We start from the raw sequence: 72,089 nt of genomic DNA on the forward strand, positions 1-72,089 counted from the left end.
GCCCTGCTCCGTGAAGAATGGAGATTCACTGTTGTGCTGGAGAAGACCACTTCAGAAATAAACTTCATCATGACCAGTGAGGAATCATTATCAAAGAAATAACAATTATGACAGTTCAGAGCAAAACATACAACAAAAATAATAGCAGTTACTATGCACCTACCATTTATCAGTCTTTTGCATAAAATTAACTTTTTTAGTAGCAAACCTGAAGTGAGGGCAAATTCTCTTCCTCTAAGGTACCAGATTCTTACATTGAGTGCACCAGTCTTCTCCTTACACTTATATATGACACTAGAGCTATATTGACACAGGTTTTATTGTCATTTCTACTACCTTTCTGGTGAGAAAGAGAAGTCTTCACATCTGGAAGAGAAAAGGGGTTAATTATTAGTATTCTGCAGTTGCTGATGCTGATGCACTAAATAGAGACAGTTTGTCCCTAGAGAGCTTATGAATTTCCAATAGGTGCTGAATAGGCGGGGCCAGTTGGTCAGTGTCTGGAGAGCAATTGCAGCAGGTTCAACCGAGGGAGAGCAGTGGTGTGTGGCAGTCAGATTAGGCTGGATCAGGATGCAGTAACTGATGACCCCAAACATTCAGTGGTTTGCGATAACAAACTTTATTTTTTCAAAACTTTGTACATGATTTCTCTTCCATATCAGACCATGGATGATAAAACTCCCATGAGATAGAACATTGTTAACAGCTGCAGAAAATAGAAAAAGATGCACAATTGCATTTCAAATTTTAATGCTTCTGCTTGGAATTGATACTTGTCACTCCTGCTGATAATTTATTTGCCAAAGCAAGACAATAATCATCCCTAACTTTAAGAAAAGGAGGAAGGATGGGCCTTTAGTATGCTTAAAGGAGTATTTCATCAGCATTGCTAGTGAGTTCTACTAATGTCTATGGTGACTGAGACATAAGGTTATTAACGGAAGGAGGCCAGTGAGAGCTCTGTAGTTGAGGTCTCTAATTTACCTACCACTGTTCTGTTGTGCCCATCCTAATAAGATTTGCATCAGCACAACTCCAACAAAACTTTTCTTGTCAATCCTCCAGATACTTCAATGTTGCTAAATGCAGTAACTCAGCTTAGGTTACCTATGAACATTGTATGATAAAGTCTACATCTCCCACTTGCATATTGACCTGAATTCCAGGTGAACAACCACATCTGACTTTTTTTCCCTACATTGGCTCTGGCTGTTTCTTATCTGTCTCTTTTGTAAGTACTTCCTTATCTTTTGGTTCTCTTACTCTCCATAGCAATATCAATAGATTTGCCCTCCACTCTATCTAAACTCACTCCCTTGGTGGTGGCCTCCAGTGTTCTAGTTTTAGTCTCCATCTGTAAGCTGGTCATTCTGAAATGTGCATTAATATCCATGTTCTTTCTCCTGAAATCAAGTTTTCTTTTGTCACCTATATAAGAGCTTTCTTTTGTCAAATATATGAGAGATATTTGTTATCTCTTATAGATCATATGTAAAATAAAATGTCTAATGTTCAGGCAGAAGTATGATTCTTATTCACTCTTTCCAGCAAAGTTTGTTTTCTTAATCCATAAAATATATTCAGGTTGTGGTCTGTGGCATCCACTGGCACTGACCTGTCTGGGCCACCACATTTGTATTGTTGAAATGTCATCTTAATCAGTCTTGATACTTTTATCATTGATTGAACCACTTCTAGACTATTCTATAGTTAAAGTGCAATTACACTGTGACCCTGAAGTCCCACACAATCTGGCTTCCAAATTATCTCCCTGACATTGTTTCTTACTCATCTTCTTTCAACCCAACTTCAATCACACCGTCCTTTGACTATTCAAGACTAAAGTGTGAAAAAACGTGGAGAGGAACCACCATTTGACCTAGTTTTCCCACTCCTCAGCATATATCCAAAGGAGTTAAAATCAGCCTACTGTAGTGATGCAGCTCAATTCACAAGAGCTAGGCGCCTAGGCTAGGAACCAAACTAGGCACCCTTCAACAGATGCGTGGATCAAGAAAATGTGGTATTTATACACAATGAACTACTACTCAGTGATAAAGAAGAATGGATTTATGGCATTTGCCCTTAAGTGAATGGAACTGGAGACTATCATGCTAAGTGAAATAAGCCAATCCCTCAAAACCAAAGGTCAAATGTTCTCTCTGAGATGCAGATGATGACACAAAATAAGTAGCAGGAGGGAGGAGTGGCGTTTCACTGGATAGGATAGCTGGGAAATGGGGGCTGGGAGGGGGGAAGGGAGTGGGAAGGACAGTGAAATGAATTGGACATTACTGTGTTCATATATGAATACATGATCAGTGTGACTGCACATCATGTACAACCACAAGAATGGGAAGCTGTATTCCATATTTGTATGATATGTCAAAATGCCTTCTACTGTCATATATGACTAAAAAGAACAACTAATAAGAAGACTAAAACCCATAAGCCTTTAGCCCTCCTCCTCTTGGACTGCCCTCTCCTTCAGGCATGCAGGGCTCTGCTGTCCACTTCTCAAGTGCTCCTGTAGGAGCTCTGGATGTGCCCTTCACCTATGTCCACTCCTTCTAAAGGTTTATGGGGAGAGTTTGATCAGTGAGTCCAATGTTACAGTTTGATAAGAAGAATCAATTCAGATTCTATGGGTATAATAGGGTAAACGATTCAAAACAGAGAAATGCATATCTCAAGGTAAGAAGAGAGGGTATTGAATGTGGTCATCATCAGAAATAATGAGTGTAACATGAAGGATATGTCAAGGACCCCTGGGTAATCACTCAGTGTACAAGTGAATCAAAGCATCATGATATCTCATAAATATATATACTTATTATGTAGCAATCAAAAAACATTAGTATTAATTGAAACATTTAAACCTTCTTTTCTGACAAAATAATCTTTTCATTTTGTTTGCTTCTCTAGAACTTATTTCCTTTAAAGTACTATGTCATTTACTTATTTTTTACTGCTAGTGTTTCTCACAAGAATTTAAGATTCTTGTGCATTTTGTGTACCTCTGATATTTATAAAAATGAGTGAAACTAAGTCCACTATCAATAAATGTTTTTAAATTGTTTGATTGATGTATGAGGAATGAATGAATGAACAAATAAGTTAATTCAATGTGGTTTGACTCTTAACAAGAACAACTTGGGATTAAAGGACTAGTCTGCTCATGCACAGATAATGTTAAGAAACATCACTAAAAACCAATTTCTGTCTCACTATTCAAACAGCATATGCAATGATATTCCAACTACTACTACTACTACTACTACTACTATTATTATTACTATTATTTTGCTTTAGCAAAATATTGTGTTCACTCTATAGACTATATGGTAAATGAATTTGAGGGACCAATCTAGGGTCCAGAAGGCAATGTTTCATTTTAAGGTATCTTTTGAATGGTGATTCCAAATCAGAAAGGAGATTTTCTTGGCAATGCCTAACCACACGACTTAGAATTTTTTGTTCTAATTTATTCCTCAAAACCTCCAAACATAGGGTTCTGGGGAAATTCTACTAAATCTCCCCTTATATTTCTCCCAAAAGATCTCACTGATACTTAACCATAAAATTAAATTGAATCTCTTGTTGTTGAGGAGAAAAATTGAGATGCAATGAACAAAGTGTAACAGTGAAGAAGAAGACAGAAAGATTTGGGGGTCCTGTCCTGAAAAAATAAATTGCATGGATTTAAAAAGAATGAAAGAAAAAAAAGAACATTGAATTCTTGCCATGTTCAAGTGAGGAAGCTGTCTTTCTGAAAATTTTGCTTACTTGCTGATAGGATGGTGAAGAGAGAACTGAGAAGAACTCTGCCAATAAAGTTGCTGCCAGAGATGGAACAGGTTGAAGTTTTCAGGAATCTGACAAATAACACCTAGTTCTGATTCCCCTGAGTGTGTTCATTGTCAGACATCAAAATATCAGCGCTAGAAGAGATGAGGTGTTATTAGAATAAGTAATGCCGTCTTCAACCACAGCTGTAATTTTCTGAGAACTCATCCTCTAAAATTTGTACCAGCTTTGTGGAGGCTGAGCGTCTAACCCATCACCTTATCTCCTACAAGGTTAGGACTTAAATGGAAGAAGGTTATGTCCTGACATGCTGAAAGAGAGCTCCATGGACTGAGATGATCATCCTAAATTTTTTCTCTAATTCTGCCCATTAGATACTTTCCTTCTCTCCTGATAATGAAAGGGAAATGGGGTCAAGAGACATCAGAAACATTTCCAAATTTTGCTCCTAATAAAGAGATTGTTTTTTCTCTCATCTATTGGATATAAGGAATGAATGATTTGTGTTCTTTCTTAGCAAATAGAGTTAAAATTAGTCCTTATCAGAGGTCACTATTTACTGCCTGTAAGTTGGATAATAAAATAGGAGAGGGGCATTTCAACTTATCAATAATGGTCCAAGTACAACAGAACACTTCATTTGACCTTTTCCCAGTTTAAAAAAAAATGTGTCTATGGATGGTCAGAATGACTGTAAGGCTTGGATTTAAAATTCAAAGAGAAATCTTAGCAGAGAAATAATACCTCTTGAACAGGAGTCGAAGCTTGCATGGTATCAAGAGGTTTTCAGACAGTTTGTTGCGAATTACACGTAATAGCAAAATATTTTGTCAGTCAATATCTGTTACTGAGTGCCCCGAAAAACATGTTTCTTTGTTTATTATGAAGAATCAAGTGAAGTCCAACCCAGTCAGACAGTCCCATCTTAATGAGGCAAAAACACAGCACCGGTCAATTTAAGTGTTAGACTGTTTGATATGTCAGGGGATTAAAGGTGAACTTCGCTGATCTACCAAGGGATTGACAGTGGCCTAGAAGCAGAGCTAAGACTCAAAATATACACTCTCAACTCTTTTTTTTTTTTTCTAACTTTTGTCTTGTATGTCTTTCTTGCCTCAAACTTTTCAATTAGTATTTAAGTATATAAGATGACATAAATATGCCAATGGAAAATATATAAATTTTCCTTCCAGAAAGTAGTACAGAAAGAAAAATGGTTTCATTTTTCATTTTTCATGTATATATCATATGTATTTATATGTATGAGAGAGAGAGAGAGAGAGAGAGAGAGAGAAGGAGAGAGAGAGATTAAATCTATAGTGCCTAAAACAGATCTACATAGGTAAGAGGCTTCTAAATAAAAAAACTTTGGAATCAATGAACAGAAGCTCTGTTTGTATACAACCATGATTTTTAATAAATTGTGAGAGCTCATTTTGTGACATTTCATGAGACGGCTGCCTTATTATCTTCACCCGCTTAACCTCTTATGAGAATTTGATTACGTTTTGAAACCTAGATTTAACTTACTATCTGCCACTGAAATTTGGTGTTTATTTAACCTTCCCATATTTAAGCCTTGTTCTTTTTTAGAAAAGAAAAATAATGGGAGTTTGGTTGGGGACTGAAGGCTGGGGACAAACCCCTGGCCTGGGGTAGACAGATTCACTGATCACACCCATGACTGACTCCTGAAGGACAGACGGAGGCAGGGAGGGTCAAACCGGACATCCATGCTGGCTGCAGGGTCAGCATGAGTGAGGTGGGGAGGATCGTGTTGCAAACGGCCACAGAGCTCCTCCAGGGACGGCATTGTCCAGCTTTACCTCCTACAGGAACTCACAGGAACTTCTGCTGTGGCGACCGCTGCCCAGCTTCTTTTAGTTCCTGCATACTTTTGCGATCTGATTGATCAGGATTTTGTTGATTTTTAAGCTACTCAATATCTTTTCAATAACATGATTTTTTCACCAAAGTATCCATTCTGTTTCTGTTGCTTGAACCCAAGAGCCATGACTAACTCAGAGATTGGTGCCAGGAAGGGGGTTACCGGCAACGGTTCTTAAGAAAATAGGAGGAATTTTTGATTGATTTCCTGACCTAGTTGGGGATGAAGGCAATAGTAATTCTTTTAGAATTCAAGGACGGGAACGTGAGAGAGCTGATTAAGGTATCATCTGTGTTTGCGTAGAGTGAGGTACCAGTAAAATCAAGGCTTTAGGGGCTCCATTGTCACAGCCATGAGATAGTATGAAGGACAGTAACAGTAGGGTGGGGTGTCGACTCCTAAAAGCTCCTTAAACTATGAAGTTAAATAAGGAAGATCATAAATCCCTAAGTCATTCGTTTAGAACTTGGAATGAAATCTAGGGACTTTCTATGACAAGAAATAAAAAACAAAATCAAACTGTTTATAAACAACAAGGAAATGAAAAAAAAAAATTCTCTTTTGTAACCAGGAGACATACGTGGGTGAGAACCAAATATCTGATGTTAGATCAATATATAACTTCAATAGAATTTGAATTCTATTGTGAATTTCTCTTTTGTGAAAACAAAACATTCATTTGTTGCTAATGGTCTTTCTCCTTATTTGTTCCCTTACCTCAGGTAAATCAGAAAAGCAGTCACAATAAGTGGGTAGAATATTGTGGGGGTTTGGGTTTATCTGCTCTTCTCCGCTCTGGAGACTGACAGCTGGGCTTCATATCTCAGCTCCAGCATGTGGTGGTAGCTTGAATTTGAACAAGCAACTTTTTATCCTGGTGCTGACCCAGTGTCCTGATGCTTCCATTATTTCATCTCTAAAATGGGAATAATTATATTACCTATCTCATATAATCATGGGGAAGTTCAGATTAATTCATATGTTTAAGGTTTTCAGAACAGTGTATGAAACACAGTGACCACTCAATGCCCAGAAGCAAGAGCTACAATTTACACTGCTAATGTTAATTTGTTGATGAGCTTAGGCCCATGTGATTGCAGAGTAGGACGAAGCAGATGCCATTTGCCATGTTAAGAAATGTGTGGGGGCTGGGGTAGTGGCTCAGTGGTAGAGTGCTCACCCAGCATGCGTGAGGATCTGGATGGATCCTCAGCACCACATAAAAATACAATAAAGGTATTGTGTCCACCTACAACTAAAGCAAAATATTAAAAAGAAAAGAAAAGAAAAGAAAAAGAAATGTGTGTTAGTGGGCACTAGGTAAACTACATAGGGCCCAGTGTAGTCTCTGGAGTTTAAGGGATATACCCTACAGGAAAAAAAAAAAGGTCTGTATTTTTTGTGCCTTAATCTATAGAAAAAGGCATAATGTTTCATCAACCTAGTAGTGTTTTGAAGTAAAAAATAGACTGCCTTTACATCAGCTTCTCTGACTCATTTGCTATGTAAATTAGGCTCACTTTGTGTGGTCCATGGAAGAAGGGAAGGATAATTTGGGCCATAACTAGAATAGCATCTTAATTGGCACTTAGCACCTAGCGGAACCAGTGCTGCTACGGGCAGTAATGTCCTTCAGGTAGAACGGTTTCTTGTCAAAATCTTTAGTGGAGAAGTAAACTTCTCGTGTTTTAATCATTTAAATTGAGACCTAGTCTAGTCATTAGAAAATAAATAGGTAAACATGATATGATTAAAGAGTGAGGGGTTTAATAGCTTTTCAATTAATTAATTAATATATTTAGTGCTGCCACCCACATTTTTACTAATCCCCAATACTTTACCAATTGCATTTTGTGTGTGTTTAAAAGAAACTGTTTTTAAAAGTAATATGTGTTAATAGAATATTTTAATAAAAAGGTTTTTTTTATCAACAACAAATAAACAAAATCCACTGACTTAATAAAAGAGGGACAGAGATAGGAAAAAAAAAAATGACTTATGGAAGAAGGTAGCGAGTACTTCAAGTCCTCAGCATGAACTTTGAATTTCTGACAAAAGATGCTTCGAAATGATTTTGAAAATAGATAATTACTTCCTAGCTTTGGAAATCTACAAGGGAATTTCTAAAGATTTGCTGTGGAGCATTCTTTCTCTGTCATATGCAGTTTAAAGGGAACCCTTAAGGTAATGATATAGCTCTGTTCCCTCTCTTTGGCCTCCCAGGGCATTTGTCCAGCATATTATGGCAAAGATGGAGAGAATATTCCAGAAGAAAAAGAAATCATGGCTCCTGTTTTTAAGCCCTGTCCTCCTAGGCCATGTGATATGCTTAATTTTTTGTGAAGTCTATTTTTTTCACTGTCTCAAGGTAAAGTGCCTGGCTGGAAGAAACTTCAAAAGTTATAAATTCCAAATCCCTCCTGGGAATTCCCCAAGTCATACAAGTTAATTACAAACTTTGATGTTTGCTTTGTTTTATTTTTTATAATAGTGTATTTTCTAATGGATGCATGAGAGTGGTGTTTCTGTTGTGCATTAAGCATAGTAAAAGGCTGATGGTAATGCTGATAGAAGTGTTTTTGAGGATTATTATATCAGGTGGTGTTCTAGAACATTACATGTGTGAGCACAATACTTTAAGGTAAGTGCTTTTTGTTCCACTTCTTTGGTAAGGAGTTGTGCTCCTCCCCCATCAAATACCTCTCTTTTACAAAGTAGTATTCGAATCCTATGTGTATTGCAGAGTTCAGCTCCAATGCTACCAATTCACCTTCTCTGATCCACTCAGCAATATGTATTGAGCATTTTTTAATATATATCAGACATGGTGCCAGACACACAGCACAGTACCTATGTGATATATATGTTTATAGATATATGTTTCACTCTGTCAAACTTACAGTCTAATGAGGACAACAACCAATACAATAAACAAGTCAATCAAAATATAGTTAGAAAGATAATGTATGCTATTATAGAAGGGAATAACCTGGCTCCAGTGCTGGAAGCAGGTGGCAGGGAGCAAGCCCTAGACTCCCTCCCTGTTCCTGCTTGGGACTTCTATGCACATTACATCAAGCCATCCCCTGCTTGTCATTTGTTTTTGGTGACTGGCACCAACTATTGTAATAAATACACAAATGGCTGATGACTACTCCAATGTGAACAGCACCCCATAGGATCTGCAGTCTATAGCTACAAAACTGGAGGAAATGATAGATAAGAAACAAGTCGCCAAGGGTGAGAGTGTTTCAGTCACCTCAAGACAACAGAGCGAGCATGCACTGGCTGGAGGAGTCTGCAATACAGAGACCGGGAGACAAGAGAGAGCACATGGGTTTTGAAATGGAAAGTTGGTCAGTGTCACTCAGGTATAATCAGTTAGGTTAAATGATATTGAGGAATTATGTAGGGCCTAAGAAGCAGGAGCTTTATGTGAACTGCAACAGTGCTTCCCGGGGATTTAATGTGAAAATGATCAGAATTTGGTCTCCACTTGGGTGTGTGAATGGGAGTGAGACAGAAAGTGGGACAGGGCAAGCACCACACTTCTGTAATCTAATCAGGTGGGAGTTGTGGTCTGGATTAAGTGGTAGTTCAAGGTAATTATTTATAATTGTCCCTTGCTTACTATGCTGGGAGCGCTACATCTGCGGGAGCTGGATTTTACACATTGGCACTTTATCAGTTTGGGCACATAGGAGGTGCAATATTAATGAAGGAATAGGACAGAAAGAAACTCATCATAGAGTTTGACTCCTCTGAGGCACAGGTTGAGTTTTCAAGAGGCAAATACTGAGGTTTTGCTTGATATGCAAGGGTTTGACATTGGGAATCAATGTCTATGGAAAGGAAGGAAGGCAGGATTGGACAGAGGAAGCTGGGATGCAATGCAGGACCAAGTGGGTCCCAGCTCACCCCTTGGAGAGCATGGTAGCCTGGACTGGAGCAAGGAGTACAGTCAGCACAGGGAGAGGCATGGAGACATGCGGTATGTTTTTTTATTCCTCTGATTGCTTAGCAAAGGGCTGGGGCCCCTGAACATGACCTAAGTAAAATCCCAGCTTGGTTAGGGAATGCATGAGCACATGAAACAGGGCTTGACAGAGCAGAAAGAGCTCTCTTACTAGATGTCTCCTTAAACAAGCCATCTTCTCTAGTCCTCAGTTTCCCCATCAACAAATTGAGACATTGAAACAGACAGCATGGAGTCCCCCTACCAATTCTGAAATTCTATCATTCTGAGCAAGAAAACCCAGTTCAGGAAACCTGTTATAACTGTGGCTGTCCTGCTGCATTAGTCCAAATGCATCCAGACTCATCAAAATGGGTTTTGACTCGCAGGGACCAAATGTCTTCATTTAGATGAGACAGGGAAGGCAGCCTTGTAAATGACACCATTTCTCCCACCTCCATTATGCTCCCGAGCATTCTGCCAGTGCTGTTACGACCCAATAGCACACGGCCAATTGGAGCAGAAAAGACAATAATCTTAATGGGAAGGAATTGGGAGCTGGGAGACACCACAGATTGTATTAGGAGAAATGAAATAATATTTAATTTCCCTGGTCATAAATAATCTGTCTGCACACATTATAAGCATATCAGAGCTGACAGGGAAAATATTCACCAACATGGGAAAAAGTTCATTATTTTTTCATTATTAGTGGGTAATGGGGGAGGGAGGTGCATATCAAATGTCCTTTTTTTTTTTTTTGTCTCTCTGACAGATGGAACTGAAGTCATAGCAGAGCTCAGAGTAACTGATAATCCTCAGAGTTTGTCAGCAAGAGGCCATAACAATGATTGTGGTGATTCCTCATTGGTATTGGTAAGACTCTTTATAGGCTTCAAAGGGCTCTTCCATTTGTTTAGTCAGAAGCATCTCACGGAGGTGAGAAGGTAGGATTGTTTTTTAAGATTAAAACACTTTAGCTCAATGATTGATAAAATATTTTTTACAAGACTACCCAAAATGTTTTTGCTAGAAAAGTGATTAAATAATTTTTCCTTATTGCTTTCAAATTTCAGCTATAGGAGCACACGTTTGTTTTAAATGTAGTGTTCTTATTTGAATAAATTTTCTTTTCTGCTCTAATAAATGCCTTTTAAAGTACTCTTTAAAAGGCACCATCATAAATGTAAGGTTCAAATCACCTGCCTGAATTTGAAGATGGTTGATTCTCATTCATGGTAGTTATGTTTTTGATTTACCAATTACAAAGAAATTTTCCTCAAACACAGAATTAGAGAAAACTGACCCATTATACTGGGGGAAAATAGAGTTTTAGGTTCCTGTGAGTCTGTGATACCCAGTGCCATCAACTAATCAATATGTTACCTTCTTTGATGTATTCATAAAGATCTCAGGTAATACCTATGGTGATTCACTAACATGGGACTCAGCCAACAGCACCATATCCCTTGCTTCAGCTAAGCTTATCCAATGCATGTTTTTTTCTCTGTTAGGCATATCAGAGCATCTTACTGCTTAGAAACTCTAGTCATCCCTTCAGTACTATTCTTGGGAGTCATTTAAAACAGCAAAATCACTAAACAAAGAATATGAAATTTTGAAAAGGTAGCACTAAATCGTCCGTATAAAGATCACTTGCCTAGCGTATCAGAACTAAAAGAAAAAAGAAGGGAGATTTAAAGAACTGTTTTCAATTTGGGGAACTCTTTAAACCATCACAAGTATAACATACAAATATTTGGAGAACATCAAGATTGCAAATTCACATTTTGCAAAGCACCGAGCTAGAAATATGAAAATCACCCATACTTTCTGACCCTCAGGTTTTCTTCCAGCATCGTGGTAGGGAAACCAGTGTCCCCAACCTTGACATCTGAGGATGAAGCTGTAAAGAAAGCTCATTGCACTACTGAGCTTCTTTTGCATTCAGTTCTGGTTTCTAAAAACTCCTCACTTAGAAGACATGCAGAAGACTGAAGCAAATCTGGGGAGTTTGAATGGCTGATCCTGTCTTTCTGATGTGTCTAAGAATTCTTTTGATGCTGTGAAAAAAATCTGAAGACAGATTTCTCCCCTTTCAAAATGTGCTTCAGTATTAAATACGTTCCTTTTTTTTTTTTTTTTTTTTTTTTTTTTTGCTGAGTTCAAGAGACCAATCTGAACTCAGTGGAGGAAAGTCATCTTTTGCAACCAATTTATTTCCCTGTGGTGGAGAAAGGACATTTTCTGGACTTGAGTCTTGTTTTTCTCCTGTCCACTTCCAGGTATAGGTTCTCTTTTCTCTGAGATGTTTGTCCAAAACTGCTTTATATTTAGTAACTTGTGCAATGCACGTAGCAAACACTTATTGCATTTCTATAGAGAATATGAATGGATGAGAAAATGAGATTTGAAGTGCTAGCCATAATAAACAGCCACACAAACTTATTGACTTTCCACGATAAGCATGTGGATATGGGATGAAACAGAATTAACTCAGACTTTAAAGAAGATTTGAGCCTCAGATGTTCCAAGTTTTGAGGCCCCCAAGCAGACCATTTAGACTTTTATCTATGAACTTGGTCAGTTTAATGTGCCAATTCAGAGTGCTTCACTGTAAAGATATCCAAGTTTGCTAAATTATTCTGTTCTTGTCAGTTGTTGTGTGAGTGACCAAGTGAAACATACTCATTTTCTTCACCTCTCAGTTTTGCATTTATAAAACAGCCACTTCGAAGTTTTCTGTTGTGAGTAGTGAATGAAGTTTTCTTTAAGGTACAGTAAGAGCTCAGGGCACCTAGCAATTTGTTAGTCCACGGAGACACCTTTCAACCTAAGTCTCAGATTTCTTATCAGTAATGGGGTAGTTTGACCACATAGAGGGAAGTAGTTTAATACAATAGCAAGGAACAAGACTTTGGAAGTACATGGGCCTGGATTCAAACTCCTTTTCTGCTACTTACTAGCCTTGTGAACTTGAGAAAATGATAAACTTCTGGGTATCTCAGTTTCTGCTTTTGTGAACTCATTATAAAATAGGCTTCCCAAGAGGTTGTTATGAGGATTAAAATATGTAAAGTATTTCATGCCTGGAATTATGTAAGGGATCTATAAATGGCAAGGTTGGTTTTACTTATTTATTTTTCTTTCTAATATTTCTCTGAGAGTTTGAGTTTTTAACCAACTTTATTTAATCATCAGTAGTAATAATAAATACATTTGTGAAGTCCTAGGGACATGACTATTAAAATAAAACTTGACAAAGAACCGTGTATGTTTAGGGGTGGAAATAACCTTGGAGACCACCCAGTCTACCCTGTATCATGAATGAATGACCATAAAATATTCCAGGTGAACACTTGCTTTGCCTCTGTTTCAATGTCTCCAACAGATCTGTGGGATAGTAACTCTACCGAGGCAGACCATTCAATTATCTTGCAGCTTCGTTGTTTTAAAAGTCCAGAATCAGGGCTCAGGACTTAGCTCAGTGATAGAGCACTCGTCTCTCACGTGTGAGGGCCTGGGTGAGGGAAAGAAATTTAAAAAGAAATTCATAATCATATTGGGTGGACTCCATCTCTTTACTACTTTCACATAGAAGTCCTAACTCTGCTGATAGATACAAACACCTCTGAATGCTATTTAAGGCCATGGGGACTATTATGGTAGCTGTGCCAGTTATGAGTTAGGAGACAGAATTGTTGTTAGACAGACATGGGTTTAAATTAAAGCACTTCAGCTCTTTAAGTGTGCGGTGTTAAAATGGCATATGATCATTAAATCTCAATTTTATCAGTTTCAATACATGTTCCCACACATATATCTATGCATGTGGCCCCACCAACACACAAACATGGTCCCTCACAAAGTTGAGAGAATTAAATAAAATAGTATAAAGTTCATAGAACCCCCACCTGGTAAAAAACAAAATTTTACTAAATTATATTTTAGCCATAGTTAAAATAAAATACATCTAAGATTCTCCTGTCTCCTTTGCTCCTGATTGCATATATCCCTGATTTTCATTTTTTTCTTTTACTTTCTCAGTTTCTCTCCACTGATGTGCCCTCTGCAGGTATGATTCTGGGTGAATTTTTGCATTTTAGACAACACAACCAAGGCAGAACAAAATAGAATAGACATCTACCTCCTTAAGCTGTCTAACATCATCTTACCATCAGAGTTACACCAAACCACAGATCCATACTGAGTTTTCAGTAAACTAATTAATGACTTTTCTTTATTATCTATCCTTTATTTCTAAAACAAATTCTCTCAAACTCAGCAGAATGAAGAAACAAAAGCCAAGAGAGATTCCATTACTTGCCCAAGGTTATGCCAAGGGTGGCCAAGGTCCTGGCCCCCAAGTCTGGTCTCCCAGCTCCTACCACTGCTGTTCTCAAACGTGTAAGCTGCTTCTCACACGTTGGCGTCACAGGGACTGCTTTAACAGCTTCAAATTCTTCTGCTCTCACTTCACCTCTGGGACCCAAATGTCATCCTCCATGTGAGAAGAGGGGGGATTTAAGAAGGGAGAATGTGGGTCAGGCCAGTGAATGGTGGCTCATCTCTTGCTCAGCACAGGTTCCTTTCCAGGAATGATCCTGATGAGCTCCCCCTCCACTGCCTTCTCATAGGTCCTCACTGACTCGGGGCCTCTCAATCTGGCAACCCACAAGCACTATTAACCCAGAGGCCTTCAGGGGAACAGGGCCCAGACAGGGAGACCTGAGTTTGTGTCTCTTTCCTCCCAGATGAATCTCTCAATATCCTCCCTTTGAGGCCTCCGATACCTCAGTGCCTCTGCCTTCTCCATTCCTAAGCAGCCTTTCTCCAAGCAAAGCTTCATTGGCTTCCCATCCAGACTGCCTGACAGCTGCTCCTGATAAGTATCCAAGCAGCAAAACCTTCTGAAGGCAATGAAGCGAGGCCAGGGGCCGGCCATGGCTACCGGAGGAAGATAGAGGGACATATAAGGTTCTTCAGGGGAAACTCAGAGGGAAAAATTTGAAATTCATTCATTGCTGGGGAGCAATGAGACACAAAGATCAGCAGTCAGGAAGTAGCAGCAGAACCCCAGAAACCTATAAACCAATTTCAAAGCACTTCTATGAATTTGTTTTAAAAATGCAGATCTGTAGATTCCCTTTCTAGTAGCCAACATGATCCATGCATGCTTCAGCCATTGGGCGCACACATAGACTTAGTCATTTTCCTCAATTCAGGGCATATGCTCCTCATTGGCCAAGGAAATCCCCCATGCTGGTTTTATCATAGCGCATGTTTTTAGTTTCTTCATTCTTCCACTTGCCTTCTCTCCACTCCCATCCACACACTGTACTCATCCTACCCCGGGCTTCTACTATAATGCACTTGACACATGTTCTCAGTAAGAAAAATACTAAGAATTTTCAGTTGCAACATGTAGTGAGCTTGAAAGTTGTGATATCTGTCCTTACACAAGAGAAAGCTAAACAAACAGAAACTCCCCTGCCCCACCAAAAAAAAAAAAAAAAAAAAGAAAAGAAAGAAAACCAAAACCAGATTAGACCCATCAAAGAATGGAGATTTCAGGGCAAACCATTTTTTTTAAAGATTAATTTAATTTAATTTTTTTTATTAATTGTACACAAATGGGGTATAAATTTTCATTTCTCTGGTTGTGCACCACGTAGACACACTATTTGTGTAATCATACATGTACATAGGGTAATGATGTTTGTCTCATTCCATTATCTTTCCTTCTCCATGGTCCTTTGCCATCTCTCCTTTCCCTCTACATAATCCAACATTCCTCCATTCTTTGCTTATACTCTCCCCCAACCCATTATGTATCATCATCCACTTATCAGAGAAATCATTCTGCCTTTGAATTTTGGGATTGACTTATTTCATGTAGCATGATATTCTCCAACTCCATCCATTTACTGCAAATACCGTAATTTTATCCATCTTTATGGCTGAGTAATATTCCATTGTGTATATATACCACAGTTTCTTTATCCATTCATCTGTTGAAGGGCATCTAGGTTGGTTCCACAATCTAGCTATTGTGAACTGAGCTGCTATAAACATTGATGTAATGTGGTAACATGGGCAATATATTTAGAATTCTGACCTGGAATAGAAGCTCTGGAACTATAAAATGGTGGGGATATTTAGCTGATTTTGAATAATTTTTAGTGTTGAGTGTGGACCAGTATGAGAATGGAAAATTTCCGAGGCCAAAGACTTTCTAATTCTGCCTTCTCCCATTCATGAAGATAATCTCCAGGATCTCCAACAGGTCCTGATAAGGAAAGGGGAAGGTCTACTTAGGGCTCTTGTAAGAAGGGTTATGATTGTGAAATGGTTCTCACAACATAGTTTATTGTCCAAAGGAAAAGGTTTTACCAGAGCCTTTATTCTACCTCAGGGAAGAATATATATTTCCCTGCAGCACCTGAAAGTTTTCCTATCTCACTTAAGTGTAGGAGTTAATTAACAGTTGTTTTAAAGCCACAAAAGGAAACTTCATCATAAAGTTATAGAATATTTTACCCACATTTTACCACTGTACAGTAAAACAGGGCTCCCTAAATCACATTGGATGACAACTGAAGAGCAGCAAGACACAGACTGTCTCTGAAAAGGAGTACTGAGAAACCCAGATCAACAGGAGGTATAAAAAGGATATTAGAAGAATATAAATCATGTCTATAATGCAAATAGTAAATGCAGTCCAACTCACAGCCAGATTAGCATCAAACCCTACAGTAAACCTCAGTCAAACCCTACAGTACACCTGATTCACCTCAGCCACTGTTACCTAGTACACTGTGTCTAACCTTCAATAAAAAAATACGTGATGGTCTAAAAATAATTAGTCTAAATAAATTCTAAAAAAAAATAGTCTGAAGAGACAAAGTGAGCATCAGTATAAGACTCAGTTATGACAAGGATGCTGGAATTACAACAAAGAAGATTTACAATAACTATGTTTAACATGCTATGGACTCCTAATTGAAAATTAGACAACATATAAGAAGAAGGATAATTGCTATGGTTTGAATGTGTGTGTTGAAACTTTATTCCCCAATGAATGGTTTCGAAAGGTATGGCTTTGGGGATGTGTTAGGTCACAAGTACCTTCATGAATGTACTGTACGCCACTATAAAAAGATCTATGGAGATAAATTCTTCCTCTTCTACTTTTCTGCCACGTTCTTTCTGCTCTCGTTCTTTCTGGAGGATGCAACCGACAAGGTGCCATCTTGGAAGGCACTATGCCCTTACCAGACAACAGATTTCGGCACCTTGATTTTAAAATTCCCAATCTGTAGAACTGTGAGATACTAAATTTTATAAGAAAACAAGTAATAAAGGCAATGGCAAGAACCAAGAAGGCAGAAAAAAGAGAACAAAGGAAGTCACAAAAAGAGAACAAAGGAATAAATAGGAAATTGTCACAAGCATGATAATAATTAATACAACTAACATCAATTTAATGTTAATAGTCTAATTACACTAATTAATTAACTCATCAGAGTGGACAAAAAGCATCATTATTCAACTATATATTATCTACAAATTCACGGCAAAAATAAATGTAAAGCAATAGAGAATGATATATCACAATAATATTTGATGAATGGATAAAGCAAATGTGGTATATATGTATATATACAATGGAATATTCCTGAGATTTAAAGAAGAATGAAATTCTGGCATTAGCAGGTAAATGGATGTAGTTGGAGAATATCATGCTAAATGAACTAAACCAAACCCAAAAAACCAAAGGCCGAAAGTTTTCTCTGATATGCAGATGCTAATTCACAATAAGGGGGGTGGATAGGGAAGAATTGAGTTACTTTATATTAGGTAGATGGAAGTGAACGGAGGGTGGTATGGGGGAAGGAATCATAGTAGTAGACATTATTACTTCATGTACATGTATAATTGTATGACCAATGTGATCCTGAAATAAGTATAATCAGAAAACAAGAAATTATATTCTATTTATGTATGGATTTATTGAAATGTGTAAATACATTCTACTGTCATGTAAAACTAATAACAAAAAATAAAATAAAAAAGAGAAAAACAGAATAGTTATCTTAATTCAGAAAAAGTCGAGTTTATTTATTTTTTATTATTTTTATTTATCTTTTAATTTTTTACAGACTGCATTTTGATTCATTGTACACAAATGGGGTACATCATTTCATTTCTATGGTTGTACATGGTGTAGATTCATACCATTCATGTAATCATACATGTACACAGGGTAATGATGTCTGTCTCATTCCACCATTTTTCATACCCCTCCCTCTCATTTCCTTCTACATAATCTAAAGGTCCCCCATTTTTCTCTAACTCCCCACCACCCTACCCCCATTGTATATCATTCTCCACTTATCAGTAAAAACATTCAGCCTTTGGCTTTTTGGGCTTGACTTATTTCACTTAGCATGATATTCTCCAATTCTATCCATTTATTTGCAAATGCCATAATATTATTCTTCTTTATGGCTGAATAGTATTTCATTGTGTATATATACCAGAGTTTCTCTATTCATTCATCTGTGGAAGGGCCTCTAGGTTGGTTCCACAATCTAACTATTGTGAACTGAGCTGCTATAAACATTGATGTGGCTATGTTAATGTAGTTTGCTGATTTTAAGTCCTTTGGGTGTAAACCGAGGAGTGGGAAAACTGGGTTAAAAGGAGGGTCTATTCCAAGTTTTCTGAGGATTTCCAGAGTGGCTGCACCAATTTGCAACTCCACCACCAATGTAAAACTGTACCTTTTTCCCCACATCCACGCCAACATCTATTATTGTTTGTGTTCTTGATAACAGTCATTCTAGTTGGAGTAAGATGAAACCTTAGAGTTGTTTTAATTTGCATTTCTCTAATTACTAGAGATGTTGAACACTTGTTCATATATTTATTAATCAACTGTATGTCATCTTTTGTAAAGTGTCTGTCCAGTTCCTTAGCCCATTTTTTGATTGGGTTCTTTGTATTTTTGGTGTAAAGTTTGTAAGTTCTTTATAAATTTTGGAGATAAGTGCTCTATCTGAAGTGCATGTGGAAAAGATTTTCTCCCACTCTGTAGGCTCTCTCTTCACATTCTAGATTGTATCCTTTGCTGAGAAAAAAGCTTTTTAGTTTGAGTCCATTCCATTTATTGATGCTTCCTTTGATTACTTGTGCTTTGGGAGTCTTGTTGAGGAAGTCTGATCTTAAGCCAACATGATGAATTTCAGGCCTAATTTGTTTTCTATTAGGTGCAGGGTCGCTGGTCCAATTCCTATATGTTGATCCATTTTGAGTTCAGTTTTGTGCAGGGTGAGAGACAGAGGTTTAATTTCACTTTACTGCATATGGATTTCCATTTTTGCCAGCACCATTTGTTGAAGAGGCTATCTTTTCTCCATTGTATGCTTTTGGCTTCTTTGTCTAGTATGAGATAACTGTATTTATGTGGTTTTGTCTCTGTGTCTTCTATTCTGTACCATTGGTCTGCCTGTCTATTTTGGTGCCAATGCCATGCTGATTTTGTTACTATTGCTCTGTAGTATAGTTTAATGTCTGGTACGGTGATACCTCCTGTTTCACTTTTTCTACTCAGGATTGTTTTGGCTATTTGAGGTCTCTTGTTCTTCCAGATGAAGTTCATGATTGATTTCTCTATTTCTATGAGTAATGTCATTGGGGTTTTAATTGGAATTGCACTGAATCTATATAGCACCTTTGGTGTAATGGCCATTTTGACCATGTTAATTTTGCCTATCCAAGAATGTGGAAGATCTTTCCATCTTTGAAGGTTTTCTTCAATTTCTTTCTTTAATGTTCTGTAGTTTTCATTGTAGAGGGCTTTTACCTCTTTAGTCAGATTAATTCCCAATATATTTTTTTTGAGACAACTGTGAATGGAGTGGTTTTCCTAATTTCTCTTTCAGAGGATTAACCACTTATAAATAGAAATGCATTATATTTATATGTATTGATTTTATATCCTGCTACTTTGCTGAATTCATTTATTAGTTCTAGAAGTTTTCTAGTGGAGTTTTTTGAATCTTCTAAATATAGGATCATGTCATCAGCAAATAGTGACAGCTTTAGTTCTTTTTTCCTATTTGTGTCCCTTTAATTTCTTTCATCTGTCTAATTGCTCTGGCAAGTGTTTCAAGGACAATGTTGAATAGAAGTGGTGAAAGAGGGCATCCCTGTCTTGTCCCAGTTTTTAGAGGGAATGCTTTCAGTTTTTCTCCATGAAGAATGATGTTGACTGTGGGCTAAGCATAGATGGCCTTTACAATGTTGAGGTATGTTCCTACTATTCCTATTTTTTCTAGTGTTTTAAGCATGAAGGGGTGCTGTATTTTATCAAATGCTTCCACAGCATCTGTTGAAATAATCATGTGATTCTTAACTTTAAGTCTATTGATGTGATGAATTACATTTATTGATTTCCAGATGTTGAACCAACCTTGCATCCCTGGGATAAACCCCACTTGATCATGGTGCTCTATCTTTTTAAGATATTTTTGTATGTGATTTGCTAGTATTTTGTTAAGGATTTTTGCATCTATGTTTATCAGGAATATTGATCTAAAGTTTTCTTTCCTTGATATGTCTTTCTCTAGTTTTGGTATCAAAGTAATACTAGTCTCATAGAATGAATTTGGAAGGGTTCCCTCCTTTTCTAGTTCCTGAAATATTTTGAGGAGTATTGGTATCATTTCTCCTTTAAATGTCTTGTAGAATTTGTCCGAGAATCCATCTGGTCCTGGGCTTTTCTTGGTTGGTAGAATTTTGATGTTTTCTCCTATTTTGGTGCTTGAAATTGATCTGTTTGGATTGTGTATGTCTTCCTGATTCAGTTCGAGAGGATCATATGTGTAAAACTTTGTCAATGTCTTTGATATTTTCTATTTTGATGGAGTATAGATTTTCAAAGTAGCTTCTAATTTTTTTATGTATTTCAATGGTGTCTGTCATGATCTTTCCTTTTTCATCATGACTTCTAGTAATTTGAGTTTTCTCTCTCCTTCTCTTCATTAGTGTGGCTAGGGGTTTATCAATTTTGTTTACTTTTTCAAAGAACCAACTTTGTGCTTTGCCAATTTTTTGAACTGTTTCTCTTGTTTCAATTTCATTGATTTCAGCTCTCATTTTAATTATTTCCTGTCTTCTACTATTTTTGTTGTTGATCTGTTCTTCTTTTTCTAGGGCTTTGGGATGTAATGTTAGGTCATTTAGTTGTTGACTTTTTACTTTTTTAATGTATGAACTGATGCAGGAACTTTCCTCTTAGTACTGGTTTCAGATTGTCCCAGAGATTTTGAGATGTTGTGTCATTGCTCTCATTTACCTCTAAGAATTTTTTTATTTCTTCCCTGCTGTCTTCTGTTATCATTGCATCATTCAATAGCATATTATTTAGTCTCTAGGTGTATGAGTAGTTTTTGTTTGTTATTTTATTTTTCATTTCTAATTGCATTCCATTATGGTCTGATAGGATACAGGGTAGGATCTCTATTTTTTTGTACTTACTAATGTCTTCTTTGTGGCATAGCATATGGTCTATTTTGGAAAAGGATCCATGAGCTGCTGAGAAGAAAGTATATTTGCTTGATGATGGATGAAATACTGTGTAAATATCCAATAAGTCTATATCATTGATTGTATTATTTAGTTCTATAGTTTCTTTGTTCAGTTTTTGTTTGGAGGATCTATCCAGTGGTCAGAGTGGTGTGTTAAAGTCCCCCACTATTATTGTGTTTTGGTCTATTTGATTCTTAAAATTGAGAAGGATTTGTTTGGTATACATAGATACTCCATTGTTTGGGGCACAGATATTTAAAATTGTTATATCTTACTGTTTTATGCTTCTCTTAAGCAGTATGAAATGTCCTTCTTTATCCCTTCTGACTTTGTTAGGTATGAAGTATACTTTATCTGATATGAGGAGAGACCCCTGATTTTTTACTGGGTCCAAGTGCATGGTATGTTTTTCCCCATCCTTTCACCTTTAGTCTGTGGATGTCTTTTTCCATGAGATGCATATTTTGAAGGCAGCGTATTTTTGGGTCTTTCTTTTGAATCCAATCTGCCAGTCTATGTCTTTTGATTATTGAGTTTAGGCCATTGACATTCAGGGTTATTATTGAGATATGATTTGAATTCCTGGTCATTTTGACTTAATTTTAGTTTTTAACTTGACTTGGTTTCTCCTTTGATAGGCTTTTCCTTTAGGGTAGTTCCTTCCTATGTTGACTTGTATTGTTGCTTTTCACTTCCTCCTCACAAAATATTTTGCTGAGAATGTTCTGCAGGGCAGGATGTCCATTTGTAAATTCTTTTAACTTTAGTTTATTGTGGAAAGATTTTATTTCATTGTCAAATATGAAGGTTAGTTTTGCTTGGTTTAGAATTCTTGGTGGCATTCGTGTTCTTTCAGAGCTTGAAATATATTGTTCCAGGTCCTTCTTGCTTTTAGAGTCTGGGCTGAGAAATCTGCTGATATCTGTATTGGTTTTCCCTTATATGTAATCTAATGCTTTTCTCTTGCAGCCTTTAAAATTCTATCTTTATTTTGTATGTGAGGTATTTTCATTATAATGTGTCTTGGTGTGGATCTGTTGTAATTTTGTGCACCTGGTGTTCTCTAAGCCTCTTGCATTTGATTTTCCATTTCATTTTTCAGGTTTAGGAAATTTTCTGACATTATTTCATTGAAGAGGTTGTTCATACCTTTGGTTTGTATCTCTGTGCCTTCCTCAATCCCAATGTTTCTTAAATTCAGTCTTTTCATGAGAACCCATAATTCTTGGAGGATCTATTCATGACTTCTTAACATGTTCTCAGTTTGTTCAACTGTATTTTCAAGATTAAATATTTTGTTTTCATTTTCTGAGACTCTGTCTTCCATGAGATCTATTCTGTTGGTGATGCTTTCTATTGAGTTTTTAATTTGGTTTATTGTTTCTTTCATTTCAAGTATTTCTGTTTGTTTTTTTTCAGAATATCCATCTCTTTATTGAAGTGTTCTTTTGCTTCCTGTATTTGCTCTTTTAAGTGTTTACTGAAATGTTCATGCATTGCCTGCATTTGCTCTCTTATATCGTCTTTTGTTTCACAGATCATTTTAAGTATGCAGATTCTAAACTCTTTTTCTGTCATTTCTACTGCCATACTGTCATTGGAGTCTATCACAATAGCATCTTGGTTTGTTAGGACACTTTCTTCCCCTGTTTTTTTCATATTGTTTATACATATTCCCCTCTAGCAGTGAAGATCAGTGATACTAAAGACCCTTCCCACTTGCAGGCTTATTATGACCCTGCAGTTTTGCACTACCTCTCCTTCGAAGGGGAGCTCAATACCAGTTGCACCCAATATACAGAAAATGTAACCCTGTACCAAATAGTCCCTATAAAGACTTTAACATTACTAAAATTAAAAAGGATCCGTTTGATTACTATTTACAGTATTTCTAGTTGTGAATGAGAGGATTAGTATGAGTGTAGGATGTAAGTGAGTAAATAGAGGTACCTGTCAAAGGGCCTCCAGTCTCCTGCAGGTGTCTCAAGAAGGGAGCTGCCCTTCCAATGATAATGGCCACACCCTCAGGAATAATTCAAAATGCATACACCAGACTCCAAAGAAGATGGGGAGCCCCAGTGAGGGTGCATTGAGTCAGCACAGAGGCAGGAGCAGTGTTCCTCAGCAGTACGGGGGCAGGCAAACAGGTTCAGCTGCCAGCCTCCATTCTCAGTGTGGGGTGCAGGGCAGACTCAGTGATGGTGTTCAAACTTTCTGTGTGGGGAGGGGGTCAGGCTTAACCAAAATAGATTTTAATAGGAAGAATATTATTATAGATAAGGAGGTTATAATTCAAAGATAAAGATCTCAGTTCTTAAAAGGAAGTAATCTTCAACATGTATGTGCCTAACAACAAACACAAGTACATATAAGAATCAAAATACATGAGGCAAAAAGTGTTGTAACTGAAAGAAGAGTCATATCCATACTGGTAATTGAAAAATTCAATTCATCATAATTTAATAATTCAGCTTTGGTAAGTCCAAGAGAAAATTAGGAAAGCTGTTGATCTGGACAGCATAACCAACTTGGTCTAAATGACAATTACAGAATAATCATGATAAAAACTGTCAACAAACTAAGACTAGAGGCAAGATTCTTCAACTTCCAAAAGAATTTCTACAAGACAAACACTGTAGCTCAAATCATGCATTGTGGCCCAAATCTTCATCATGTCAGGACCTGAATTCCTGAAGCAAAAGAAGAACAATTGCAAGAATGGAGGAAGGAGGGACTGTATAGAGGGAAAAGAGGAGTGGGAGAGGTGGGGGGAAGGAAAAAATAACAGAATGAATCAAACACTATTACCTTATGTAAATGTAGGATTACACAAATGGTATGTCTTTACTTCATGTACAATCAGAGAAACAAGATGTATCCCTTTTGTTTACAATAAAAATAAATTTAAAAAAAGAAGAACAATCAAGAATCAATAAATGGGATGGATTCAAACTTAAAAGCTTCTTTTCAGCAAAGGAAACAATAACATGAAGGGAGAGTTTACAGATTGAAGAAAAGGTTTACCACACCCCCCTCAGATAAAGCACTAAAGAGCACTAATCTCAAGGATATATAAAGAACTCAAAAGCTTAACATCAAAAAATAAATAAAAATAACCCAATCAATAAATGGGCTAAGGAACTGAACAGACACTTCACAGAATAAATACAATCAATCAAATATATATGAAGAATTATTCAATATCTCCAGCAATTAAAAAGTGTGCAAAAATAAACCACTCTAAGATTTCATCTAACTCCAGTTAGAATAACAATTATCAAGAATAAAAGCAACAAGCAAGTGTTGGTGAGGATGTGGGGGAAAAGGAACATTCATACATTGCTGGTGGGACTACAAATTGGTTCACCCCCTCTGGAAAGCAGAATGGAGGTTCCTCATAAAACTTGGAATGGAACCACCATTTGACCCAGTTATTCCACTCCTCAGTTTATACTCAAAGGACTTAAAATCAGTATACTAAAGTGATGCGGCCACATCAATGTTTATAGCTGCTCTATTCACAATAGCTAAACTACAGTACCAACCTAGATTCCCTTTCAACAGATGAATGAATAAAAAAAGTGGTGCATATACACACTGGAATATTACTCAGAATTAGAGAAGAATGAAATTATAGCATTTGCTGGTAAATAGGTGCAGCTGGAGAATATCATGCTAAGTGAAATAAACTAATCCTAAAAAATCAAAAGTGGAATTTTTTTTCCCAATAAGCAGCTGCATATCCATAATGAGAGGGGGCAGCTAGGGAAGAATGGAGGAAATTTGGATTGGGCAGAGGGGAGTGTGGGGAAGGGAGGTGGGGGTTGGAAAGATGGTGAAATGAGACATGATGACCATATATGCATATATGATTGCATGACTGATGTGACTCTGCTTTATGTACAACCAGAGGAATGAGTTGTCCTCCATTTGTGTATAATGTGTCAAAATGCACTCTGATGTCATGTATAACTAATTAGAGCAAATTAAAAAAGATTAAAGATTAATAAAAGATTAATGCCTATTTTCCTATAGACCAGTAATAGACCATTGTGATTTTAAAATAAATAAATATATTTATACAGTCAATTCTTAGTATTCACAGGGGATTGGTTCTAGGAACTATCACAGATAAACAAATCTGAATACTCCATTTCCATGTATCAGATGACATAGCATTTACATATAACCATAAAAATATCCTCCCATATTCTACAAATTTTCTCCAGATTACTTGCAATATTTAATACAATGCAAATTCTAGAAACATAGTTGTTATACTGCAGTATTTAGGAAATAATGACAAGAAAATATCTGTACACATTCCACATGTACATGAATTTAGTTTCTGGATCCATAGATATGGAGGGAAAATGTGTGTGTGTGTGTTTATATACATATGTGTGTATATACATGTGCATAAACATATACACATTCATATACATATATATACACACATATGTAAAAATAATGTAAAACACTGCCATAAAAGGTCTTAACTTTCAATCTAACAAATATGTACAGTATCTATATATGGAAAACTATATATATTAACACAACAATTCTAAGATTACATGGAAAGACAAAAACCCTAAGAATATGAGCACAATAAGAAAGGACAATAAATTTAGATAACTGATTTTTTCCAACTCTAAGACTTGTTACAAAGCTAAAATAATCAAGAAAGCATGTTATTGGTGAAAAAAATAAATAGATTAATTGCACAGGATATATTGCCCAGAAATAGACTCACAGAAACATATTCAATTGATCTTTGCTAAAGGCTCACATTTCATTCAACTAAAAAAAATATTTCTTTTAATAAATTGTGCTACAATAATTGATATTCACATTCAAATGAAGGAAACAAGTTTCAGTCCTCACACCTTTCACAAAAATGGATCACAATAAGTCATATGATGGATCTTATATCTAAATGTCAAATGCAAATTTTTAAATCTCTAAAAGAAAAGCTAGAAGAAAATCTAGGTGACCTTGAGTTTGATGATATACTTTTGGACAATATTAGAAACATTACCTATAAAATAACAAATAATTTGAATTTTAATAAAATTAGAAGTTTGCGCGAAAGACACCATGAAAGAACTCAGAAAACAAGCTACAGACTAGGAGAATATATGGGTTAAACAGGTCCAATAAAGTTCTTATATCCACAATATAAAAAGACCCTTAAAACCTGACACAATTTGTCATTACGGAGCTTAAAGTTAACACAATAATGAAAAGCCCTCATAGAGCCCAAGGTTAGGGAGAGGAGAGAGTAGAATGTGGCTGCTGGTGAATAGAGGGTTTCTTTCTTGGGGGTGATGTGAATATTCTGGAATTAGGAGTGAAGTTTTCCCTCTATATCTATGGATTCCCTGAATATACAAAAAAAACTGATTTGTTTAATGTAAATTCATGAATTGTATGGTGCCTGAATCATCTCAGTTCTAAATAAAGCAGTTAAAAAAAAAAAGACATAAAATTTGCTGTCTTAAGTCTTCCTAATTGTATTTGCTGTTGTTATAGATACTGTTTTTGTTGTTACCACATCATAATCAAGCCTATGCTGACTAATACAGCAATTTACCCAAATTGATGGAACATATTTACAATACTGAGGCTTGAACTCAGGATGCTTATCACTGAGCTCCATCCCCAACTCCTTATATTTTTATTTTGATCAAGGACTCACTAATTTGCAGAAACTGACTTTGGACTTGCAATTCATCTGAGACCCTCCTGAGTCACTGGGATTATAGGCTTGTGCCACCATGTCTGACTGGCAGTAAATATTAAAAGTTGATTCCTGGTTGAATGAATAAGCATTTTGTTTCCATAAGTCTTGCCAACTGGCCAACTCCTGTTCCATTCCCCACAGCAGTTAATGGAGGTTCTTGACTCTCCACCTTCTCACCAATGTTTGGCATTGTTCTGTTGTATAATGCTTGAAAATTCCATGTGTGTAAAGAAGTATCTTATTTTCTTATTGATAAGTGGGCTCAGAATGCCTTCATATGCTAGTTGGCCATTTGGATTTCACTTTCTCTGAAATAATAATTCATATCCTTTATCCATTTAAAAATTTTTTCTTTTAACATACTGATTTGCAAGTATAATCTTAATATATATTAAAGACATTTTTTAAATTAGTTTTGGATGCTACAATAATTTTATTGTTTTTCAGTTTTCAGGCATAATTGATAAGTAAACTTTTATATATTTAAAGTGTACAAGGTAATATTTTGAGATATGTGTAAATTTTGGAGTGTTTATTACAATTATTATATTCATCATCTCATTACCATCTTTGCCTGAGTGTGTGCATGGGTGTGCATTTACACATATGTTTTGGAGAACACTTAACGTGAACTTCTGTAGCAAATTTCAAGAATATGACCCATTATTATTAGCTATAGTTATTTTGTAGTACAAGATGCTCAGGACTTTCTCATATTGCAAATGTAATCTTGTAAATTTTGACCAAAATCTCCCCATTTGTCCCACCTCTCCAGAGCCCCAGCTTCTGGCAAACATCATTTCTCTCTGTTTTATGAGTGGAATTTCCTTAGATTCCAACATTCAAGTGTGATCATATAGTATTTATATTTGTGTCTCATTTCACTTAATGTTTATGCTCATTAGGTAGATTAATCCATATTGTCACAAATACAGATTCATTCTCTTCTTTTCTTAGAATTAAATAATACTTTATCTTGAGGATTGGGAATAACACTGAAATAAATGATCATGGACATGCATATTTGACTTTGGATATATACCAGAAGTGGGATGACTGATATGTGGTAGTTTTAATTTAGGTTATTTCTTATTTTACTTTTTTAGAAACCTCCTGTGTTAATTGACTTTACATGACAGTGACAAAAATATCTGACAAGAACAATGAAATTATGATATTTGCAGGAAAAGAGATAGAACTAGAGAATATCATGCTAAGTGAAATAAACCAAGCCCCCAAAACAAAAGGTGAATGTTTTTTTCTGATAAGCGGATGCTGATGCACAGTTGTGGGGTGTTAGAGAAGAATGAAGGACCTTCAGATTGTGCAGAAAGGAGTGAGGTAAGGGATGGGATGGTGGGGATGGGAAGGACAGGAGAATGAAACAGACGTTATCACCCTACATACATGTATGATTACAGGACTGCTGTGACTCAGCACCATGTACAGCCAGAGAAATGAAAAGCTGTGCTCCATTTGTGTCAAAATGAATTCTACTATCATGTATAATCATTTAGAACAAATAAAAAAATGATTAAAGAACAGCCTAGAGGAGGGAAATTTTGTTTGGGGCTCACAGTTTTAGAGGTCTCAGTCATAGATGGCCTACTACATTGTTCTGGGCCCAACGTGAGGCAGAATATCATTGCAGAGGTATCCGAAGGAGGCAAACCTCTCCCTTCATGGCAATCAGGAAGCAGAGAGAAATAGAGAGAAAGAGAAAGAGAAACAGAAACAGAAGCAGTCAGAAGGACAGAGAGGAAGGGCCGTAGGGAAATTGAACCTTTCCATGGAGTGACCCTAGTACCCACCTCCTCCTGCCACGCCCCAACTGCCTACAGTTAGCAACCAGTCAGTCCATTCAAACTAGGATGAACTGCTTAGGTAAAAGTACTCATAGTACAACCATTTCACCTCTGAACAGTCCTGCATTAACACAGGAAATTTGGGGCGGGGGGTCACCTCATTTCCAAAACATGACACCTCCACACTGTTTTCTATAATATTTGTATGGATTTACTATCTTACCAACAGTATATAAATTTCCTTTCCTCATGACTTTGTCAACATTTACTCTCATTTGACTTTTCAGTGATACCCACTCTAATGTATGTGAGATGATATTCTATTGTGTTTTGATTGGCATGTTGATTATATTTTCATGCCCTATTGGCCATTTCTACATCCTCATTCAAAAATACTTTTTAGGTAATCTGTGCCTTTTCTGATTTATCAAATGTGTTTTGATCTGCAGTTCTTTTACCTCCTAAGTTAAGTTTATCCCTACAGGTCTTATTTCTTCTTAAGATACTGAGAAGGGATTGTTTTCTTAAACAATTTTAATTTTTAAAAACATCATTATTAGTATACAGAAAAGTAACTGATTTTTTTTATTTTATAACCTGCAACTTTATCAATTTCTTAACCACAGAATCTTAAGTGTTTTCTACATATAAAACCACACCATTAGCAAGTGTTGTGCCAGCCTACATTTATACAAAGAATATTGGGAATGGTGATCCTTTCAAGTACTACATTCAGATTCTTATTTTCAGTCACCTTTATGTAGTGCTCCTAAGGTGCCCATATGTGCTGCTGTTAAAAAACGTACAGGAGCAGTTCTAAAACAGAACTACATGAACATTCCTCTGGATTGTGTCTTTCATTTTTTTGTTTCTTTTTTTTTACTGAGAATTGAACCCAGGGTTACTTTATCACTGAGCTTTCACTGAGCTATCACTGAGCTACATCCCCAGTCCTTTTTATTTTGACATAGTGTCTTGCTAAGTTGGTAAGGCTGGCCTTGAACTTGCGATCCTCTTGCCTCAGCCTCTCAAGTTTCTGGGATTACAGAAGTGTGCCACTACAATCAACCTTTTATTTCTTTTTCTTTCCAGATCTTCCCGTACTGTGTTGAATGGAAATGGTCAGAGAGACATCCTTGTCATGTTTCTGATCTTTGGAGGTAAATCTTTTAGCTTCTTACCACTGAGTATAAAGTTAGCTGTGGGTTTGTCATATATGACTTTTATAATATTAAGGTACAAATGCATTCTACTGTCATGTACAACTAAGTAGAACAAATTTAAAAATTAATTAAAAATAATACCTAATTTATTCAGACTTTCTATCACGAAATGATGTCAAATTTTATTATCTTTTTTTCTACTTCTTTTGAGATGTTTGCATGAATTTGTTTGATATGCATGCCTTTAATGTGATGTGTCATATTTATTTACTTATGTAAGTTGCACGGAAGGGATAAATCCCATTTGATCATAGTGTATGATCCTTTTACTACGCAGTTGTATTTGGTATGTCAGCGTTTTGTTATGGAGTTTTGCATCTCTGTTAATCAGGGATATTAACCTGTATTTTCCTGCATTTGCAGTGTCCTTGCTTGGTTTTTGTATCTGGGTATTTTGGGCCTCGTTAAATAGATTTGGAAAAAGTACTTCCCCTTCGATTTTGAGCTGTTTTGACTAAACATGGGGTCCCCAGTTTCTCTCACGTTCTCTTTGTCCTTACAGAGATAGGCACAGTGGCTTGACTTTTGTGACTTAGCCAACTCGGGTGATAGCTCTGTCCTGGGAGCCACAGCAGTGCAGTCTTCTTTGAAACTCTGTTATCTGAGGTCAGCATTGTCAAAGCTTCCGAGGTCCCTCAATGGTTAAGTCCTCAGTTACCTGTGGCAGTGGTGATAGCAGGAAAGGCTACTACAGTCCTTGATGTGAAGGCTTCTGGGATCCTGCTCTTTTCCCTCTCCCTAACTGAGGGGATCCCTCATGGCTCTGAGTCTGTCATGGCCTTCTGGCAGCAATGATACCTCCAGGTTCCAGGGCATAGGCTTCAAGACTGGTTTTGAAGTTGGAATTCTGGGCTCAAGTGCTGTGGAAATATTGAGCACATCTTCAAGTATAGGTGTACTCACTGAGGTGTGGAAAGGAGTAGAGTGATTGCAGAGATAGGGTATGTGGCTCTGGGGCAACACCCTCGCCCCCACAACCAACTCAGACTGAGGAGAAGGATCCACAACTGTGGCTTAGGTCCTGGGGGCAGGGAAAAGTGGCAATTCAGTGTTTTGAAACAGTGGGTTTCAAAAACCACTGCAGCTCAGGCCCTAAGGGGTGGGAGACAGTGATTGACAGGCCCCAGAAGTAGTGGGACATAGCAGAAACTTGGGTCCCAGGAGTGGAATACAGCAGCAACACAGGCTCTGGAGATGGGACTACTCCGCAGCAGATTGACCATGGAGAACATGGATGAGTGGCTACTCAGATCCCTGGATGGTAATGTGGATTCTGGGGCCCTGACACAGACAGCAATGGCCCAGGCATGCAGCAGCTACTTAGGTCAGAACATAATACAAAATCAACTCTGATCCTTAGGATAGAGGGTGGGGGCAGCAGCTCTGACTGTGGAGATCGGGGCACAGCATTCCTTCCCTGTCTCCGAGAACTGCAACAGCATGAACTCTGGCGACTTCCTCAGAGGGGCTTGACGTTGGTGTAGACTGGGGATCCCCAAGGCTCCAGGTACTCTAGCTGTCATGAGGATTGCTGGGGTGTGTGTACTTGGCTTTTCTCCATGCAGGTAATCCCTTTGAGTCAGTTCCTCCTATCCCAAACTCTTTCTGAATGGGGGATGGAGTGATCATCCAGCATACTCTATCCTTTTCTGTGAGATCATCCTTGGTTTACCTACTATGTAGAGTCTCTGCTACTTCTTTGCTGTACTCAGGAGCTCTGCCACAATTACCATCGTTGGGATTTAGATATTAATTCATTGCTTTTGTTGTTTTGGGGGGTAGAAGGTGAGTGTTGGGATCTGCAATCTTGTTGACATTATCCCTCTAAACCTGAGGTTTTTAATAGTCATATTTGATAATTGCAAGTAGCACCTACCAAAATATGTTTCACTGTTGGCCTTTTCCAAGATATTGTTTTTAAGTAGAATCTGTAATTTTTATATTTAAAATTCATGCTTTTCTAAAACCTGATAGTTTATCATTATAAGACTATAATTCTCTGATATAGTAGTCTATTGCTTTGATAGTAATTTTTTTATATATAAGTTCTTAATCTACCCTGAGTGATATTGATTTTCCCTGTGTCATTATTCATTCTCCCCACTACCATCTATTGCAAATATGTCCTTTCCTCATTGGTTTATAGTACCATTCCTACAATATACTGAGTTGTTACTTGTAAGTGAGTCTGGTTTTAAAATCTTTCTACTCTTTAAATTTTCTTTCACCAACTAGTCTGTTGGTCCTTTGCTGTTTAAATCTATCACTTTGTATTACTGTAATTTTGCCTTCATGACCGATAGGAACAATCCTCCTTTGCTCTTTTATATATATATTTTTTTCAAAATTGACTTAGATATTTGGAAATTTTTATTTTGCTATATACATTTTAGAAGATTTGTCAAACTCTTTAAAATTGTTAAAGTAAATGTTAAATTCCCAGGTGTTTCAGAATTTGAGAAAATTTTGTAAATGTCACTCAATATCTATTTAGCACTTTGCCAAATTGTATAACGTTAGGGGATCTTGTCATGAGCTAAACACTATGCAAAATAATTTATATGCTGTGCTGCATTCATTTCTCATAGAAATTCTACAATGACTTCATGTTGTTAGCATCATTTTAAAGGTCTTGCAGAAACTTTAACAAGGTCAGTTTCTTAGGATCACCATTAGTGTTCAATACAATGAGTTAAACTCTAGATATGATCTTAGTCATTTATTATCTTCCCAGGTAATTAAACATTAGCTATATCTTTCAACTCTATAGAGTAGTTTCAAATTCCTCCAGGATGCCCACAGAAAAAACTTCTGGACTTTGTGTCTCCAATGGAAGCAAGAGTTTTCTCCTTGGAAATCCAATGGCACTTAATTTATACTGTTCTTTGGTAGAACAATGGTAGAATATTTCTTTGGAGCTATGGGTTCACAGTGTGATGATTTACTTGCAAAATAACTTTGGGGCAGATAGAATAGATAACATAACTCCCATAGAGTATAGTTGGCTCTGTTTGGATTTGATATGCAATCCAGTAAGAATATCAATGCTTAAATTACAGTGGTTATAAGAACTTAAGAAGAAAGAATAAATGCTTACCCCAAGAAAAACGGTTTATTCCTCTTTAGAAATTTGGTCATTACTAGTTAAAGAAATGCTTCTCTTTGTCCTATCTCTAGCTGCATGGAAGACAACCCCTCTTCTAAATCCTGTGACTGCACTGATATTTAACTTCAGAGAAGCATTATGTGAAAATGGGACATTATCTTTGCCTCTCATTTCTACTGCCCCTCTCTCTGTAAGGCTACATTATAGACTTTGAGCTGGCAGTAGTAACAGTAGACAAGTTCGTGAAATACAAATTTGTCTTTTGTTTCTATAACATCCAATGCTAAAAATGTAATTATTTTTACTGCAGTTCAAAAAAGACAAAAAAATTATTTAGATTAAGTTGTTAAAGATAGGATGCATTATGTCTTTGGAGGTCACATATCAGCAGCCCACTGATTCATGAGTTACTCCTAAAGATAAGAGAACCCAGGTTTATCCATGCCCAGGTGATCTCCCCCATGAACTATGAGTTACATCTGACCCTGGTAAAATTCTCCTCCACTTTGTATATGATCAGCTGACTCTAACTCAGCTTTCCTGACATCTCAGGAGGAATATAAATGAATTGAGAAAATGCTCACAATAAAATGTTGATGAGTTAAGCAGAATGTAAACCTGTAATTACTGTAGGATTTCAAAGTATAAGAATGACTATACTGTGTGGAAAAAAAGATTTAATAGAAATAAATCAAAATGAAACAGCAGCTAACTCAAGATGATGATGTTATATGGGATTTTTACTTATTTATTCACTTTTATTTCTCAAACTGTAGGCATTGAACATTGAAGTAGAAATGGCTAACTGATCACCAAAATACATGATCCGCCTTCCACAGCACTGAGTGTGCTAAGCAAAGCTCACTCAGCAGGAGATATATTTCACAGGCCCCCTTGCTTCCAGGTAGGGCCATGTGACTGTTTGCTTGCCTAGAGAATTTGGGAGAATCAAACAAATGAAGTTAGAGTAGTAAGTATCCATTTCTCTACCCATTTTTCCCCTCAGAAGGCATAATGAGGTCCTAAACATTGTCAGAACCACACAATGGAAGAAACTTGAATTTTCACTTGGAAGTTGCCTGCTAAATAGGAACATCTATATTTGCTGATTGTCTGAGCAAAACATATTTCTATTGTGAATCAACTGCTTTTGTTTGAGCTTTCTTAAGAAAAGATGCTATAAAAGAGACTTTTAGGCAGGTTTCTTTTTAAAAAATGATACAAGGAGCAAGAGTGAAAGGTCAGTGAAGGGAGTCAGAGATGCAGAAAAAGAAAAGTTAAGGATGCATTACAGAGTTGGCCCTTACTGCAGACAGCTGGTGCTCAGTCCCACCAGGACTTCTGAGGAGGCTTGTAAATTCATCTCCAAACAGTGAACCCACGGCAGAGAAATAGGAATCATGCATGCATCTGTTTCAGCACCAAATGTTCAAGCGCTGATCCTTGGGCATCAATTCTCTGTCTTTCACGTGGCACAGGCTGGCATGCAAAGTGTATCACACAGGTGTTCCTTGTTGAACAGGTAGAGAACCCTGGGTCCAAAAGGTAAAGATGCCTGATGCATATCTGAGGCAAGGTATCACTTGGTTTTGTCTGAATTAGGCCAATCGTGACTAAGAGGCTGGAGAAAACTCTCAGGCACAAAGAATTTGAAGTGCATAGGAAATCTTTATTAGAAGCACAGAAATGCCCGATTGGTTTATAACAACATTCATCCTTCTCTTAACTAAAACAAACATATATTACTCTTGTAATTGGAAAAGTACCCATGTGCATGCAATTATGCACACATATTGGTTTGCTTTTGTAAAATAGCTCAGTATCCCCATGACTCTCTCCACTTGAGAATCATATTTGGAGCACAATCTCCCAGTGAGCCACCCTGGGTGTCTCGGTGTCTAACATCATTTTTTCTTCAATTATGTGACAGCCAAAGCCAACCAGTCCAACCTCTTAAATACTGATCAAATATTTCCGTTTTGTGTTTGTTGCCTCCTCCTTGGTCAAGGCCTTTATAAGCACATCCCTGATTTATTGCAAGGACCCAATCCCATATTTATTTTTTATTTATAAAATTAAAATATATTGTGATTAAACTCTGTTTAAAACTTACTTCAAGGACCCCAGATCATAAAACCCAAGCTCTTTATGTAAAATTCTATATGTTTCATAATCCATTCCAAACACTCATCTCTATCCTCACCTCCATGCCTGACATATCCTGATATTCTCAGGAAAACCCAAGTTCTTTCATGGCACTCTGATTTTTGAGCATGTCTTTCTCTCTTGGGAATACTTTTGATCATTTTTATGTAAAGTCATGGTTGACTAACTTCAGCCTTTCAGACTAAATCCAGTCCACCACCTATGAACTAAAATGTCTTTACATTTTTAAATGATGAACAATGCTTTAAAATGAACTAGTTTGTGACCTGAAAAATCATGGAAAATTCAAATTACCTGGGCCTTAAAACAAGACTTCTTGGAACACATCCGTTTCTGCCTATTTTTTTGTGTGTGTGTGTTTTGGTTTTTTTTCTTCATTGTCTGTGGCTGCTTTTGGTTGAGTAGTTCTACCAAATTCTGTGAACCACAAGTATTTTTTGTGTGTCTTCTTATTGAAAATATTTGCGGAGAATTTCTACTGTTCCCTCAAATCCTTCCCAGGAAGGGCCGTTCCACATCTCTGCCTCCATGGCATGAACTGGGCCGACTGGACTTGATGCTGAATTTGTCAACTAAAAACCTGTGCAACTTGGCCAAGTTATTCTAACTCGATGCCTCCACATCCTCATCTACTGAACAAACATAATGACAGTAACTTGACAGTAACGACATCAGAGAGTTACTGGTGAAGATTTCATGCAATAATATATGAAAAGCACTAAGCACAGTATGAGCACATAGTACATTTTCAGTTAATATCAGCTATTATGATGTTTGCATAGTTCCTAAAGCTTAAATGATGTCCTGGGGTCTCCCAAGAGACATCACTGACCAGACAATATCTCCTGCACACACTGCTCTATGGCATTACTTGCATTGCAAGCTGTTTTAATGTGCTCATTTGTTGTTAAATGAAATGGTGCGTTTGTAGAAGCAAAGACAGGCTTGGAAAAAGAGTCTTTTCATTTTATCTAAGGATCTCTCTCAATCTTGTTGTGCTTACATCTATCTTCTTCCTGCTGGGTTTGTTTTCCTTTTCTCCCTCCATTTCTTTCTGCTGGCTATCTATGTCTCTTGCTGCTTTTTCAACTAGCTTGATTTACTTCATTTCATTTTTCATCCTCTTCAGCCTAGCTGCACTCCTCCCCACCCCTAACCACTTTTATTTACTATTTTCCAAGATTTCTCCTCTCTCCCCTCTTCCTTAGCCTTTCCCCCAATTTTTATCTCATGCTCCTGTCTCTTCCCAATTTTACCCCCTGGGCTTTTTGTTTGCTTTACAACCTGTCATTGATTTTTGTCAACAGTTTTTCTACCTCTGTTCTTTCTTATCATCCTGTCTTTCTCCCATTTTACTTTTTTTCTGTCACCTTCCTATTCCGTCCACTGACCTTCCTCTGCTTCTGCCTCCTTATGCAACTGGTTCCCCTCCCAGGGTAAAGGCAGCTAGTTACCCAGCCCCTGATGGTCAATGGATAACAAAAAGCTGTTAGGAACTCAGCTAAAGAAGAAGACGAGCTGTCTGAGGGAGTCGGCTGCTTGGGGAACATCTTGAGACCAAACAGAAAATGAAGTGGTCAGGAAAGAAGAGGAGGCTGTGTTTAATGGAATGGAAATAAAATAGGTGAGAGAAAATGAGATGGAAAAGCAGAGATGTACGACACAGGAGAATTTAGCTGGAATGAGATTGTCATCAGATCAGCTGGGGGGAGAGAATGGAAAAACAAACTGTTAAAGTGAATTCTTTGCGTCACCGTGAGCTTTTCATTCTCAGTTTGCTGGCTTGGCTTCTCAACCCTGTCTTGCTGCCCCCTAACCATCTTGATTTATTCTTCTCTTCACCTTTTTTTTGCTAGTTACCCAGCCCTGAGTGGTTCCTATTTGCTGGCACTTTGGGTTTCTAGACCAAGGGTGTGGCATAGTGGTTAGAAGTACAGATCTAGGAGCCGGACAAGATTTGGGACTTGACTCTAAAAATCTGACTGCTTCTGTTGAACTAGGATGTTATAAAATTAATTTGTTCTCATCTCTAAGCATAAGCCCTGGAACAGCTACACTGGACTACCATCCCATATCTCCTCTTCCTAGTTTTGTGACCTTGGCAGTTTATTAACTTTGCTGGTCCTTTGCTTCTTTCTGACAATGATAATAATGCTTACTTGAATAGATAAGTTTGATGTGATAATTAAATGAAATGATTGAGGTCAAGAGGAAGGTACAGTGCCCAGCACATAATCAAGCCCAGTCCATGTTTGCTGGGTCATTATTATTATTTTATATTAGATGGTCCCATCACCTTCTCTAGAGGTCAGCTTTCCTGGATCACCCACACTCTGCTCAGACTCTTCCTTCCAAGTCAAATGATCCTTGGACTGCATGACTCTCCTGCTTATTCAAGCCCACTGACCTAGGCAGATGTCCAGAAGCAGCCATCATTTGCTGAGCGGAGAGATCAATACCTTGGCAGACTTCAAAACTATATTAAACCCCACTCACCCAGCCACACACCCTCCCTTCTTCTTGGTTCCTGCTGGAGGTAGGAGAAGAAGAATTTGAACCATCTCCCAGAAACAGCAGCCCATTCATGATCCCACCAATTCCACCTTAAATAACTAACCAGAATTAAGCAAACTCCCCCCAGTGGATGAGTTTGGCTCTGAGTGAGTATCATCACTAAAACCTTTTCTTTCCATTGCTTCCTTTTCCACCCCCAACTCTACCATCTAGGTAGCCTGCCCTTTGGAAATGCTCTTACACCCACCCTATGCTTTTAACCCTGGTATTAGGAGGGTGTAACCCAGCTGGAAATTTCCAAAGATAATTTCACTGGATTCTTTTGAATCCTCACTTCAACACAATGGGCAATGGTCTGCACACCAAAGGGAGAGCAAGCTTCACTGGGAGTCCTGCTGACTTGGTTGCTGAAGCTACTTTGGGGGGTGACTGTCATCTGGGCCCACTGCTCCACTGTACCTCAGTTTCCTCTAAGGGACAGTGGTACAGGATCTTTGCAGTTGTTTCTGGCTTAATTTTTACTAAGTCAAATTTCAAACCCTAATCTGGTTAATACAGAGCTTGTTTCTGCTTCTTCTGTCCATTATTTGGATACTAACACACCTTTTAGACAAGAATCCCATCACTCCTGTCCTATTTCCTTAGAATGTGATGTGCAAATTCCAAAGGAGCACTCTGCAGAGGAACCACATTTTTAACAGTGAAAAAAGTAACAGCATTGTGTGACAGGGATTCAAAAAAGGCTCTCTCCAATGCTAAGCCAATGGATTGTGAAGAAGAAAAGAAAAAAGGAGAAGTTGGGTACCAATCCTTCAGATCTAGCTGTAGGAATAAATATATAAAAAATAGTCAGTTTAAAAAATGTTTAAACAGAGATAAAATTAGGGGCAAAGAGGAAAAGAAGCAAACAATATTGGTAATAATACTCAGACAATAACCCAGAGAAGTATCTCTCTTTTGTGTGTATTTTATTCTGATTGTCTATTTAATCTAGGAATTGTACTTCATAGACCAGACATGTCCTTCTCACGTGGAGAAGAGGCAATAGCTGTTGTAATGCTGTCTCTTACTGTGTTGGGGAGGCAATGAATCAATGGAAAGTGGGATGTGATGGTAAATGGAGAAACTCAAGTATAACAGGTGGTTTTAAGTTCTAGGAGGAAAAACACATGAAAGTGATAAGGAGCAAATCACGTGGGGTGATTGATGAGACTGAAGAAAAGGGATGTAGAAGAGGGACTGTCCAAGGCCAGCGCTGTGGTATGATTGGAAGGACTAGTGAAATAAAGAGACCTGGTGCCTCACAGAATTGGTACCAATCCAACCTGTGATGCCAGGCGCCTCTGCAAACCTCAATGGGCTCATGTGTGAAATAGGAAAACAAATAACCTTCCTGCCCTTCCTATTATAAGACATTAGTGTCCCTGTGTGAGGGACGATTTTATCACAGAACATTGATTCCTGCATGACTGAAGCAGTCATAGCTATAGGTTTATTAGAGGAACGTTGCCACAGCCAGGTGCTTGAGTCTCAGAATTAACTAACAAATAAACGAGTTTTCTTGAACCACCTCTGGTACTCCTCTTCTTGCCTGAGCAAAATACTCTGGAGGATTAAAAGTGAGCAGGCTGAATGAGATCTCAGGGCGAGACTGAAAGGCTCCCTCTCTCTTCACTGCTGCAAAGGAAGCATGGGCTGGCTCCACAGGTCATCCGAGCAAACAGCTATCCTGCTTCTCTTCTGTGCCCATGTTGAGCCTTCACTGATAAACGGAGACTTGACCTTTTCCCCACATCTGGCCTCAGAGTCATTCGTACACTAATCCAGTTGCACTGTGGTGAATGCCATTGGAGGTCATGTTCTCTCACAACCTCTCCTCCTGCACATGGCGGGAGTTCTGCCTGGCATTTTGAATAGTGTGACCATATGCACACACTCCTCTCTGCTGATTGGGTTTAAAAAGAGGCAGCTAATCCAGATTGACACAATCACAGTCAATAGAGAGAGAGAGACTCCTTGAGTGACTAGATGTCTAAGGCCAGCTTCTACGATGATGTGGGCATCTTTCTCTTTCACTCCAAGTGAACTAGAAATATAAAAGGAAAGGCAACATTTTTATGGGTGACTAGGAGAATATAAAATAGACCAAGAAGACATTGAGATATTTTCCTCAACTATTTTTTTAAATTCTTTTTTTTAATTTGTTCTATTTAGATGTACCTGACCATAGAGTGTATTTTGAACTTGAGTCCAAGTATTGTGTAACTCTCAGTGATGTTTTACTCTCAAGGATTCAAGAGTCTCTCTCTTATGCTTAGAATCAGGTTCTTTATTTTTTATTTGAGGTTACCCTAAAGTTAGCTGTTGTGGTTTGAAACAAGATAGATAATTTCTTCAGAAATTTGGATGGATTATATGCAAAGAGATATGAAATTAAGACCTAAAAGGTGTGACTTCTACTCTTGTACTCTCATAACACTGGGTAGTGCTGTTAAGATGGTAGAGACTTTCGGAGATATCATACATTCCCCTACAGGGATTGGTGCTGAAGTGAGTGAGTCCTTATGAGAGAGGACTGGACTATAAAGTAAGGCCAACTTATATGTTTAGCTCGTTCTGCACAAGGTCAGTTTGTGTTGCTTTGCTATGACAGTCAGGGGCCTCTCTCCTGGACACTGGTATCATGCTTTTGAAGCCCTGCAGACACTAGTTCCTGAGCCACATAAGTATCTTTACTACATAAAGTACTCAACCTCCAGAATTTTGTTATAGCAACACCAAATGAACTAATATGCTTAGCTGCCAATGACCCAGAGAGAGGGTCATGATCATCATGGGCTGTACACCGTCTCCTAAGCAGCTTGTTCTTTAACGTTGTTGCTTCCTAGATGTAATAAAGATTTTATGCATCAAATTTAGTTCAGTTTCACTTCACTTGCCATGTTAAATATCTTTCATTTTCATGAGTTTACAGGCAAAATGTGCAGAATTTGAAAAGCCCATTCAGTAATTCCAACTTGGAGTAGTGCCAGGGTCTGCAGAACAAGCTACGATACTAAAGGCAGGTGAAAGGTCACCCAACAATGCCTTTGTCTCTTCTGAATGGAGTGGACTCCAGAAATTGAGCAACATGCATTTCTTCCATTTAATAAAATTTCCTGCTAAATCATGAATTGTAAACACATTATTCAAGCTGTCTGCCTATGGAACTCCAATTAATTGAATTTGGTTCTCAATGTAAAATGTGTTGTCATCTCCCCAGCTGGTTTTGTTTGTTTGTTTGTTTGGTTTGGTCTTTCATGATATGGTCAGTATTCTTGCCTCCCGACTCCCAATTTTCCCCAGTGCCACTGTGGAGCAGCCGTGGTTTCAGAGGAGATTAAATGCACCAGCTCTTTACCACTCCTAATTTACCTAATTTAATAAAGAGCCCCCAACCCCTTACTATAGTGATTAATTTGGGTAAAGAGACTTAAGCCAATAAGAGACCATCATACTCTCCTTGATTGGGTGACATTGATTTAGGAGTAGGTTTTTGTGACTGAAATGGGATCAATAAGTCATAAGAGGAGATTTTCTAAGGGCTTTTGAGAAATAGTTTCTTGCTCTTCTGGGTGAGCTATCCAAAACCATCCCTCTAGCACTTCCTAGGCAATGTGATATGAGAACAGCTTAATAATTTTGGCCCCAGGAGTGAAGCCAGTTTTATAATGAAGTTGAAATCGACACAAAAGAAAGCAGAACAGAGAGATGGAAGAAAGCTACTTGCTTGTAGACATCCCTGAGCCACTGAATCAAATGCACCTGAAGAGTTTCCTACTTCTGGATTTCCGCTTTATAGGGTCATAAATCCCCTTTGTTGTCTGGGTCAGTTTGAGAGGACTTTTGCTAAAAGCCAAGTTCAACAACATATCTAGCCCCAGACCTGAGTCAGTTCCACTACTCCGACTCACAGCTGTCTGCACACAGTCTCTGAGTCTTCTCTCAGATCACATCAGGTCCACTTTTCTTCTTCATAGTTCTTACTTTAATGCTCACTACCAACAGATCTCTACCAACCTCCCAGCACCTGGCTCACCTTCTTCACAGCTCATTTTCATTTGTTTTACTGCCCTACATAAGCCATAGCTTATTATTCTTTTTCATATTCTAATACTCCGTAGGGACATCCTTTGGAAAGGGGGAGCGGGAGCTTCATGAAGGCTGTGATTTGAGTTTCAGAGGTGCAGCTGTCCACCTTGGGGTCAAACTGCCTGAACTGACAATTCATTATTTTGCTTTTCTTCTTTTGTGTGTTGTTTTAAATGAAATTTCAGAGAATTTTATAGCTGAACAGGACCTTGAAAGACATACTAACCAACTGCCTTTTGATAATAATTAGGAAGACAGAGGTCTGGAAATGTTAAGTGACTTGCCCCATGTCACACAGCTAGGGATCTTGAGAGATGATTGTAACTCAGGTATGCTGACTCCTGGCCAGTGCACTCTTTTTCTGAGCTCATTTCACTTTCCTTGGCAGTGCAAATATTTCAACGGGAATCTTGGTTGTAGATATCCTGCACAGAGTTCTGAGAATGTGCTGCTCCCAGAAAAAAATATCAAGCAGAGACAAAAATGTTGACAATGTCATTCAACCACTGGACAGGAGCCTGGTGAAGCATCCTGACAGTTTCAAGATTCTCCCATAATTCCCCAGATCAAGAGCTATGGAGGCTGTCAGGTTGCCTGTGACAGCTGGGGAGGCCACTGTGATTCAGAGTTTCAGTCCAGTCAGATCTACTTTCAGGTTGATAATGTGAAGTGAATTTTCTCAGAAAATGGTAAAGAAGCAACAAAGAAAATTCAAAACCCATCTGATCCTATTTCACCCTAAAATCCAAAGCTCTCAGTGATTCCTAAAGCATATGATTTGAGGTCATGGGGGTTTCCAGAGGCAGTGTACTTTAGTGGTTAAAGACCTCGGATTCTGGAGTCAGATTCTCTGGTTTGTAACCACCTCTGACCCTGGGTATTTCCAGAACTCACTGTGCTCAGTTTCTTCTGTAAAATGGGTATGAGAGTAACACACACTTCATGGGATTTGGGGGAATAGTGCATAAATTAATTCAGGTTAAGTGCCTAGAATTGTGTTTGGTGAGCTGAACCCCAAGTGCTTACTATTAATAGCATCGTCTTCTTCAAGTGTAGTACTTTTCTATTGAAGGGAAGATGAAAGGAAATGTGTCACATAATGAAAACAATGAGTGAAAAAAGAAAAAGAAGATGTGAATAAAAGGTAAATAAAAGAGGGAATCTGAGAAAGAGAAATCAGAAGTTCCAAAGAAAAGATGAAGGGAAAATAGGGAGGGAAGATGAGAGGGAAGTGACCACTCATGTGCTCCACTCATACACATTGAAGACCAATATTGTGCTCATTCCAGGATGAACATCCATCCCAATTAAACCGCCATACAAAAAAGACTGAATCACCCTCTTTTGTAACTTACAGGAGAGAAGAACATTAAATATATAAACACATGCAAAAATACCACCTGCTATAAATGCTACATGATTTGGACAAGGCACACCTTTTTGAGAAAGGAGTACTTTAGAGGAAGAAAGCCAAGAATACTCTGTAACCTTGATCTCAGTCACCTGTGCATACAGTATTTGTTCATCCAGCTTCCCATTTTCTGTCTTATTCAGTCATCACTTTTTTATACTTTTAGATGTAGATGGACACAATACCTTTACTTTATTTATTTACCTTTATGTGATGCTGAGGATCAAACCCAGTGCCTCACATGTGCTAGGCAAGTGCTCTACCACTGAGCCACAACCCTAGCCCCTCCTCATTTTGTTTTTAGCAGCTACAGCCTGGGTCTTTTGTGGGATGCTAGAAATACACAGGGAGAAGGCAGTGCGGGCAGGTATGAAGAAGAGGGATCATGAAATCTGATGGAGTTGAGATGCAAGACACAAGAAGCGGCGGGGGCAGAGGTTGTTCTTCAAGAATATTTGGGAGTAAACTCTGAGGAAAACTGGTATTGTTTCATCACCACTTTTCTGTCAGTCACTCTGACTATTTGAAGATGCCATCTTGTTTGTGAAGATCCTACAGTTAAGCACAGTCAGAGGCTGGAGTCTAAGTTCAGAGTCTTGCTGCTCAATGGAGTACATGGCGCTGGGGGTTGGATAGGCATGGAGGGCTCAGTGGAAACTGCCAATAGGAGGACTGAGACCAGCACACTTGGTTCTGATAGGCAGAACCTGACTGGCCACTGTTCACAGAACTGTGTCATCAGCAAGAGTGGAACAGACAGATTTGCACCACACTGAGGCTGATCTGGGCTACACCACTGAGCTCTCCTACTTCGTTTCCTTTCTTCTGGCTTCTCAGTAAATAACGCCATCTCTCTTTCAAAGACTCATGAAATACCACCTCTTTAATTTTTTATTTGTTATTTTTAGTCATTGTACCACCTTTTTATAAAGCTGTTAGCAGACAAATTGGCTGGAACCCTGATTGTAGTAGCTGTCATGCTAGGCATGTGGTAGGTGTCTGTCTACAAAGGAAAAAAGACTGAACTTATACACTGGGGTCCACACTTAAGAGCACACTTCCACTGAAATTCATGCCTGATTTTTTGACCACATACTCATGGATGCTTTTGTAAGAAAATGGGAATTTAAAACTATTGTCAGTATTTCCAGGAATCAATGACAATAATGTGCCCAGAAATTTTGTTCAAATAACATCCACATTTTACAAACTAAAATCACATTTGACTAATAAACTTGGTCATGTTTATAAACAGGCAGAAATGAAAGAAAACTTATATTCATCAAACTCATGAATTGAAGTTGCACAAAACACTGTACACATATATTATTATGGTTGACTATAAAAATATATAGGAGCTCATTTTCCACAGTTCCAAAGCTTTTGAAACACCAACATAGAGGTTGGATAATTTGATCAAGGTTATACAGTACAAGACCAAGTTAAAATTAGAATCCAGATCTTAGTCTTCTAGCATTATATTTCTTAAGTGTTTTGCATTCTTTCATCTTCAAAGGATTGAATTTAGAAAAAAATTAAAACATTTTCATTTGGAGACCATAAAAATGGAAGAATGTATGAGCTCATAATATGAATAAAGTGCTTCATTTCTCTCAAATATATTATATTCTGATACTTACATGATGATATTCTATGTGTTGATGAAGAATTAATTTTACTATAAAACTTTGCTGTGAATATAAAGGTATTAACTTGAGCGCAGCAATAAAGTATCATTAGGCCGCCTAGAAAGATGGAGTGTGGCTATGCTTGATGGGTTTCAAAATTTGATAGAGCAAATCTGGGCTAGAAGGGGCACTCTCTATATCCCAGTCAATGTGAAGTCTATTTTAATGAGAGCATTGTTCAATATTTTATTCATGCTCCTTCCTGCTTATTCCTTTTATTTACTGACTTGTTGAGAGTGTTTGGTGGTGTGGAAATTACATGGAATTCAGCAGGAATGTTGGATCCATCATTTAATCTTGGTGCTACTAAGAAGAAGAAAAATAAGAATGCATATCATGTAGGCAGCAGTTTTTCTGTCTGAAATTGGGTTAAATCTTAATGTCCATTATCTCATTTAATTCTCCTGGTAAACCATCAAAGTTGATGTTATTCTCATTTTATACATGGGAAAATGAACACTGAAAATTTACTAGGCATTATGCATGCATGCATTTCCCCCCCTTACACACACACACACACACACACACACACACACACACCTTCTTCAAAGTCACACAACATTTCTGCAGCAGAGGTCTGGATTAAAATCCATTTATGGACATTTTTCACATTTTAAGGATTTTAAACAGTACAAAACACAAGTTGTCTTACTTTGTTCTCTGTTCATTTGAATCATTCACTTATTTTCTTTGATCCTCAGTTACTTTCACTTAAGAAAAAAACAAAAGGAACGACCACAGTTATCTCCTAGCATTTTTTTTGAGAATGAGTTGGGATCATGCAGGTAAAATGCCTGGGCTGCAGAAGCAACTTACAGAAGGTGGCTGCTTTCCTGCCTCTGAATCATCCACCTTCTGTCTCCTTGGAGTTCCCTTCCACTATCTCTGCTTCTCCATCTTTTCTTGCCCTGCCCTGGGCACAGATGGCAGAGAGGCCTCATGACATGGGCTATGGTTACCAGTAGCTACATGTCTGGGGTCAAGCAATTTCTTCATTATCTTTTTTTTTTCTTTATTGCAAACAGCTTTTGTAAGAGAAAGTATCCATTAGTAAATATTGATGCTGGCAGGCAGGGCGTGCTAGCTGTCAAATGGTTGAAATGAGGGATTGTCAGTTTAGCAGCAAGAACATGGGGAGCCAGCTGAAAACAAAAATGAATAAAAATTTTTAATGTTTCTAGATGAACAAGCAAATACTCATCAAGGGTGAACAAAGGCAAAGAAAGTTTCAGGGGTTGTTGTGTTTGGACTGAGCGTAGAGCTACATGAAAGCTCATGCTGTAAGGCAATGCAATTCAAATCATTTTGCAAAGAAATTTAAAAGGAACAAAGAAAAAATGTAATGCCTACCACATGAACTGTATAGGTAATTAAATATAAGCAAATACAAACAGTGTTTTGAAAAATTTACAAATAATAAAGACGTAGTACAGAGTGATTATTGAGATACAAATTTTACACTTAGAAATATCTGATTTAAACTCAAGTGCTATGCTTTTGTGCTCCCCATGTAAGTCTTAGTTCCTCCTCATAAGATGGAAATGATAATGCCAATACCATAAGATTGGCGTGAGGGTTAGAAAAGCCTGTGACATTGTTTTTAGCACACTGCACATGCCCTCGAAATCACTGATTTTTAACAGTGACAAGATATTATCACATAACATTATAAGACAGAACATTATGAGTAAAAAAGATCAGAGTTCAAAAACAGCATCTTCTTGTTTATATCCAGAATTAGGAAATGAAATAGAAACATTAAAGTTATTTGTTATTGAAAGGTTAGGATTTGGCCATGAAAATTTTGTAAAGACATAAATAAAACAATGAAATCAAAGGTTGGGAGGTGGAGAACTTGGAGCATGAACAGCAAATGGAAGATAGTTTTGTTTTTCTTTGAATATGGGATATGATGATGGAAATGTCTGATGATAACTCTGTAAGAAAAAATTGATCTGGATCTTTGAAAGTCATAGAGGCCAATACATTAGGGCTTCAGTCTCTAGTAATAAAGTCATGAATGAAGTTTCCCTTGAACGGAATTTAAAAGTCACTATTTCTTTTTCATCGAGTCACAGTTCTACTTCCAAACTCAAATTTGCATAGGGTGATTGTAATAAATTGCACCCTCTCTCCTCTATGTAGGGATAAAAAGAGAAGAGGACATTCTGCAACCCAGGAGTGGGTACTCACCAGAATCTGGTCATGTTGGCACTGATCTCAGGCTTCCAGCTTCCGGAACTGAACAAGATCATTTGTTGTTGTTTATAAACCACCCAATGTATGGAACTTTTATCCTAGCAGCCCAATCTGATGAGTGATGGTCAAGAGCTTCAGTTTGGATGTCTAATGGTCTGCTTTTGAAGGTCAGATGACCCTAAGATTTCAATCACATTAGTTTTCCTCTTTGTATTTAGGACTCTTCCTCATTAAGATGTAATCCTTATGGTCACTGAATCGTAGTGTTTTATGATGATTAGCGGATATATTGCATTATTTAGAATAGGGATTGGCATCATTATCAGTTATTCAATAAGGTTCAATAAAGGACAGCTAGCTTTGAAAAACAAGTAATCTGGGTGTTTGGTAATGACCTTGCTGACTCATTCTGTTTCCTACAGCCAGGTGACAATCTGCCTATGATTTATTCTTCAACAATGGGTATTACTATGCTCTGAATATCTAAACCATCTTTGGCCAACTTTGACTCATCTGTGAAAGCACCCAGAAACCACTTCAGATGCGAAAACTCATGCAAGAGATTTTATTAAGCAAGCAGGCAGAGTGTCTCCCTGCAGGGAGAGAGAAAGAGAAAATGAGAGGAAAAGAGAGAGAGAGAGCATGTGTGTGCAAGAGAGAGAGTGAAAACCAGGAGGATAGAGTTTGAAAGTGAGGAGAAGAGAGAGAGAAAATGGCAGGGGAGCTATTCTTAAGTAGTTCACAGGCTAATAACAGACCAATGACTGATGAGAATGTTAACAGGCTGACAATCTGGGACCAATAACTGCTAAGAATGTTCACAGGCTGATGAGTGGACCAATGACTGGCTGGGATGTTCACAGACTGACAATCTGGGTGGTAAAATGGTGTGGGGGAGGGAGAATAATAGCAGATCTAATGCCAACAATCTGTAATGGAGATATAACAGCAGGATTTATACAAGGACTGGGGTATCATGAGGAAGACCCTGCTGAGAAATCAGAATTAGGTTGGGCAGAGGCAGGAATCAGATTCAGAGAAGTGACCATCTTCCATGAAAATCACTTGATAGTTTGCTGGAGGAAGAAGATTCTCACCTGAAGTTTGGCTTAAGTAGCCATGAATTCTCCTGCAGTTCATCCTAATTGTGTCTCAAGCATCGGACATTGTTGAGTAATCTTGAAATTTTTGTCCCCAAGCTACAAATGCTCTGCTGATTCTCTATCACTTGCCATCAAACCAGCCTCCTGTCTGCATAAACCCAAAGTCTAAGTAGAGATTGAACTTAATTCTTTCCAAAATCCTGGCCTGGTTGAAACTTCATAACAACTGCTGCAGTTTAGGTAGAACACATCTCACCTTCTTTGGAAGAAAATAAACAATGGCACAAGAAAAGAGTTCTCTCTGCTTCAGACACCTAGTCAGTGGAACCTCTGTACAAAACTCATGCCCTTCTTCACTATGTGAATTCTATCCCTGATGCTCTTCCACCTTACAATCTGCCACAGGAAATGAAAAAGAATGTAGAGAGTTTTGTGCAAGAAAGTCATGTGAGAATATTACTCTCAAACCCAAATATTAACAATTGTATGGTACTACTCAAAAATTTTAAATAGCTTTGCACTACACCTCATGTAACAAGGCACAATAGTGGGCTGTTAGTCTTACTTCAAAAGTTAGACAAATCTGGGAGAAAGTAGAGTTTTTGAAACAAGGCCTGTAGGGTATCTTCAAAAGATCAGAACTATTTAGCTGAGAGAAAGGAAGGTGGATGAGTAACTTAATAATAATCTTCAAGGGTTATTAAAAGACCAGCTGTTACCCATTTCCAGCAGGGGTAGTGAGGAGGAAATTGCAGTCGGGAGAATTTAGTTACGGCATTATGAAGATCTCCTTTTTTTCCTTTAGCTATAAGGTCTATTAGACACCAAACATGTTACTAAGCAGAATCATGGACTCTTTCTCTTGGAAATATTCCAGAATATGGCATATAGCCTAGTCAGTAGTTCTCAAGCATTACGTCTTGGACCATTAAGATCCATTCACTTAGGGCATCTGTTATAAATACAGATTCCTAGGACACACTTCAAAGTTATGAGACAGAATCCCTGGGGACAGGGACAGGTTTGTATATATTTCAAGAAGGCCCCATGTGAGGCTAGTGCACAGATACATTTGGAAATCCCTTGTATGTGAAGAGTCAATTTAATTCATCATGTATTGAGTGCCTGCTTGGTGATCTCACCCCAGCAGTTAGCTTCAGGGAATAAAGATAATAGAAGAATATAGTATAATTCTGGTTCTTAAAGAGCCTTTAATAAAGTAATTAAAGACTAATGATGAATTAGAGCAACTATGCTGCTTTTAAGTTAGTATGGTTTGGAGAAAAAAGAAAATTTGGCCTGAAGTTCTAAATTGTTAAGTTGAATGGCTTGACTAAAACGGTTGTACTAGTTCTTCTGAATCTTTTAAAATAATCTAATACACAATGAAGCATAAAAAATAAGAGAATACTGAAAAAAAGAGTGTGGGGAGGAAAGAGGGAGACCAATTCACATATAAAAGATGTTCTAGAGTCATCCTCATGGAGAACATATTTAAACCTGGCATTGAAGGGTGGATGAGATAGAAAGATACATGCAGATGCATACATATGGGGCTCCATTTTTTTTGAACAGCAGCTCTCTTAGATATTTGCACATGTGGCAATGTTTAATATGTCCAAAGCCTTTTGTTGTGGAAGTAGGAACATATATTAGATGATTATATCATAGAATTGCTATTTTACAAGCATTATTTGATTGAGTAGTAATTATTGCATATTTTTTTCCAAATGTGATGATACAGTCCTCCCCCAACTCAAGGATTCTTGTATCTGTTTTTGTTGTTTAGTGTGGTACTGGGGCTTCAACCCAGGTGTGTTTTCACATTGAGTTACACCTCCAGCCCTTTTTAGTTTTTATTTTGAGACAGGGTCTTACCAAATTGCTTAAGTGCTTACTAAGTTGCTGAGGCTGACCTTGAACTTGTAATCCTCCTACCTCAGTTTCCTGAGTTGCTGGGACAGGAAGTGAGTATGAAAGATCCCCCTTGAACTTGCTGTAGGTCTAAATAGAGTTAGCTTGTTCTTGGAAGATGTTTAAAGCTGCCCACATCTTTGATGGGTTCTTTTGGCACTAACACCTTCAGCTCTGCGTATCTCTTACTTGAAGTTTCCATGACACATTTTTATACTAGATTACCTCTTCAGAATCAGTCTACAATTTTTAACGGCATTGTGGTTCTGGTGCCTGTTAGTACATCTCTCTTGGCCACTGTCAAACAATTCCTAATCAGTACTTTGTGTTTTATGACCCATAGCTGCTATATACAGACATCCTGTGCTTTAACAAACTCAGGAATTGGCAGTTACTTCCCAACCCATAACTCTCTACTTTGAGAGTATAAGTCCCTTTATCCAGGCTCCTGATTTTCATATGTCTCAGATGTGACTAGGATGTTAGATAATAAGGGAAAGATTCAATAAGTCCTTCAAATGACTTTTCTTAATTCCCATGCCTTGTCATATATGAACAGGGAAGCTCTCCTCCCTTGTCTCCTGGGAGGTTTGTTAAGACTCAGAGCATCTAGAGGGATCCAAAATATTCTCTTCATTCTCTACTTGATGATTGCTTTCTACTCTTAGAAATAAAAGTTGAAGAATTATCATATTGGTTCTCAATCCCTATTTTGAAATGCTTATTTCTTGGTCTCAAATCTTATTTTTGAATATCCCTTAATCAAAATTGTATCTTCACATTTTGTTTCATCAATATACACATATAAATTATATTGTATTTATAAATTATGTATTACCTAGATTTATATTATATAATTATATGTTATGTTGTATGTACTATGTATATTATATAATATATACACTTGTATGTTTATGTATGTAACTAATGATGCATCTCTGGTGATGATGTTAGAAAGTGAATTGTTAATAGTAAAGTTGAAATTGCTAAAATTTTATTATATATTTCATTTATAAGAAATACACATATATGTGCAGTTTGTGTTGGCATGTTTTAGAAGTGGTATTGGAAACCTGAAGTTTTTCTGTAGTATGTTTCAGAAGAAGCAGAGACTAGACATATCTAATTTATTCCCCTAGTATGGAGACCCATCATATAAAACCAATATAATGGCAGCCAAAAAAAAATGTATACAAATGATTTCTAAAAACTCCATGTTCTTCTTCAGGAAAGGAGGTCAATGTCTGAATGCCTGAGAGGTATGTTTTGTTCTGAATGAGTGAGAATTATGTTTGGGGTAGAGTGGTTGCTGTCAATATGCATGTTTGTGTCAATATTTATATACATACATACTCTATATCTGTTTATTGAGAGATCCCAGGAACAGAGATAACTGTAGCAATGAGCACATCTAGGACACAGAGAGTTCATAGTACAGCAACCTGATTGATATAAACTGAATCAAGTTATGAAAGTTAGTATCACCAGTAATGGGATGTATTCAAATTGTGTGCCACTTGATAGGATGCAATGAGAGGACATAAGATCACTTTTTTATATACATACATATATGCATGCAGATATTGATGTATATATATATTTATATGAGTTTTATATATGCATGTATATGTTTACATATACATATATATCTGTAAATCTCTCTATATATATTTATTACCAAGAATTCAATATAAATCTGATCATGAGGAAATATAAAACAAATCAGAAAGGTATCATCATAGTCAAAAGTGTCAGAATCATTAAAGACAAGTGAAATCCAAGGAAATATTCCTACTTGAAGGGTATTTTAAAAAATTAAGGCAATCAACTCCAACATGTGATCTTGGATTGGACTCTTTTTATTTAAAGAACATTTGAGGCAATTGAAGATAAAAAGGTTTGCAGAATTGGGTTTAGTTATGGGCATATATTAATTTTCTTATTTTTGAGGTAATGTCATGGTTTTGCTGGAAGATGTCTATGATTGAAAGACTTACATGGTAATGTGCTTAGGGGTGATGAGACATCATATGCACAACTCTCTTGCAAGTTCCTCAGAGAAAGAAAATGTCTATACTGTTGTTGCAACTCCTCTGTAAGTTTGAAATTACTTCATTTAAAAAAAATAATGGGAAGAAATTAAAATTTAAATAATTACTGCCTCTTGTGATGCAATATGCATTGCTCCAACTCCAATTCAGTGGCACCCAGTTAGAAAATGCTGGTAGTGAGCAGTAGATTACGTTTTCTATGTTATGTGTATTCATAAGCTAACTCACATGCACAAGTTAGGTACTTTGGTTATTTGCTTGATTTATTAAATAAATATTACCATGCCATAGGAATAGTGAGCTATGAAATAAATGCAGAGCTTATTCAATAAACAGGTAAAAAATGTCAAGACATCATTAAATTCATCTGTTTTAGTTAGGAAGTAAGGGAATGGTCACATCACCAAATATTTGAAATGCTTTTTGATAGAAAAGCGATTGTATTCATTTCCAAAGGCACAGAAGATAAACCAGCTGATCGAAGATGGAATATACCAATTTTGATGTAAACATATGCATCCTAACAACCCATGCTATAAAAGAAGGTACTTCTTGGTGAGTCATTAAGTTCTCCATAGCAAGATCTACTCAGATTAAGTTGATGTGATAATTTGCTAATGATGTGGCAGAACAGATAGATGAAGTAGGGAGCAAGGGTAGTCTGATTTCCAATGTCTCCTAAATCTAAAATACTTGACATCTTCTGGTTCCATGGGCAAGATAAGGTAGAGTCAGACCAATTGGACGTGTTCAGGTAGGTAGAGTCTTAAATGCAAATACTCTTATTCACGTGCATAATTATTTCAAATATGTCCCACTTCTAAGATACAAGTAAGATTTCACAACTTTTTTCTCTTCTTTTATAGATTCAATAAACATCTCATGTTGATGGGTCTCCCTCAAGTGGAAAAAAAAATTCCTTCCATAACATTAATGCAACAAAAAGAATGAGAATTTCAAAGAACATTGACTGATCTCCACTTCATAATTGAAAGATGAGCCTATTAAAGGGACACAGCAGGCCTGAAGGAATTGTGCGATCATTTGCACAAATGCTAATTTTGATATGTGGTACTTCGTATCTGTAAATATAATATGGCTTGGGCCAGCATGATGAGCAATGTAGTCTTCCCCCAGGAGTCCTATGCCTCTGTGAATCAATGACAGGAGAGTAATATGCTGGTGCTGAGTGATGGGTTATTCATTCTCTCTTGTCGTTGTGTTCATGGACAGAGACAGTTTGAAAACTCAGACTGTTGTTTGCAAGGGCAACCATCTTGTTCCTCAGATAAACCATCTTACTGTGGATTAATACAGATGTATATATGAGGCCTAGGGCAAATCATTTCTCTTCTCTGGCCTTTTGGAAACTTATCTAAACCTAATTATCTTCCAGAGGGTTTATTTTCAAATAACATCATATTGGGTGTTAGGGCTTCAACATTTGAATTTTGGGTAGATAAAAATTCAGTTTATTATAACTATCTCATAGTGATGGGACTCTCTGGTCCTGGGTCGGATAATCCATGTTTATTTAAACCCTGTGGCACATCTTTATTATTCTACTATATTTTTCCATTAACTTTGAATGCATCTGTGGGGGGTAGATGTGCATAAATGTAAATATCATTTGATTATACACATTGGTGTACATTCGATTACATACATAACTTTCAGTTGAAATATTTACAAAGGCTTGTGTGCCCACCAGCATATCCTGCACCCTGAAGAAATCAATGCTCAGAGAGCTAAATGAAGTTTGCCCCAGGTCTTACAAGTGGCTGAAATGGGATGAGATCAGTGTCCTTTTAAGACAAAGAGACCATGGATCTTTCTTTCTGCCATGTGAAGACACAGCTCTCTATAAGCCAGGAAAGTGCTTCACCAGGTGGTGAGTTTGAGGCTCATAGATTTAGAATTTCCCAGGCTCCATAACTGTGAAAAATAAATGTCTACTCTTTAAGCCACTCACTCTATAGCATTTTGTTATGGCAGTACAAGCTAAGAATGCAAAAACTTAGTCAATGTTTATCAAGTGAATTCATGAACAAAAAGGCTGCATGGAAGGCAACTTCCACCCCATAAGTGAAGATTCAAAACTTTAATGTGAATTGTGAAGGAATAAAATTTTTCCATAAAATGCTAAATTGCCATTTGCTCCCATTTCTTCCTTATCCTCCTCTTTTCACTTTTCTCATGCTTATTTTTCTTTCTCCTTCTACTTACCTAAAAATGGTTCACTATTGTGACTTAATAGAAGAAATATTTCTCACTGGATCCTCTGGTCCCATTTCTATCGAACTTCAAAGGGAAAGGACCATGGATCTACAGGCAATCCTCACTGAAATAAATTAATCAGCAACTATCCTTGGTCATATGTTAGAAAGCTTCCACTAAATTTGATGGAAAGTGTAAATGTAGTGGTGAACAACCTATATATATATATATATATATACGTATTAATCTATCTACGTGTATATCTGCATTTTATGCAACTATATTCAAATTCTTTGGGGGAAGATAATGAGCTAAAGTGTTGGGGAATATTCCAATTTCCTCAAGCAAGAAAAAAAGGAAATTGCATAAGTAGAAATGCATGGACTTTAAAAAAAATGGTACAGTATTTGAAGTTTAAAAAAATCAAATAAAAGCCCACAAATTGAATGGAATAGCTTTTGTTAATGCTGATACTTGCAGGGCCAGTTAGAGCTCATTAAAAGGTGATGGGAAATATGCAGATGAGATCAAATTTGGTAATTGGCTAGTTCTGAATCCATTAAAAAGGTTATAGGGTTGTTTGGGTGGGTTATGTTTTATAAAGAAATTATTAGAAGTATATTAATGGGCCAATGGGTTATAAGGCTGGGATTGGTTTGGTGGTATAACGTTTTGGGTGTCAATAGGCTGGGGACCAGGTTATGCAGATAGAAGTAGATTTGGGGAATAGGTCAGTTATGATCATATCGGATGGGTTATAGGGTTATTTAAAAGCTGTCCTGTGTTTGATGGCAATGAGAAAATGAGAATCTAACAAGATTCACTTGCATCTTTAGGACTTCTAGCATTCTGATGCCCTTATATGTAGAAATTGCTTTACAGAATTCATGTGGGGTCTGGAACAAGATCTCTGGAACAGTCTATGCATCAATCAAAGTCATTAATTCTTAGTAGGGAAAGGATCCTGAATCTACAGGCAAACCTCACCGAAATAAATCAATCAAGGACTGTCAATGGTCACATGTTAGAAAGCCTCCATTAGCAGAGTTAAAGTCTACATTGGTGTGTTACCAAGATTAAAAAAAAAAATAGACATTGAGGAAATGACACATATGAGGTAGTGCTGTCAGAATTTCTCAAGAGTAAGTTTAAGAGGAAATAACTTGGTCATAGTACATGGAATATATACCAGTCACAGAAGCGGTTATAGAAGGTGGATGAGGCAGTCTCAGAAGGGGATGGTTTGTGCAAATGAGGCAATGACAAATATACCAGCACCTCCAAGGGACTCCAGGGCCCTGTGTGTGTCTGTGTTAGGGAAGACTAGTGGATAAAAGAAGAGGTGTGTAGATGTATGGATATGTTGTCCAGTAAAGAATTCAGCAAGAGTAGGCAGCAGGGCTGGAGTTTGAGGGAGGAGTAGTTAGTGTGTGTTAATTAATTAATGTGACTGGATCCTTTCTGCTGCCAGCCCCAAAATGTATCCCAAAGCAAACAGATATGCACTGGGAAGAAAATGAGGAAAAAAAGGGACTCAGTGGTCCAATATGTTTGCTAATGCTATGTTTTATATTCTAAGACTCAGGCTTTTCTTATGGAAGCTCAGTTCACAAGAGAATTTTAAAGGGTCGTACAGTTAGAAAAAATGTGATTCCATACCCCACAGTATTTTAATCCTTTTTGATGGTAAACCCCTTTTTATCTACTCCAACCTCAAACAGAAAAGTTATTAATAACCCTTTGAGTAAATGTTCCAAGGGACATACTTTTAGAAAACACTATTCTAATAAAAGGGAAGTCCTTACAATAAAGGCTAAGAAAAAAAGGCACAAGGGTATTTAATTTTCTCATTCTAAAGTAGAAAACATAAGATACTGAAGGATAACTTATACCAAGAAAAATGGAAAAATATATCTGATTAGAAGAGTTAATTTTTCTTATCTAATACAAAAGAGATGAGAGAAAATTTTCCCTCTTTTGTGTGTCAGTTTCCTTCAGTGTTTGATTAGGATAACAAAGAGATTTAAGAGCATTAAATAACATGATATATGCAGAGATGAACACAGTGCCTAGCACATTATAAGAATTTGTCTAATGTCATTAGTTCCGTGGTCCTAACCTCCACTGTCTCAGGTACCCTGGAAAGTTGAGTTCAACCCCCTGTCCCTACACTCAAGTGTGGGGGCTACTCTGCATGCCATATCTAGGGCTTTCCTCTTTGTCATCCTTGGGGACATTCTAAGGAGACTTTTTTTTTTTTTTTTTTTTTTTTTTTTTTTGCGGTGCTGGGGATTGAACCCAGGGCCTTAAGTGCTTACGAGGCAAGCACTCTACCAACTGAGCTATATCCCCAGCCTCTAAGGAGACATTTTTACAGGGTAGATGGAGGGTGGTAAATATGTGGAATAGCCTTTGTTTTCCCCCTTGTACAGGATTGAATAGTAAGAATATTTCATGCAAATTGAATGAAGTAATCATATGAGATGTGTAGCCATCTGAGTGGTACAAAATGAAGTTTTTTCAGTTGTAAGCATCCTAGTCACTTGAGAAGGGGCCATCTGCTGATAAAGACATGGGGACTACAAAGCTGGTGAGTTCAAATCCTGCATCTGCCAAAGATCCTTGTCTTAGCCTCCGTATCTGTTTATTTCTAGACAGTTATTCTGCTCTGGCTGACATTCAGACTTCCTAAATATCCCTCCCTATTCTTGCCCACAGTGGAACAGAAGACACAGAGACAAACCCACATCAATAGAGTTAGCTCATACTAGACAATGGCACCATAAACTTGCATTAACTCTTCAAGAAATGGTGCTGGGAAAACTGAAAATCCTTATGTAATAGAATGAAAGTTAATCCCTATCTCCCACCTGAACAAAAATTAAATCTAAGTGGACTAAAGACCTAAGAATTACAACAGAAACCCTGAACATACTACAAGAAGATGTAGACCCAACAATTCAAAATATTAGCACAGAAACTGACTTCCTAAACAAGATTCCTAAAGCATAAGAAATAAAATAAAAAATCAGTAAACAGAATGGCATGAAACTAAAAACTTTTTCACAGCAAAAGAAACAAGAGCATGAAAAGAGAACCCATGGAATGGGAAAAAATCTTTGCTACCTGTACCTCAGATATTGTGTTAGTTTCCAGGATATTCAAAGAACTCAAAAAACTTAACATTAAAAAATCCAATCAATGAATGGGCAAAGGAACTGAACAGAAGCTTCTCAAAAGAAGAAATATGAATGATCAACAGACATAATAAAAATGTTCAACATCTCTAACAATTTTAGAAATTCAAATTAAAACTACACAGAGATTCCATCTCACTCCAGTTAGAATGACAATTATCAAGAATACAAGACACAATAAATATTGGTGAGGATGTGGGGGAAAAGGTACACTCATACACTGCTGGTGGGAATGCAAATTAGTATAACCACTCTGGAAAACAGTATGGAGATTCCTCAAAAAATTAAGAATGGAACCACCATTTGATTCTGTTCCCCCACTCCTTGACATACATCCAAATGATTTAAAATCAGCATACTACAATGGGGCAACTACATCAATTTTTATAGCAGCACAATTCACAATATGTAAGTTATAGAACCAAACTAAATGCCCATCAACAGATGAATGAAGAAATTGTGGTATATGTACTCAATGGAACATTACTTGACCATAAAGAAGAATGACATTATGACATTTGTCAGTAAATGGATGTATCTGAAGAACATCACGTTAAGTGAAATAAGTCAATCCCCAAAGAACAAAATGGTGAATGTTTTTATTGCTATGTGGAAGTTAAACTACAATAAAAGAGAGTGAGAGGAAAAGAAGTTCATTAGATTAGTCAAGGGGGAATGAAAACAAAGAAGGGGGAATAGGAATAGGAAAGACAGCAGAATAGATCTAAACTAATTTTCCTAGGTACACATATGAAAATATCTAAGTGAACCACACCATCCTATGCTTGTATAATTTTATAAAATGGAGTCTATTGTCATGTATAACTAAGAAGAGCCAATAAAATAAAATTTTAAAAACTATATATGTATATATACATATACATATATATATATGTATATATATACATTTTTTTCTTTTTCTCAAAAATTATCCTTGGTGGCCAATAAGAGGAAAAATAGCTATAAATCAATTTCAAATAATTAAGTATTAAAGTGCTTCTCCATTTCTTTCAGGGGTTGGCAAAGTTATACTTACCAGGAAAAAGATAAAAATAATCTGGTACATGCTCCTTGGAGAGAATGACTTGAGTCTGTTATCACCATATATGAAAAAGGAAGAGATGGATTACTTTCATTTGTCTTTCCTTCATTATTTTCTCCCTTCATACCTGTCTCTTTCTTCTTAATTTTCCTTTTTTAACTTTTTTTCTCTGTTTGATGGACATCCCTGACACTTAATTCTCAAATACTCTCAAAATACTTTGTATACATTTCCATTTTTTTCCTTAAGAATACAAATGTAATGATTAAATTCGTGTCCCTTTTGATTTTAAGATACTCCAGGACAAGAACTGTCCCTATTTTCCCTATTATTGGCTACTTTCCTGGCCCAGTATCCAATGCTAAATAAATGACCATTGGGTGATGGTAAAAGTGAAAGATGGCATTTCCTAAAATCTCAGTAGTAAGATTCACTGTAAACATCTTTTAAAAAAGCGCTGAAGCATTGAATCTTTATTGTCCATTCCAATTAAGTCACCATGTGGTCTATGATAAAAATAAACAAATAAACCAAAACATTATAAATAAACTTAAGATGAACTCATTCAATTAAATGTCTCTGTGAATCTAACAGATTTTTTTTTTTAATATTTGAAAACAAAGCTATATTCATATGCTGAATCTGGTGCTGGGGTGAATTGTGTTAGAAATCTGTGAAATAAAGGATTTGTCTGGATGAGGAGAGCTGACAGACTCTTAAGTATGAAATCACAAATGGGTGCCACCATAATCATCAGGGGTATTTACATACTAGAAACAACTTCCCCTGAAAGACTAGTTTCCCTTACCCCCCACTGCATGATTGTTTCCGGCCAAGGCTGTCAGCTTGTGGTCACATTGCTAATTAATTGAACCACTCAAAGCAGGTAAAGGCAAAAGGAAACACTTCACAAATTTCCCTGTCAACGTCCCTGCTTCAGGTCCCTGCACCCTGGGACCGATTGTACTTCACTCACTTTCCACACTGAGTGTGAACTCCATGCTCATGCTAGGAGCAAAAGGAAGGGGAGGCAGTGAGGAAGTGGCCTCTCCAGGGGACACAAAGAATGAGCATATCTCTTGATATTTGCCAAAAGAAACCTTTAGACAACTCAGGATCTCGACTGAGTGCCAATGAAAATTAGGAAAACTGATGATCTGGGTCTCAGGCTTTCTAAGGGAGCATCACTATAACATTCCCAGCACAGCATCTCCCAACTAGAGGATGGCTTCCCCAGGGAAATGTATGAATTCACCCAATTATCCATTTTTACAATAAGGTAGACTTATCAGACGTCACTTTTCTCCATGTTCGACAACATTTCTCATGGTGAAATCATCTTTGTCTCCCACCTAAAATCATGGAGTAGCCTCCTCCCCATAACATCTGGTTCGTAGAAACTCAGATGTATTTTGGGTTCTCCTTTTCTACAACCACTGCTTAAAATAATAAATTCTTCTTCTCACTCTTTGTCTGGTATCTGACTTAGCCTATAGCCAAACACTAAATACCAGTTTATTATTATGACATTGAATTCCATTGACAGCCCATACCCACCAGTACACGTCAATCTCCCCAGCTATGTTCTAACATTTCTGCTTTTGTTTTCCAACATTCATCTCAATTTATAGCTATGTGCATTAAAAACTGATCATATATGAATACCTGTCTCTTTCACCAGTGCAGTGATCATTAACCACAGGTGAATATTTTTCCTCTGGGGAGACTTGACAATATCTGAGAATATATTTTTCTGTCAAAATTGTGTGTAAGTGGATAAACATTACCAGAATCTAATGGTGAGAGTCCAGGATGCTGCTGAACACCTTACAATGTACAGGATAGACTTCCACAACAAAACATCATCCAGTGCAAAAGGGCAACAGTACCCATAGGTAAGACACTCTGGCCTCAGTCATAAGCTCCAGATTACATCAGAGCCATGCCTGTCTTAAACACTCCTCTTTGCTCAGAGCCTAGATTTTGATTAATATTTATTGGGCTTAATAGATGTTGATTGGATGAACATGTATTATACCATAATCGTCACTAGCACAAAAGATGTTCAAAAGGAAAGTTACCATGGATCCTTCATTCACTCAATAAATACTCATCAGGGTAGGATATTGGGGCCTGTCAGAGATGGAGACCTACCAGACAGATGCCCAGATGGAATTTATATTCTAGGAGGAAAGATGCATGTTAAAAAGAGTACTGCAAATGAACAAGATCATTACTATTGAACTATATTCCATGAAAGCCATAAGTAAGATGATCAGATAAAATATAGCAGAAAGAGTTCATTTTAAGGAGAATGATGAGATAAATCCTCTTTGAGGAGGTGGTGCTTTGTATGAGGTTTGAGTATTACAAATTGGGCAGATGTACAAAAAGTGTATAAAATCACCTTCCAAACAAATGAATCAGCATATGTGATGTCTCAAATGTAGGAAAGACCTTTTCATGAGAGAGGGATAGAGAGTAGATTTATGTGCATAGGATTCAGTGATATTCAGGGGAAATGATGTCAAATGAAGTTGGAGATAGGAGAGAAGACAATAATGAAGATTCCCTAGGCCATAGTAAAGCATATGGGTATTTAGTCTAGAAAAATTGAGAATGCAAGTGGATTTTCTAAATTGAAACTTATATTTCAATTACCACTCTGGCTGTTTCATGAACAACAGAAGTGGAAAGAATGAAAGCAGATAAAACTATGAGTGAAGCATTGCAGAGGTCCATGTGAGAGGTGATAAGGGATTTCATATGATGGTCAAAGTGCACCATGAGAAACGATAGTATACTAGAGGTGATTTCTGAGTTGTAATAAACAAGGAGAGTGTGATAAATTAAATGTAAATGATAAGGACAAATGAAAAACTAAGATAATGTCCAAGTTTTGTCAGAGCACTGTGCTGTATGGGGTATTATTTTACCGAGCAGGGAAGACTGACTGAGAAACAACGCTCTCATGTATCATTGGTCATGGTCAAGTTCATGGAACATGGAAAGAATAACAGTGTGGACACTTACCCACTACCCACTACACATTGGACCCTCTCCTTTGCATGTTATGACCCTTGGTTGTAATCACCAGAACTTGCTCATCTTCAGAACAACCTGCTCAAGGACATACAGTCCATCTCACCACTTGAGGAGAGAGAAAATCAATGTAAAGAGAATTGAAGTAACCTGCCTTCAGTAAGGCAGCAACCGTCATGAAGATGTAAATGTGGATAAGGCAGTGGCATAGATGAATCCATAATTCCAGCTGCGTTTCCACACTGGAAATATCCATTTGTGATATTTGAGAGATCATCAAGAGATTGGAGGTCAATGAAGAAAGAGAATATTAGTGGAAAAAAGCAAAAGCCCTAAGCTATAGTAATTTTATTAGTTATGCAATGTAAAGAAAGATGGAAACAAATGAGCAACTTCTAACTTCTGTGGTCAACTTACAATCTGTAATGTTGGAACAACTGAAAATCATGGGGAGTCTCCATATTTTCAGGGCTTTGAATGCCAGGCTAAATAAGTCTGTGTTCTGTAGATATTCTGGGATCTTTGATAGTCTTTGTGGTAGAAAAATAAATGCCATCAGAAAGTGGTGCTTAGAGTTGACAGATCAGGCGGCAGTAGGTAGAACAGTTAAGAGTGGGTAATGAGTACAAGTTGTGAGATAATTTAAAAGGCAAGCACAGTACCAAATTTCTCCCAGGGACAAAGAATAAAAGAACAGAGTAAACAAAACATGGTGTTAACAAAGCTTCTATGGTAAGTTACTCATGCATTCACTTTTGCAGAACTGCCAAATTTCCCGAGGAATTCTATCCCTCATCATGATATTTCTCCTTTATGCCTCCTATGCATCCTTCTCTTACCTTCTTGAAAGATAGGTGATTTAAGAGCTGTTGATATTTTGTCAAAGGCAACATTCTCCAAGTTTCAGGTATTCAACAAGTAGAACTTAGATGAGAAATTTCAATCTACCATAGATATTATATGGTGCATAGCTATCTCTGCACATAGAGTTGGAGATATAAAATATGCACATCTGACATCCTCAAACACTTGAAGTCTATACTTCTAAATTCTCACTGATCATTTCTCATTTTCCCCAAGCAATCCTTATATGAAGTTGCCCTAAAGAATGTGAAAATAATGATACTTAAATTGCTTTCTTTATTTTAGGCTCTGTGTTCAGCAAGCCACTCAACAACCAATCTGAGTAGTGACTAGGTTGTTTGTTCATCTAGCACAATTGACTTGTCCACATATGTGAATTTCTCCTCAGACCACAAGTTTCCCTGGGCTAGAAATTAAAGATTATACAATACTAAAATAGTTGATAACTTGGGACCAAAGCTGTATTTTCTGCATTAAATTCTGACTTCCATCCTGTAAATAAGTCTACAAACTTAATAGGTGATTTAACCAATCTGTGCTTAACTGCTTCAGTGAAAAACAGGCAAAAAATAGATAGCACAATGAGGATTAAGAGTTGATAGATGAAAGAGACTTAGAACAATGTCTCATATTTCATCAGTACTTGCTGTCTATTTTTGTTTCTCATATGCAATTGGGGATTGGTTATTATTGATATTGTTTGATAAAGGTAGGCTCTAATGTTTCTTTGAGGAAGAACTGTTAAGGCTGTGATTCAAGATCAAGAAATGTTAAGCATAGTATGGTAGAGTTGGTGCTATATCTTGGGTTGAAGGTGGAAGGTGAAGTGGAGAGAAAAACAGGGATTTATGGTTTAAAAAATGTGTGAGAGGAAATAGTGAAATAGTGTTCTACCTATGACATCAATGGTACTTAGAGCCTAGGAGTTGGAGTGAAATCTCTAAGCAGATACTGTGAGACTTATAAATTATAACTAGGAAATAAATATTGTTTTAAAATATTGTTTTAGAGGAATGGGTCAATTACTTACATGAGGAACCAAAAAGGTTCCAAAAATCAATAAAATATACAGTTGGAGGCTGTGAAACACAAATAAGGGTTTATAGACTTTAAACTGTGGAAAGATTAGGAATAGAAGCAAAGACACATCAGAGGAGGGGGATACTGCCATGAGAACAAGAGTGAGAGATAATCAATGGGCATCATGCAAAACATGCTGTCAGGAGAGAGCTAGTTTCAAAAGCACACAGGGAGAAGGAACATTCTGTGAGGAGGTTTCTGACTAAAGAAGGCATTTACAATGGAGTTGAGTTTAAGTGGCACAGGAATATGTTTGAGAAATTTCAGAAAGTGGGAAGCACAGATTATTATAAATTAATAAAGTGCATGACAAGATGTATATCTGCAAGTGTGTATGTAGGCATACAGGAGTCGGGTGCACAAGGATGCTGGCTTGAGAAGCAACACCACACTGACTGAGCTCAGATTTCAGACACATCTGTCTGAGATTCCAAGGAATTTTGGGAGCAACAAAAATTACTTCTTAAGCCTCAGAAGAAATGAGAAGTTTAAGGGCCAGACATTTAATCACGAATAAAAACAATAGTACAAAGTCTGCTAACTTAAAGGGTAGATACATGATGTACTGAAACTATACATGATAAGTTAACAGATATATTTTCAAGGATTATTTAAAGTCATCTTCAGCAAAGGTCTGGGATATTAGTTAATATGGTGAAGACCTCCTGGGTTCAGGTCTCAGATTCATCACTTTGTAAATATGTGGTCTTAGTTAAGTTCATTTAACTTATGTCTTTAAGAGACATAACAAAAATACCTAGAAAATAAGAAAATTTGTACTTGGAAATTATTAAAGGAATTCTTAATAAATAGTAAATGCAATTTAACATAATAGTCATGAAACACGCAAATGGTACAGCTTATGTGCCCATAATAACCTTCTGAAGGACACCTCAGTGGCTTCTAAGTTTTGGCAATTAGGGGTAAAACTTCTATCTACAACCCATGTGCAAGCCGTAGTGTGAATATATTTTCAACTTCCTAGGGTAAATACCAAGAGCATGACTATTGAGTCATGTGATAAGTATGTTTTAGGTTTACAACAATCTGCCAATCTGCTTTCCAAAATGGAGGTAACATTTGTATTCTTTTCAGCCCTGAATGGCTGTTCCTGTTGTTCAGCAGCCTCACTAGCATTTGATGTGGTCAGTGTTTTGGATTTAAACTATACTAATAGATATGCAGTGGCAACACATTGTATTAATTTGTATTTCTCTGATTTTATATAATGTAGTTCATCTCTTTAGATGCTTACTTGCTGCCTGTACATCTTTAGTGAGGTTTCTGTTAACATCTTTGACCCACTTTCTATGGCATTGTTTGTTTTAATATCATTGAATTTTAAGATTTCTTTATTTTATATAATAATCCTTTATCAGATTTGTCTTTTGTAAATATTTTCTCTTAGTCTGTGGTTTGTGTTCTCATTCTCTTAATATCATCTCTTACAAAGCCAAATGTTTTCATTTTAATAAAATTCACATTCTCAGTTGTTTTTTCATGACTCATGCCTTGATTCATATCTAAAAAGTCACAACCACACCCAAATCATTTAGGTTTTCCCTTACTTATATCTTCTAGAAGTTCTACCGTTTTGATTTACACATAGGTATATGTTTCAGTTTGAATTGATTTTTATAAAACATATAAGATCTTTATTTTGACTCTATTTATTAAAGATTTACCTAATTATATACATATATGAATATATCACAATGAATCCCATTATTATGTGTAATTATAATGCAATAAAATTATTAAAAAGAAGCTCAAGAAATGAAGTCAGTAATAAGAGATATCATTGTTCACAGAAGTAGAATTCTGTAAGGAAGAAATTCTATTTTAATGGCGAGAAATACACTTTTCACACATTAGAACACTACTTATGTGCCCGGGTGGGGATTCTAGAGCCTGGTAAGACCAGGTACATTATGCATTTTGTACCTAATGCATATAATATGAAATCTTTTATAACTAATATTTAAGGCATTATTGATTAAAAATACTGTAATAATAGTCTATATTTTTTTTCACTTCCAAAAAATGAAGAGCTGATCACAAATCTATTATTTTATCGTTTTTGTACTGAAATACAATTAGAATTCCATTCCTTTATATGACCATATTCCTCTGACTCTCTTTGATATGTTGAGTGGAAATTTTATTCCTCAATTGTGTCTCATTGCATTTACAATGAAAACATTATGAGTCTACTACTCCATTTTCTGATAATTATTTGAGTACCTCCTCTAATATCATATGTTTATAAACAGTGGCCATTATTATGCTCCTATTACTTTTTCACCTATATAATATCACTATCTTCCCCTAAAGGTCTCTATATACTTTCTAGGATATTGTTTTTTGAACTCTGCTGACATTCTTAAGATTATCCCTAGTTTGTTTTTAAGTGCATTTTTTTTTCCTTTTAAGATAGGACATTAAAATTCAAGATGTCTTGTAACAGCTCCTCCTATAATTAAAAGACAGACATGTGTCTGGATGTTTTAGTAGAGGAGAGAGAGAAAAAAAAATCAGGAAACAGCTGTAGTTCAAAAAGGAGCAAGCCTACTCTGTCCATGGTGCTGAATGAGATTTTCACTAAGTATGGCAAAGCATTAATGGTGTGTACAAGAATCCAAATAGAATTTGATTTCTACAAACCACATGAGCCATTCTGGAATGTATCATAGAAAACTGAATGCATATAGATTAAAAGTAGAGTAAATGTCATAGTATTAAAATGTATGTGACAGTTTTATTCATTGTTTTCTCTCCATGATTGGAAATGTTTTTAAGTAATATAAACAGATACACTTGACTTCCATCATTTAAGCTAAATGCTTCTTCATGAGTATTGGACGTTCAAACTTTCCTCTACAAATTAAGCTTGTCCAACCAACTGGTCAAATAAAACAAATTCAAAGAAATTTTATTTATTGCCAAGGCATTTTTTTGAGGACACAGTATGCACAATATCTTACACCATATGTTTTTGGCACATGTTTAAATGTTATGATATATGTCAATACTAATTCTTAAATCATACACTTTTGTGGAGAAGGCATTTGGCTGCAATATTCTTAACCCTACATACAGCTACTTGGGCACTGATGAATAAAGGGATATAAAATTCTGAGTGTGGGACTAATAAGGCTCTGACTTGAGCACTGAAGCACACTATGAAAGAGACTATTTTAAAACGTATGCTAGTATTTTTCCAATGCTAGATAATCCTATCAGGATCTAGGGACAGAGAAAGACAGAATGGAGGGGAAGATTTAAATCCAATTGAATGCATGGAATTTGTCTGCAAAAGGGCAGATAAGGCATATGGATGCTCCAGTGAGATCAAATGGCTTAAGGAATGTTTGATGACTGTTTCTGCATTACCCATGGGCTCTTTCACTTTGAATTATTCCACTATGAAATACTCATCTTCTGGCTGCAGAGAGAGAATGACAGAGAGAAAAGAAACATCTTTGCCTTGTCTAAATTTTGTGGAGAGGCTGTCACACATAGAGTAGTCTTGTCTCCTCTCATTTGTGTTAACAGGCCCTAAATCAGTCTTTCAATTCAGTGCCTCCCACCATGGAGACCATGGCAGTTGGTTCCTCCACAACTCCATTGTCACAGTGGGCTCCTGTGAAGTATTTCAGTAGATGCGTGTAAGGATTTGCATAAATGTTCCCCTACCAATTATTCCTCTGTTAATTTCTGAACACATACACACTAACTCTCTACCAAACTAACAAAATTTCAAGAGTAGCATTGCCAGTAACAGTCTCATTAAATCTGAATGTGCTAATTAACATCTACCAGTGTTAATATGTGAGAATTGACTTCTGAGAACCTTACAATTAACACCTTCAGCAAGGCAGGGTGTTCTGAGCAAGTAGATTCTTTGGACTTTACAGCCTGACCTTTTCTTGTGTCATTTTTATCAAGTGACTCTTCCCATTATTGAGGGTGAGTGCTCAAGTCACATAAATTTATATCAGTATTCCAAATCACTTTTTTATTGAGTCTGGTTGACTTAATAAATACAAGAAGGAAAAGACAGGGCAGGATTTATCTTCCAGTGTTTCTCAATGAGGGAGATTTTGGCAATGTTGGCAGGTTTGTTCCACGTTGTACTGAACCATCCATGCATTGCAGGGAATTTAGTATCCTTGGTTCCATGGTGCTAACTTCCTATTAAACTCACTGAAATAAAAATGGGAAAAACACAACCATACATTTCCATGTGCATTTGGAAATTGACTACCTTAAGTAGAGTCATTGATACTCTCCATTGCAGTAATTTATTTTACTTAACTAATCAAATAACTGAGGACTCTATCATTAATACTGAAGTGTGTTAGATTTAATTCTTAGTTTCTCTTGGTCCCATGAGAATCACATATAGTGATGGTCAGATTGGAAAGAATCAGTTGAAAACACTGCCTGGGTAATTATATAGGTATGGTTTAATTTTTTTATTTGTTACATGTATATAATAGAATCTGTACTACCTAGAGTCGGGTTTATTTTTTGCTTTAGTTTGGCTGTGTCTATGAGGGAAATAAAACAGAATTCAAAAAAAAATTACTACAAATAAAGATACATTAATTGCTTAATGAATTGCTAGAGTGCATGCCAGAAGCATACTATTTAAAGTCAGGAATAGATGGGGCTTTTGTTTGCTTGTTTGTTTGTCTTTACTTCCTTTATTGTTTCAAATTTAAATCTTTCAAATTGTCTAGTGCCTCCTATATACTATTTGTTCAAACCAGTTGCCATCAAAACTCACTGTAAAGAAAGAAGTACTTCATAATGTGTCTGAAAGGAGCTTACGATATCAAGTTCTTGATAGACAGTTGTGCAGCCCTAGGCATGATTGGCACAACTGGTGGGTGCTCTCTGGAGATTCCCCCAAGGATTCAATAAATGGAATAAATGGGCAATGGAGAATGAAGTGAGTTGGAAAACTATCTGGTTGACTTAATAAATACTAGAAGGAAAGACAGGGCAGGATTTATCTTCCACAAATAATCCTGTGTACACACACATATGCATGCAATGGTGGATTTATGCACCCACACACATATGCACAATTCAGTCTGGTTTTTGCATTAAATTTATCAAGCTTTCTTCTGGTTTATTCTGACAGTAAGTTGACCTACCTTGACTTCATGTGTAGTTAAAGAAAACCCTACCTTATCCAGAGCATAATTTGTATCTATGTCTGTTTCTGTAAAAGGCCACATCTCTGGGGTTTGACAGTCACCCAAAGAGAGAGAAGACAGCCTAAGGGTTCTCAGGCTGAAATTGCTTTCACTTAGAACTATTTATCAATGTGCTTACTCCACTTTCTCTGCTTTTTTCCTTCTGTGGCTTACTTTTGCAATGCAAATACCTTAAAGCTACCCCTGGAAAATAGGAATGTCCAAATTCGATGCACTCATATGCTAACCTGGGGCCTTGTGTCATTTAATTAGTATGTAATTGGAACAACCAATATTTGTTGAACAATTATTTGATGCTAAATACTTAAGAGCCACATTCTAATTTAATTTTCATAATAAACCCATGAGGTAAGTGTTAGTATCATTTTTATTTTCCAGTGGAAGGAATTAAGATACACAGAAGGCACTAATGATGATAAAAAATCAGTCATAATGAAAGGTAGAAACAGAGAGTAAACTGAATTTTTCTTGATACAAAAAACATCTAACTCTCTCAGGAATTAAGTTTTAAGTGGTAACTTTCTTCTTTTATATTTAAGTTGCTCCTAGACTTCTGATTAAATGCAGAACTATACTCAATACATCAGAAAGAATATCTCCTTATTAAATATTTTTTCACTCATTCTAAGTCATTTTATGATATCAAATAAGTTCTTGTTTCTATTGATTCTAGTTCACTTATATTCAATATTTTAATTTATAAGGAATTATCAAAGTCACTGGATTTATCTGTAACTCATAATTGTCAGCTAAGGAATCCTGAGACCAGTAGTCATCCAGGTTTTGCACTCAAATCACATGCCAGTCAAATTACTGAAGTCTGTATTTTGAAAGCTGTATATTCCAGTTATTTCTCCTTCTTATATTTAACATTTGCAGTACTGTACTGCTATATCCAGTTTGTCTGGTTTGGGAATGGAGATGGCAGGCAATTCTCCTGGGAATGAATGAAGGAATTTATAACCCTGAACTCTCCAGGGTAAGATTAATATTTAAAAGAATATAAATATTAATAATAGAAATTCAGATACCATTGTCTCTTTAGAAGGTGCAATACTTTTTTGTAATTACATATTTATAGGAAACTTTGAAATCTTGTCCTTTAATTAAATATCATATTTTTATTTGAGTGAGTGCAATCTAATCACATGGGTCCTTAAAAGTAAGAACATATCCTGACAGTAGGTAGGTTGTGTGACTACAGAGGAGTGGTCAGAAAGAAGCAACACTGCTTTCTTTACAGAGGGAGAAAGAGAGCCAGGAAACAAGGAATAGAGTAATCTTTAGAAGATGGGTGAATAAGGAAACAGGAGACCCAAGGGCATTTGGAAAGAATGCAGCCTAACAGACACCTATATCTTAACCCAGTGAGAATCACTTCAGACTGAAGACCTCCCAAACTGCAGAATAGCACATTTGTGTTAATTTATACTATCAAGTTTGTGAGTGTGTCTTTTTTAGTAGAAATTAGAGATGTCTAATAAACATGACTGGTTAGACATCAAGATGAGCCAAGATATATGATAGATTCCCCCATCTGGCCCTCCATGGATATATTTATCTTTACAATTTGATGGGTGCTACCTAGAGGACTGGGTCCACTTCAGTTTCTGAGCAAAACACGTGAGTAATGAACCCACAGCCATGGCCTACAGTTGTAAGGTTATAGTTCTAGGCTTGAATTCAAATGTTGGCCTCTCCAAATCACAGACATCCCAGCATTGTCCCAGAGTGCCCCAGTCCGAAAGATTCTACTTCTTGATTCATTGAATTAATTAAACAGATATGCATTTTGTATCTACTATGTACCATTGTCATACCCATTCCAGGTACCCAGTAGTGTGAATAGTGGATGAAATCTAACCACAGGTAGTTTTTGTGTTAGAATATGAGTCATGGCCATGGATCACGGATCAATTCTTGTTAACCACAAGATTTGTAAAAAAAAAATTTACTATCAAACAGATATAGTCATTAATTTTCATATTGTCAGTGTTACTTTTATATTCCAATGGTGGAATGGAACAATAACAACACAGACTACATAACCCACAAAGTCTGTGATATGTGTTGTCTAGCCCTATCCAGAAAACGTTTGCCAGTCCTTGCTCTAGAGAGAAGACTGATAGTGCATCAAATATGAAGAGTTTTATAAACAAGTACAGGGTGCTCGGACACATCCTAGAATGTGGGAATGACTTCGAATCTGGTCTGCCATAACCAATGCTTGGGTTGCAGTTCAGTTCACCAGACTAGTATTCATTGTTTTCATTTCGCCACATCCTAGTTCTCAACCACAAAATGGAAATAGGCAAACAAGGGCACAAACAGAGAAGAGTTATCTAGACTTTATGTCCTGATTATCTCTCAACCTGTTTAATGGCAAATAAAGTATGCTCTAAACTTCATTATTTCTAAAATGGTCAGAGATGGACACCTGAATGAGCCCCACCAAGTCTGACTTAGAACAGCAGAATTGAGGGGCTGGGGAGGTAGCTCAGTTGGTAGAGTGCTCGCCTTGCAAGCACAAGGCCCTGGGTTCAATCCCCAGCACCACAAAAAACAGCAGAATTGAATAGACCTAGGAACAAAAATTAATGCTCATTTTTTATCTTCCATCTTTTTTTTTTAAATTCAGTACTAAATAAATGGAAGTTCCTGCCTTTCCCACCACTGCCACCTGTGTAATATAAATACCAGCAGGTGTCAATTGAGAGTGTTCTTATTATTACACTGGTTGGGGGGATGTTTCATCTTTCCTGAGTTTTGAGATAAAAACATGCTAAACACAAGCATGCATACACACACACACACACACACACACACACACACACACAGGATTAAATGCGCTGTGGTTCCTCCTATGTGCATTCTTAAATAAGCACCTCTCTTTTGCAGGTCTAAGGGACTCTCATCAGTCACTTCTCAGTCTCTTTTTCGTCTGTCCTTAGGTGCCCACCAAAGCTCCCTCACCCTCCTTTGCTCAGCAGAGCTGCGCTATCTACATTGTGTCGGGGTCAGCACAGACTGGCTGCTGAAGTAGGTCTGGAGATGGTTTCCAAAGAGACATGTTATTAAAGAAACAATGCCTTTGTGTCCACAGCAGGGCTAAGCGCT

The sequence above is a fragment of the Sciurus carolinensis genome, chromosome 14 (assembly GCF_902686445.1).
Source record: "Sciurus carolinensis chromosome 14, mSciCar1.2, whole genome shotgun sequence".
Classification (NCBI taxonomy): Eukaryota; Metazoa; Chordata; class Mammalia; order Rodentia; family Sciuridae; genus Sciurus; species Sciurus carolinensis.